At 39.8% G+C, this 70,371-nt stretch overlaps 3 protein-coding genes and 1 long non-coding RNA gene across 5 annotated transcripts; 1 reads left to right on the top strand and 3 right to left on the bottom strand.

Moving 5' to 3' along the window:
* Positions 1 to 17,864: 17,864 nt before the first annotated feature.
* Positions 17,865 to 30,964, top strand: LOC116612842. The gene is made up of 3 exons (XR_007311444.1): positions 17,865 to 18,696; positions 18,793 to 24,556; positions 29,706 to 30,964. It is a non-coding gene; the product is annotated as an uncharacterized LOC116612842 (long non-coding RNA).
* Positions 30,965 to 36,810: 5,846 nt separating this feature from the next.
* Positions 36,811 to 37,987, bottom strand: LOC125560636 (52 kDa repressor of the inhibitor of the protein kinase-like; the record flags this gene model as incomplete). Its single annotated transcript, XM_048722560.1, has 1 exon — positions 36,811 to 37,987. A coding segment is annotated over one exon (1,101 nt), but the record flags the coding sequence as incomplete, so codon positions are not given.
* Positions 37,988 to 47,142: 9,155 nt separating this feature from the next.
* LOC116614761 lies at positions 47,143 to 49,242 on the bottom strand. The gene is made up of 2 exons (XM_048731398.1): positions 49,086 to 49,242; positions 47,143 to 47,815 (listed from the first exon to the last, which is right to left on the bottom strand). Exons 1-2 carry the CDS (start codon positions 49,218 to 49,220, stop codon positions 47,408 to 47,410), a joined length of 543 nt encoding a protein of 180 aa, XP_048587355.1. The 5' UTR covers positions 49,221 to 49,242; the 3' UTR covers positions 47,143 to 47,407.
* Positions 49,243 to 61,497: 12,255 nt separating this feature from the next.
* On the bottom strand, positions 61,498 to 66,917 carry LOC125570151. 2 transcript variants are annotated; one of them, XR_007312533.1, is made up of 5 exons: positions 66,718 to 66,917; positions 64,986 to 65,098; positions 64,733 to 64,756; positions 62,855 to 63,146; positions 61,498 to 62,611 (listed from the first exon to the last, which is right to left on the bottom strand). XR_007312533.1 is itself a non-coding variant. In XM_048731307.1 (5 exons), exons 2-5 carry the CDS (start codon positions 65,005 to 65,007, stop codon positions 61,957 to 61,959), a joined length of 858 nt encoding a protein of 285 aa, XP_048587264.1. In that variant the 5' UTR covers positions 65,008 to 65,098; positions 66,718 to 66,917; the 3' UTR covers positions 61,499 to 61,956. The 2 variants fall into 2 exon arrangements, 1 of the variants encoding a protein (XP_048587264.1); XM_048731307.1 differs by having other exon boundaries at positions 61,499 to 62,611; positions 62,990 to 63,146.
* Between the last annotated feature and the right edge of the window lie 3,454 nt (positions 66,918 to 70,371).

Here is a 70,371-nt window from a genome sequence, read left to right as displayed (position 1 = left end):
AGTAAATACTAAAAAAATATATAGATGCTTAGCCCTCCATCACAGAGTTCCCACCCACTACCGCCTAATAACTGTATAATACTACACCCTTAGCCTTCCAGCCCTGTATCGGCCAAGAACAGCCTAATAAAACACCCGGAACCCACCCAACCCTGTATCGACTAAGAAGGGCGTTGTACTAAACCCACCCAACCCTGTATCGACCAAGAAGGGCGTTGTACAAAACCCACCCAACCCTGTACCGACCAAGAAGGGCGTTGTACACAAAACCAATCCAACCCTGTACCGACCAAGAAGGGCGTTGCACAAAATTCACCCAACCCTGTGTACCGACCAAGAAGGGCGTTGTACCAAATCCCACCCAACCCTGTATCGACCAAGAAGGGCGTTGTACAAAACCAATCCAGCCCTGTATCGACCAAGAAGGGCGTTGTACTAAACCCAAAACCCACCCAACCCTGTACCGACCAAAAAGGGCGTTGTACACAAAACCCACCCAACCCTGTACCGACCAAGAAAGGCGTTACACAAATCCCACCCAACCCTGTACCGACCAAAAACGGCCTAATACGTGCAACCCGATCAGGTCCAGCATAGTACAACAACGTAAAGCTCCTTTCAGACTCAACTTTTTTTAATTCAAAACAAAATACAAATGTTTGACTTGATCACATTTTTATCTTCCCAGGCCTGTGCATTTTGCGTGATGTCGACATTTCTGTCTATTTCCCTCAATTTTTCGGCAAACGTAGCGGCATCAACTTCGTCTAAACTTCGCGTTCTGCGATAACAAGCAAATAAACAGGCAAAAAAAATACAATATACATATACAAAAGCTTTAAAGTGTTGCTGGGTGGTGTTTATACCTCGTATTTGAGAGAGGCAAGCTTTTGTAGTTTTGCTCCGTCGACTGCTTTTTCTTTTACTCTTCCACTGTATTCCCTAGACATATATGAAACATCATGTGTAATACAATGACAAGCTACACACAAAACCGCCCTTAGAACAGCCCAGTAGTTTTAATCCCTACAAGACTTGTGATCTTCCATCCTCTTTTGTACTATTTAGGGGGGAAAACAATAAAAAGTAACAAAGCCTTCGGCGTCAAATTTTTAATGGTTCATGGACAAGTAAATTCCTCTAATATAATAAAGCTATTTCAAACAAGGTTTTATTTGTGAAAATATAGTAACGCATGTTGCATCATGGTTACCACGCGATGTAGGTGTTAACTGGCACAGCACATAAACGATAGAAATACTAATGCTCCAGGCGCGTTCCCAGGATTGGCCTATGGGGGGGGGGGGGGGGGTGCACAGTCATAGGTATCATTTGAAAAAAGCATAGAAGATTCCTTAATAAGAAATGACACACTTTTTGGCCACCCGCGCGCACCCTGCACACCTCTACGCGCCTGTTCTCTGAACCCGAATTCGTTTAACACATTGACCCCTCAACCGGCCTGTACCGGCTTTGAAAAGTACCCACAACCCAAAAAACCCATAAGTGCAAAATAAACATTACAAGATGAAGATACTCAGGCATCAGTCTAAGGGATAAATGGTCTTGAAGATATGCATCCAACCAAGGTGTTGGCAACTACTCTTAAGCCAAATAATAGCATAGGTTCTTTGACAAATTTCAAATCGAACAAGGAAAGAAATGCAGAATCACCCCTCTCAATAAAACGCTCAAAATACCACACAAGGGAGAGAGATCAGCAAACACAGCTCAAGACACAAATAGAAACCTTTTTTCTGATCCTTCAGGTTTGTTTCCATGGCCTCAAAACACAATGTCCACTCCTTGAAGCCTTGTAAAACCACTTAGATGCCTTTACGGATTGCAAAGCAAAGCAAAGATCCAGGGAAAAAAATCACGAGGGGAGGGACAGTCAACACTCTTCTCCCCAAAGTCAGACAGTTTTTTGTAAGTCTTTTCACCCCAAAGCCAAACAAATCAATTCCAGGTCATACAGACCCAGAATAGTAGTGTAAACAATTTTGGAATCAATTTGGTTTCAGAAAAGACAGCATTTAGGAGAGCTGTGGTGATTCATTAGAAAATTATTTTCTCATCCAGGCAAAGCTAAAGAATCCAGGCAGAGCCAGAAAATCATCATGAATCCACCTTTGCTTTCAAATATCCATAAGCAAAGCACTCAATTATGCCCCAATAGACTTCATGATGTCCTTAAACACTCTCCTAATATGCTCATAGCTGTATTTTTTATCAAAAACACAAGCAATATGCTCATAGTTGTATTTTTTATGAAAAATACAAGCAACCATCAACTTGTGTTTGCTTCAGCACAACGACGAGGGATTAAAAGTGGGGACCGCAAAGCACTGTTGGAAAGCTTGGATACCGCTGACTAGGTGCAGCTGTGTTTGACTTTGACGGGCTGTATAAAACTCAGAATAGGGGGAGAGGTATCTGTTTTCAGTCTGTTTTTTGTCTATTCAGCTCAAAAATAGCCAGGAGTCAATGGGTTAATAACACTGATTTGCAAATTTACTTGGTACCCAGGCAATAAGGATTACGACACAAGTTTTCTCCTAGCCAGTTAGTAAGCTCTATAGTGTGTTAATTCGGGAATCCTAAAACCCGAAGAACTGCAATTTCCGAATTAACCCTCTGCCAGTATTCTCTTAATGCAACTCAGGTGGACATATCTCTCAGTCAAGCCATCTCACTGTAGACAGTTTGCCATGCACAAAGTGTGATCCGCTAAAAGGTCAGATTTGAGTCAGGGAGGTGGAAAAACATTTGTAAAACCTTCCACTTCCTTTACCTAAAACTTAACCTAATAAACACAATTGTACTCACTCAGATGTTACTTATCCATTGAACGACCTAAGGAAAAGGTCATTATTTATCGGGGGGGGGGGGGGTTGGATGCTAAGTTGAATTTTTTACCGGTTCAAAAATTGCGACCCTACCCTTCATCGGCAATAAACTGCAAGGTAACTTCGACTCGAATGAATTGCTTTTAACCACAGCTTAGATCCATGTGGGATCTAGAGCTGCGACCGGGTGAGCGTGATGCCATCGCAGCATTAGACCCCTCATAGAGCTAAACTGTTGTTTAAAGCACTTCGTTCGAGTCGAAGTCGCCCTGCAGTTTATTGCCGATAAAGTTTAACTGAGGCAAACCGGCTATGCCATGCTGACAAGTCCTAATAAGGACAAAACAGCTGTCCATGGTTGCCGAACTGCACGGGAAATAGACTGGCTAGCGTCCCGTGTACTGTCCAAAAATTAAGGCCCTCCACCAGATAAAAAAAACAGAACTAAAATTATTGTGTGTGTGTGGGGGGGGATGACATTCCCATAAAGGGGCGGCGGAGCAGGCCTTAAACACCACCAAACCGGAGAAAAGTTGATTTCGAGCCCATTTTTCAGGGGTGTAAATAATATTGTATTAGCTCCTTCCCAACTGAAATCTTATTAGAATATGTACCACCATTACCACCAATCTGAAAAGTTAGTAGAGGGGTGGACATGAATTAAAATTCGTAAATTCATTGAAGGAAGTTATAAAACCAAAACTGCAAGAGATGAAAAAAGTAGAGGTCACACTTTAGAGGATAATCATTTTCAACACAAGCCAAACGAAACTAATGAAAGTGCAAGCAGAATGTGCATCACATTAATTTATTTATTTTGTTGGGGGTCTGGGGTTCTCCCCAGGAAAATCTTAAAAATTCCAGACTTTTAGGAGGCTCGGAAATTGATCAGAATACCTGTTCAAAAAATAAAGCCCTCCTCTAAAACCTGTATCAAAAATTGAGGCCCTCCTCAATGGTGATGATGATGGGGTGGTAATAATGATGGATTATGATGGTGAGATGGTGATGGGTAGTGATTGTGGCGGGTGGTGGTGGTGATGATAATGATATGGTGGGTGATGATGGTTATTATGGTGGTGGTATTAATGATGATGGTGGGTGATGATGGTGATGGTGGTGTTGATGTAGATTGTGATAATGATGGTGGTGATGATGATATATGATGATGATGATGGTGATGATGACGGTGGTGACAATGATGGTGTTGATGATGATGGGTGGTGATGATGATGATGGGTGGTGGTGATTCTTGTGGTGATGATAGTGATGGTGATGATAATGGTGGTGATAATGATTATGGTATTATGGTCTTTTATATAGATAAAAATGTTATGTTATGTCATGTTAGCGTAGCCTTACCTGTCATGGCAGTGCTGGTTAGTTTCTTTTCGCCGATATCATTTCCTTGTGAGCCTGCGACGTCTATATAAAGATTTTGTATTAAGGGGGATTAAGAGTTCCGGCCTCTTATTTTGCGAGCCACTATTTTTGTGGGGCAAACTCATTCCGAGGTCACTACCCCTTCATGAGTGTCTAGTGGCAGAAACAAATCAGACGTCCCAACCTCGTTCCGATAATAGCCTCTTCTATTCTTGCACACACGCGTATATAGCTTTCAAACGATATATTTTGTTGATGGGAGATGTATGAGGATAACTACAATCTTTCTACAACGTTTCACTCGCGAGAAAAATAGCCAATGGGGAACAGTAAGGAACGAACTTGGCAAAAAAGCCGTCGCGACAGGGGTATCGCAATGTGCACGTGATCCGTGGCTACGACACGGCGGCGGACGAGTACCCGAGCCACCTCAATATGTTTAGCGACGAAGGTGGGACGTACAATAGTGGGAAGCAGGTGGGTTTCATACGCAACGACGACCACGGGGGCGTGCAATATAACCGTTTTGCGCCTCCCAAAGGTGATGGGCTGACAAAAGCAGGGCTAGGAAGACTCGATCGTTCGGTCGAGGCGTACGTCTACGCAGTGCTTGGCGCGCAGGTAAACGTCCGTTCCTCTATCGCGGGGACCGGTGGGCCGGCCATGGAGGCGCAGGCGGTGTTCACGAAGCTGCTTGAAGACGCGATCATAGAAAACGACATCGCTCAAAGCGTGCAAAGGTACCAGTTAGCCGTGCAGGAGGCCAAGGTGAGACTGAGTCTTGCGGTCGCACCAGGAGTATGGCTGATGCCGAGCGATCTGGTGATAAACACGCAAAGCGTCGTGGGCTACAACAATAAACTGCAGAAAGTCACAGACTCCATGATCCCCGGCGCAAACGCGATCAACACCGAGACAAAGCCAGTCGGTGCTCATAACATGGCCGGTGGGCATCCTAGGGTGCAACACGTGACTGATCCGAGGATCGAACGCGAGGTGCGAAGCAAGGCTTTCGCACTTGCGAAAGTGCACGCAGAGGGGGCGGCGCCTGCCCCATCTCCATGTATGCATGCTGCGCGTAGAATGACAGCCGCCGGAACGGCAAGCGCACCCGGGCCGGGCGAAAAAAGTGACCACACCGCCCTCAAGGCGGGGTTGTCGGCACTCGCAGTGGCCGCGGCGTATTACTTGTTCCGATGATTGCTTTGCATTCGACGAACCAAGAACGCGGCTGCGGTTAGAATGAGCAGCCACGCATTTTGCCAAGAAATTTCACCGCTTTTCCTGCAGCCTTAAACACGAAGTTCGCGATGCTTCCTACTAGCCCAGGGAGAAGCCCGCCTAGCTTTTTCCCGATAGCCTTAAGCCCGTTACCGACCCCTCTGGCCACCGAGGAGAGCGACTTGCCGAGCGACGTCACAATGGCCGCGATCGTCGTCGCTACGGCCAACCCGATAGCGGTGACGGTAAAGCCGTACTTTTTGAAGATGGCTTTGATGCGCTCTCTGAGCGGCTTTCGGTTCTCGAGCTCTCGGTTTTCTCGTTTTAGTTCGTCGATCTCGGATAGCCATTCCTTGTTGCGCTCACGGGCTTCTTGGCGGCGACTCTCTGACGTGTTAGGGTCGTCGATGGTCTCCCTGTCTGTGGTTACCACCCCCTGCAGCACTTGAACTCGTTCTGTGTTCTCCTGGATGACCGCGTTTATCTCTGACACAGACCCCATCGCCAGCTTGAAGCCTTTCAGCTTTGCAAAGTCCTGTCGAACGCCCCCGTTCTCATTTAACAGCTGTCTTCGTTTAGTCTAACCTTCTTTGTCGAGGTTGCGAAGCTGTATTAGCGTCTTTCCCCTCCGGTCTGACTGGAACCGTATCAGATTCTCGTTAAGGTCTGGGTATTTCTCCCTGAGGGACTGGAGACCGAGTCTTGTCGCTGCATCCTCTGTGGTGAACGAGGTTTTAGCGGTCGTTTGCGTTGAGCTTCGCGCAGTCATGCTATGCGCAGCATGCATACGCGATGACTTGCTCGTCATTGGGATCGACTCCCCATCGTCTCGTCGTCCCCCGCTCCGCAATCGGCGGACGCACTTGGCAAGGTATCGTCAATGTCAACGTCAACAGACGCACCAGACGCCTATCTGCCCTATCTTCAGACCAAGCCTCCTTTGACCAGACCGCGCCACCTTACCAGAAAGCACTCGACGATAGCGGATACAACTACACGCTACGCTACGAACCCAACACCGTAACCAACCGTAAAACCCGCAAACGCAACAACATCCTATGGTACAACCCGCCCTTCAGCAAGAACACCAGCACCAACATCGGCCACAGATTCCTCACCCTGATAGACAAGCACTTCCCGAAAGACAACCACCTCCGTAAAATCTTCAACAGAAACACCATCAAAATCAGTTACAGCTGCATGAACAACACCAAACAGATCATCGACAACCACAACAAGCGCATCATCACCGCATCGTCGGCTACCGCTACCACTACCAACAACAAGACATGCAACTGCCGACAGAAAGACACCTGCCCTCTAGACGGAAACTGCCTACAGACATCTGTCATCTACCAAGCTACCGTAACTTGAAAAGACAACAACACCTCGGAAACATACGTCGGGCTCACTGAAAACAGCTTCAAGACCAGGTACAGAAACCACACCACATCATTCCGACACGCCAAACACAGAAACTCCACCGAACTTAGCAAACACGTCTGGACTCTCAAGGACAACATGATTGAGTACTTTATTTCATGGCGCATTCTTTCTTCCCACTCCGCCTACAACAGTACCACTAAGCGTTGCAACCTCTGCCTCAAGGAAAAGCTGACGATCATCTGCCAACCCAAACTATCAACTCTAAATAAACGCAATGAACTCGTGTCCTCGTGCTGCCACAAAAACAAAGCCCTGCTACGAAACAATTAGAACTGTTAATCCCGTCACCGTTAAATTTTCGCGCTATCAATTTTTCACACGTTTTGCACTGTTAGTTTTCGCCCCGCATATTTAATGTAACTCGCTATTGTTCCTCTTACCGCCTTAGCTAAAACTATCAGTCTATTATTATGTAAATTTCAATGTTAATAGTATATATACGATGGTAGGAATATTCTCATTAAATCCCCTGATGAGTGGGCAACCACGAAACAGACCTGTAGGGAAACCTATGTAGTTTGTATTTGTCTCAAACCAACACTATATATATATATATATAATATGGAACTAGATACAATAGTAGAAAACATTTTGAACTAAATAAAATTTACATTTGAACAATGATTCTCTTGCTCAGTATTCTATTAATAACAGACTTAAATTCTAAGTCCAAAAAAACATAGCCCCCCTACATATTTGCTCCCCCCCCTCCAGTAATAAATGATCGCTCCCTAAGGCTGAGATAAATAAATATAGGTTTATAGTATTTATATAATGTCATAGAAAAAAAATATTTGTCCACAAGCAATAAAGCGATTTTCAGATGTTGAAAACATAAAACAACCCGCAGGCAGTCAGATCAGCGGGCGCTTGCATCAAGCTTTAAAATGTGTAAAAGAAATGCTTATGGAGTAGCTTTTGAATTCCATATTGATTCCATATATGATTTTCTATTAAGACATGTAGAAATGATACGTATTTTTTATGTTAAGTTATTGTTTTGTTCGTGATTGTTTCTACTTCACACCATATCGCTCATTGTTTTAGATCTTTCCTTTTGTTCACCGAAAATAACAAAACTCATCTTACCTTGAGGACACGTTGGAGCTGACTTGTCCATCTTTGTCTAAGGCTTGCAGCATACGTCGGACCAAACTAAAACATTATTCAGTCGAACCTATTGTTTATATATATACAATATACGTAATACGTAATAGGAATGTCAGTCAGCGATAAACTTGACCCCCAACGAACACCCAGAACTCCTCTGGGTTTGAAAGCCGAGAGAACTGTTCACCGGGTCACTCTCAACCCGTCGACGGCTTCCCCCGGCGAGACGCTATAGGTGGCGGTCCCAAAGCTATCGGAAGGCGTCACGCTCGTGCCTGGCTCCTTGAGGGTCGGTTTCGATCTCTCCATCTCAGGGCAAGCAAATAATACCGTCGTGAACAACGTCGGCCGAAATCTCGTGAGCCGCCCGAAAATCACGTTTGTAGGAGAAACGCCCCGTCTGGAGCAGGGCATATAGTCAGAAAACATGCGCAAGCTTCGCTCCAAGGCTGGCGATAAAGCGACCAGTAACGCCAAGGAGAACGCTCTAAACGCCGCCCACGGGGCGAAGTACACCATCCCGCTAGACCACTCTCTGCTGACGGACCACGGCGTACTGTACCCAAGGGCGCTCTCCGAGGCACTGCTATTCGAGATCACACTCGCAACGGCTGACCAGGTAGTAGTCGGAAGCGATGCTACCAAATTATCCTATGGCATCAAAAACCTAGAGCTAGAATACAAAGCCTGAGGGACTACAACCTCGCCCGGTCTGCAGCCGCCGCTTACCAAAATGGCACAACGTTCTTCTACGAGCAAGTGAACCTCCACAAGACCTTTGTGATTAGCAAAGGGACGGACAGCATAATCAACGAGAGTGTCAACCTGCCGCGAAGGTCTATGAGTGGTCTGTTGCTCCTCTTTGTGGAGCCATACACGGCAGGGGCTCGCGACTCTGAGAAGTTACCCCGACATCAAGAGCGTTCGCGTTACAATCGACGGCATGACAAACAAGGTCTTCAGCCAGGGACTGCGCCCCACGGATTTCTGGAGGGAGGCGAAAAGGCGGTTCGTCCGCCCCTCCCCGGGGGGGGGGGGGGCACAGCAGAACGCCTGACGCTCCAGCAGTAAGCCCCGAGTCGTTCTATGGCGATAACAAGTTTGCTCTGTGGATCGACCGAACGACGGACGACAATGCTATCCATGGGGGCGGTCTCCGATTGGAAAACACCCGCGGCGGTGTGCATCTCGAGATAAAACGCACGGCAAGCGGCCAGGGTACCGTAAACTGTCACGTGTTTGTGGTGGCCGACGCCCAAATGAACCTTATGAACGGACAGCTAGAGTCCATGCAATACTGAGCACAGACAAGAAGTGCGCGAAGCGCTGCGGCAGCGCGGTATGGACCCCAAAAACATCCCATTTGACGCTTTTATCGTGGGCCCGACGTCATGCGGGAAGACCCAATTCATAGTGGACAGGCTGCGCGGCCCTTTCCGGGGCAAGTTTGACTACATCGTACTCGTGTGCCCTACCTTTGTCTACAACAAAACATACGACGGCTTCGGCGAGGGCGACAATCGTCTGTTTGTCGTCACACCTGAGGCGGGTCAGATCGACACACTGCTGAGGTTTGTCTCCGCTGTCTTCGGAGGCACTAATACGCTAATCATACTCGACGACTGTGCAGCCTCGAAAGACGTAAAGAGGCGCTCTGACCAGCTCGTCAACTTGGCGTTCAGCGCGCGCCACGTGGGTATTAGTGTGTGGATGATCACGCAGCAGCTCACTAGCATCACGAAGCAGTTCCGTGAGAACATCGCGGCCTTGGTGGTCTTCTATACGCCGAGCAAGGCGGACATGAAAGCTATCCTGCATGACTACGGCGCGGAGCTCTCAGAAGAGAAGATGAAAGAGTACATGAAGGCCCTCAAGACGAAAAAGTTCTCGAAGTTAGAGTTTTGCTTGCGTCACCCTTATACCATCGCCCTAGTTGAAGGGTAAGCGCAGTAAACCACCGCCCACGTATACGTATACGTATAGGTATATGCATCAATCACACCGTCCTCATAGCACGTGAAACGTACACACGTGTTACACCCTAGGGTGCATGATGGCGACGAATACTTTGAGAGTCTTCTTGAGGGGGGCGCCGCCGTCCTCCCGGCCGTCGAGTCGTTGGGCTGCTCGACGCAGCCTGCCGGAACGGCAACCGGAGGTCAGCAAACTGAGATAACAGACGCGAGGGAGAAACTCGCGATTCTCGTAGCCTCGGGGAAGTCGAGAGAAATGGTAGGCAAAGCCCTGACTCACGACGACGTGAAACGCATGAGCGCCGAGGAAGTGTGGAAGTACGAGAAGCGATACGAGACCGCTCTAGCCAGCCGGAGTACAGACGCCCTGGCAGACAGCTTTCTGAAGCTAACGACCAAGCTAGTAGGCATGGCGCTGCCGATAGACAGTGTGGTCGATCTCCACAATGACCTAGTGTCCAACTACATCATCAACAACGAGCTCCACACATTGTGCGGAAGCCTGTCTCTACGCTGCAGTCGTTTGATGGCTTTAGCCGTCGGGGCGTTACACGTAGCAGGCCATGTGAACACCGCCGGAACGGCAAGCGCTGACACGAGGTGTCAACACGAGGTAGCAGTCGCGGACCCACCAGTGGTTTGCCCGCAAACGCACACTGGCGAGTCTGCCACCTCAGAGTAGACGTTCATTTGAAAGCTTGCCACTTCTTCAACAGCCAAGTTGTTGCATCACAAATGGAGGGACCTCAAGGAAGTACTAGTGCTCAGCCTGCCGGAACGGCAGACGGGTCAGCGGAACCTGACAAACAAGCTGCTGATGATGACCATCATAAAAAAACTGCTCATGAACCTGCACGTACGCCCGAGCCACCCGCGACCCGACCTAAACACCCTGGACGAGTCGAAGCCGGAAGGCGCTTGGCAGAGTGGAACCGACTTAACAGAGCGAAGAAGAAAGCTGTGCAACACGCAGCAAATCAAAACTACAAAGACCATCACCGACGCCGCAGTCATAACCGGCCTCGTCGCCGGTATTGGCTGGGTTGGGCGCAAGGTCTTGTGCGAAGACTTCACCATAGACCCCTCCGCGAACGCCATGAACTACGCAAAAATGACTGCCGCTGTTTCGGGTGCTGTCGCTTTGAAGGGTTACCTTGAGGACCAGAAGATCCTGCCCATGTAGTAGTGTACTACACGTGTAGGCCACGTATTAGACTCGTGTTTACGTACACATAGCACGTGAAACGTACAGACTACTCGATGGCCTCCATCGCAGTTTTGGTTGGCGGCGCCGTCCTAAACGCGACTGCATTCGTTGGTGGTAACTACCTCGCAAAGTTCCTGTCGAACGATGAGAGCCCTGCCTTAGCTGAGAAGGAGAGTCGACAACAAGGCGACGACAAGGCCCTCAAGAAATACCAACAAGACTATGGACGCTACCAACAGCGGCGACAAGAAATCCTCGATTGGCAAGCGCAAAGTCGCGAGAGAGGGGCCCTCGCAAAGCAAAGCTTCACCTACACTGACTACGCGCTCAAATATTACAACAAGACCCGACCAAAACAACTCCTGGAGTCAATGCGGGCTCCTGAGTTGTCCGACTACTACATCCCCAGCAAAACGCAGAAAAACGCCGAGTTGGGGTACATTGGCGCCAGCGCTCTCGCTATCGGCTACACAGCTAGCCGCTTGCTGTGATGCAGCTGCCGTCCCGGGGCTGCATCTAGGCGGCCTTTTCCCATACTGCGCGTATTCGTATACGTATACGTATAAGATGATTGCAGACCAGTTGTGGAGTGCTATGCACGAGGTAGCAGCCGCTGCTAAGCGAGTAACACCGAAGGTGTCGTCGATGGGTGGATTATGTAGCTTTGGTGACATTGCTAACCGAAGCCTCGAGTTGTGGCGCGCAGACAGGGAGTGTGTTAAGAGATTCGCCAATGTCGTTCTCCGAGGGCCTACCGACCTCAAAAAGACCGCCTCGGCACTACCAGAGCAGACGGCAACCGCCTGTTGGAGACTGATACACCTGTTGCTGTACATTGCCGACAATGGCGGCGAAGCGCATGTCCGACGAAGAACTCGATGCGTTACTTCGTCCTATATACTACGCCAGAGGTGGCTTCCAGGGAGTGACCGCTCTTCATGCCAAACTCCCCAAGGGCTCAGCCTCCATAGATCGAGTGCGCAAGTGGGTAAGCTCGCAGCCCGTCGGGGGCTACACACAGACACCCCTTCCTCCGACTACCTTCGCCCACTTCTCGGAGCAGATACCAAACCGTATCCACCAGTCGGACCTGCTATTCGTGCCAACGGACCGCGGGTACAAGTATGCCCTGACTGTCGTTGACGTTGCTTCACGATATAAAACCGCCCGCCCACTGAGAACTAAGAGCGCGGCCGTCGTCTCCCGCGAACTCGCTGACATCTATGCAGAGGGACCTCTCACATGGCATAAAGTCCTCATAGTTGATGACGACATGGAGTTCAAGGGTGCTACCACAAAGCTCCTAACAGACCACGGGGTGGAGGTCCGACGGGCTGAGCCCGGGCACCACAGGAGCCAAGCTTTCGCCGAGTCTTTCCAGCGCTGGCTGGCACAGCGCCTATTTTGTGCGCAGTACTCGAAGGAGCTTGCATCCGGCGAAACAAACCGCGAGTGGGTTACTGCTTTGCCAATCGTCATCTCGGACATAAACGCAACGAAGACTCGCATGACTGGCTTTGCGCCTAAAGACGCCATAATGCTGAGGTGCCTCTAAAAGCCGAAAAGCCCGCCTTAGAGGTTCCCTTGGAGGTCCCCTTAGAGATCGGAACGGAGGTGTACATCGCCGTAAACGAGGAAGACCTCCAGGACAAGGGCCGACGGCGAGCCTTTTTAGGTGTCGACCTTCTCACCCCTTTTGCCTGGCACGGGCACTGGCTAAATAGATGCTTATAAAAAGAATTCTAATTTGTTAATTTTAGGTTAACAGGTTCATTCTAGGTTCTTATATGTGGTTCTTAACTATTTAATAAAATAATGTACTCAGACTTTAAAACTTACACAAGAGAAAGAAAATGATAATGCCCTATCTTTGCAAGTTAAGGTAAGTAACTTAAAGAAGTAAAAGAAATTGGGACAGTACAGGCAGGGAACGAGTACTTTTACGTCAAACCCACTATAATAGTGTGATTTGCTGATATACTTATTAATTTATAGGAATTTGATATGCATTTTTTTTATTGTTTTTAATTTTAAAGAGAATAAAATAGCACCCAGCTTTTTGTGAGGAACTTTAATTGATCCTCATATCATTTTAGAATAAATATGACCTCCCTTCACACCTGAAAGCCTTCCCTGTTAATCAAAGCATAAATTTATTTTGCTAATTTTGCTGTATCAGTTGTCTATCAAATATAGTTTAGTTAATGATATCCTTAGTAATGTCAATAAATACTTTTTTTACCTAGAACAAAAAACATATTTGTTCTAGGTATTCCCTAGGAAGATTGGGAGGACACCATTTAATAATAATTGCAGTATTTATAGAACATGTAATCTCTATATGTTTAACACATTGTGCCGTTTTTGTGGGTGGTGGAACATGATGCATAATGAAAGTACAGGGAAGGGGGGTTCTACACAAGTTTATGCTGAAAAAAGTCATGCTGGCTCCACTTTTAGGCAGTGCCTAAATCTATATATTATAGTATGTGTGAGTAGGGGACACACTTATATGTGTCAGCAGGGAACACTTGTCGTATGTGTGTGCAGGGAAAGCTTGTTGTATGTGTGAGCAGGGAACATTTATCTTATAGTACGTGTGTGCAGGGAAACATTGTAGTATTTGTGAGCAGGGAACACTTATACAGGAGTTTCAGGTTAACAGGAGTCCATAAGTAGGGATTGAAGTTGTTTTATTTTATCAGTTCAAATAAAACTTTAATTGACTTTTTGTTTAAAAAGTAGCTGGTGCTTGGAAAATTCTAGCTGGCTGTTCTGCAGGCCTCAGTGCCTTAATAAAACCCCTTCTTATAGTATGTGTGACTTTTTTGAAGCCCCATCCCCCTCCTGAATGAATGCTGTCTAAACTGTGATTTCACTATTTGTATCTTATGTTTTAGTAGCATTTATGACAGCAAATCTTTAGTGGTTGAAAACTGGAGTAGGAGATAGGGATGGTGTATTAAAATGTTTGTATTCACAAAGATCTGCAGTTGCATTTTCTATTAATTTAGTACTTAAACTTAGTAAAAGTGTTAAAAGAGGGACTGGAAATTTACATCAAGGGATTTTTGGGCATGAAATGTTGGGCTCCCTTGCAGCAAACATCTCCTGAAGTCTCTTTGTGTCCAAAGCTATACTCAACAAAAGGACTATGTAAAATGCCATGCACATTTATGTTAGTCCTGATTATTTTATTGTAGAAATGTAGTAAATAAGGAAATATCTGTTCAGTATCAGTTGTTTATCAAATGCAGCTAACACACTTAAAGCTCGTAACCTCCTCTTTGCTATTGGTAGCTAATATCATATTTAGCATTATAAATAATACTAATATCTCCAATATTTTTGGGTTTAGCTGCAAAAGAAGTAGATTGGGAGAGGGAGGTCTAGCATTTCATTACAGTGGGGGAAATAAATAAGATCGAATAAAATGTAGCCCGGACTATGCATTTTTAACAGGTTGTATGTATGCAAGGCGGATGGGAAGGATATATAAAGTATACAAAGGTTAGGTTTAATATTATGCATTTTTTTTTATTCTAAAAAAAATGGAAAACTCTAATCTTCAGGGGGGTCATACCCTTATCTGCCCAAGAATACTCATATGAAAATATTTTGATAAAGCTGGTCCCGCTTTTAGGCAGTGCCTAAATATATATATTTACTTAAACTCATAACAAACACCGAACGTGTAACGTACACGGGAAGTAGGTCCCTGAAGTAAATTAGACTAAGGATATCGTAGTTATTCCAAGTGATTAAAGCAAAGCGGCTTACATTAGTGATTTCTTTGACGGCATATATATTCGTTTGTTGTTTATAACAAGTTAAGGGAAAACAAAGAAAACAAAAGTCGAAAAAAACTAATGAAATACTCATGACGAGACGCAAACGACTTTAACTGTAAATACCTCCAAAGGAATGTATGTATGGTATATCTATAAAACAAAAAAGAAAAGAATCGGTACATATCATAACTTTTAGAACATATTAGAACCCCTTTAGTACCGAATTGCGGTGGTTTCGCCCACGTTGTTGTATCGCCCACGTCTTTTAGAGTATTTTCGCCCACGCATCAAGAGTTGCTTAGCCCACGCATCAAGAGAATGTTCACAGTTTTTACATTACATTAGAGTATCATAATCCCGTGAAATACACCTTAGCGTATTAATCACTTGTACACTCATGTCACTTTTCTCTTTTGGTCTGGCTAGAGTACTATACTAGACTAACACCTCGTGTTGCACCGAATCTTTGAGGATACAGACCCCGTGGTATTGATACAATTATTTTCTAAAATATCTCTGTTTATCACACTACACGCGATCTTTACGCAGAACATTAAGAAGCGTAAATGTTTATCACCCTTCAAGCGATCTTTACGCAGAACGTAAAGATGCGTAAATTGTTATCACCCTTTACGCGATTTTTATGCAGAACGTAAATGAACGTGAATGTTTATCACCCTTTACGCGGAACGTGCGTAAATATGGATTTTTGTGCTGTGTTATCCCTTTTGCACCTGTTACCGTCATTTGTACAAATAACGGCCCCGGACGGACCTAGTCCTTTGTGGGAGCGTCTCCTCTGTCACTCTCCAAGTTAAATCAGTCATTCTCCGAATTATCAACTTCTCTGTCACTATGTGACCTATCATCTCTGTCACTCTCCGACTTATCGTCTTCCCCATCAGCATCCGACCCATCGTCTATGCATTTGATCAACTCCCCTTATCATCACTTCCAATATTATTCATTACAAGCAGGGGCGGAAACACAAGGGGTGGATTGGGTGGATATCCACCCCCCTTTTTAAGTTAAAAAGAAAGTCGAAAGAAAATAAATGTTTGTGAGACGGAAGGTACTCTCCATGTGCCTTCGCCTGCTTTGCTGACGCGACAAATCCAATTCAGCGTGAAGTATTGTTAGATCTATGTGACTTACCAAGAACCACTGGATTCAGTTATAAGCCGTCTATCCGTCCATCATCCACCCCCCATTTTGAAATCCTGGATCCGCCCCTGACAAGTGCTCCATCCTCCCACTTTACCTTCTCTGAATGGACACTTACACTTTCTGGCCCTTCGCTCCTAGCGTTTGCCACAGTCCTGTGTGCAAAGGGAATGGCATCGACTTTTTCTCCCTTCAATATCCTCTTCTAGCAGTTGAGCTTCTCGTTCTCTATGTATAGATCAAGGACCGACACCTTTAGCTTCTTGTGCTTGCCCTCTCTATTGGGTTGTACCCAGTCATAGCTGTCATACTTTTTCAACCTTTATTCGTCTCTCAGCCTCCTCCTTGGCTCTTTACTCTTTCTTTTCTTGAACACATGCAGGCGCGTACCCAGGATTTGCTGAAGGGGGGGCTGCGTAGTCATTGGTCTCATATGGAAAAAGCATAGTATTTGAAGAATTGCTGAAGGGGGGCCACGCAGTCATGGTCTCGTATGGAAAAAGCATAGTATTTGAAGATTCCTCAATAAGAAATAACCTACTTTTCTCCCCTAAAGGGAGGGGGATGCGCGCACCCCCTGTGTACGCGCCTGTCATGGGCTTTTAAATGACGATGGTGATGACGAAAAAAGTCACCTAACCTTCGGCCATTGTGACTCATCAGAGTCACCGGAGAAAATTGGACCATATTGTAATAAATACTACTTCATGCCCATTTATCTGACGATGAGTTTTAGAATATGATGTGATTATATTATATATTATATATTATATATGAAGTAGTTAAAGATGTTAATTGCATAACGGCCAGTTAATGGTTGACTCGCAAAGTGACACAACTATGCAGATTAATGAGTTCCATGTTGGGGTTTATGTGATGGAGCAAAGAAATATTCAAAAAAATATTTGTTAAAAAAAATTAGGACCCCCCTAAGAGATGTGAAAAAATTAGGACCCTCCCCCAAAAAAATCAGAGCTCCCCCCTTCCATCCCGCTAAATAAAGACACGTCCCTTATGGATGCGTTTGTAGAAGCCTGCTATGCACGATTCACCGGTTCACAAAACACACACAAGATAATAAAAGCCCACTGGAAATTACCTCTGTTCCTTTTACTTTTTTTTGTATCTAAGTCCGTTTAATCCTCATCATTGTGGGCGTTTTTATTGCAGACTGTTTAAATTTCATAGTGACTAAGTCGGCATCGGCTTTTTCCTTTGTTTCGCCAGCCAAGCGAAATAAAAAGGAGGCCTCTGCTAGCAGGGAAAAGTTGAATGTGTGATCAAGCTGAACATAAATAGAGTAATTGGATGGAATCATTCGGGTTGGATTGCAATGTTCTAACCATCACGTATTATTATGAAACCCTGGTTCCCAAATCTCCTTCCTTCTCTTTCTTCTTCTACTATCTACAATCGTAAATAGAGCTAAACAACCTGGATCAGTGCACAAAGAGCACAAAATGCCCTCTGGGGTAGTCATCACTGGTGATTTGATGATTAAATATATTAATGGATGGAATTTATCCAATACATTGCAGCAAGTGAATGGAAAACATTTCGACGCAGGGGTATAAAATAAGTGTTGCAAACATAAATAAACGCAATGAAGAGTAAGACATATGTATTTGGAAGGAGTTTTATTAAAGACTTCGTGACCTAATTGATATTCACAAAGGAAGTTAACAGCACATGCTTGATTAACAATGCGCTGAGTTGAGTGCACCGGAGACTTGAACTGGAATCTATTAATTACATCCGAACTGATTCGGGGCAAACGTTGTTCCTTCCATGTACCTATTTCCAAAACAATAGGTTCGACTGAATTAAGTTTGGTCCGACTGCAAACCTTAGACAGAGATGGACAAGTCAGCTCCAACGTGTCCTCAAGGTTAGATGAGTTTTGTTATTTTCGGTGAACAAAAGGAAAGATCTAAAACAATGAGCGATATGGTGTGAAGTAGAAGCCATCACGAACAAAACAATAACTTAACATGAAAAATACGTATCATTTCTACATGTCTTAATAGAAAAAAATATATGGAATCAATATGGAATTCAAAAGCTACTCCATAAGCATTTCTTTTACACATTTTAAAGCTTGATGCAAGCGCCCGCTGATCTGACTGCCTGCGGGTTGTTTTATGTTTTCAACATCTGAAAATCGCTTGTTTCATTGCTTGTGGTCAAATGATTATTTTTTTTCTATGAAATTATAAATACTCTAAGCCTATTCTTTATCTCAGGTTACGTAAATATTAAAAACAGACATTTTATATGCTAGGAATTTTATGCTAGCGGCTATAACACGATTGGGCAAAAGCAGGCGGCATGACTTGACACGTCACATCACCAGTGGATACCACCCTTATTTTGTTGGTAGCTATAGCTTCGCTTTTATAGCACGATAGAGCAAGCAGGCGGAGAGACAAGACTTCACGATGGAGCGAAAAAACTTTAAAAAAACGCTAGAAAATTATCTTTCTCGGTGCAACAGCTATTCTCATTCTGTTTATAATTGCGTTTTTACCTACCTTTCTTTACACAAACACAAGGTATAACGAAAGCATTAATGACACTTCGACAACTACCTACTCTTAATAACCATTTTCTAAATTATTGCTTTGTATTTTATCTGGTTTCATTTTCAGAATAGACAAAAGCATCCAGAGAAATGGATTTTTCTTTCGCGAGATCTTGTCGTCGAGAACAACACAGTAAGTCTTATTTTTGACAATATAACTGTTGGCATTTTTTAGGCTTGAAGCATACGTCGTACCTAACACGAACCTAATTCAGTCAAATCTATTGTTTTGGAAATAGGTACATGGACGGTGCGACGTTTGTCGCGAATTGGTTCGAGTGTGTTAATAGATTAAATTTTCTGGTTGCAGAAGCCGGAAAATAGGGGTTTCGCACAAGTTGAGAGCTAGAGAAGGTTTAAAAGCAGATTTGAGGAGATATTGCTCCCCTAAACAACACCTGGTAGTTAGTGGAGTCGAATTGTGTTATACGTTTAAAATTATTTAAGTTAATTTCGGGTGAAAAACCACAGGGTACCCGAGTTCGAATTTTACAAAATAATTTATTAAGCATGCAAAACATACAATAAAGGCATTGAAACATCCTACAAATATACTTTCCATATGTTTCAAGTCGCTTCAACTAATACGGCCTTAAACCACAGGGTGCCCGAGTCATATATTTGCAAGGTTCCTCTGTGTTAACTCATAAGCTTGGGAAATAACCCATAGATTTTTTATTCTTTTGTCGTTTATAATTCAGAAGCTACGTAAACATAATACTCCAGTGTCAAATATAGCATCTGAGCTAAATCTAAGCTCCTTTATGCTTCTCTTTTATATCTAAAGAGACCACAGGGATCCCAAGTCAAGTTTTTCTTTAAATAACGAGTCAATGGTAAAACACCTGGTGACAGCTCCTTGTCCTTGAATGACTAAATTAAAAGAATGTTCACAATGAAAGCCGACTGAGATCTGTTTGGAAGACTTTGCAAATGCAAGACAAGTCAACCTAGCAGTCCCCTGCGCAATTGCCTACAATGATGGAAGTTTTAGGAAGTTCACCATAAGTCGCAATTCTTGAGGAAGCGTTTGACACATATGGTGTGTTGTTAATATCTTGGGTGGAATGGCATTATTTAGATGCAAACATGTTTTGTGAGCTTGCGCAGAAATATTTCACCACCATCATGAGGCAGATCACCACCCAAAGCTGCTCTATTCTTAACATGGCCTTTGATGAGTATTTGGATACAACGATTCAGGCTTTGAAGAGGGCCAGGAAAGGGTCTACAGATGGTCTTGAGACCAATACACAATACACCAGAGTCACGACAATGGTCCAAGTACATATAGAACCGAAAGAACAAGACCGTCTGATGCCCGGGAAGGATCTTTTCATATGAGGAGGTCTTTTCAATGGAGAGAAAGCAGCCAATGGCAGAAATCAGGAAGCTTGAGTCCACAAAATACAGGGCCTGGATGAGGTAAACCGACTAGCGACAAACGGCTTAAAAAAATAACTGAATACCAACAAAACATGAAAAAAAACTAGTGAATAGCGACAAAAAAATATTTGCAGACAACCGACATTTTATTATTTCGGATATTTTTACACTTTACTTCCATCGTCAATGGATCGTCTACTTAAATTCGGCCATTTCAGAATCTGCACTATGCATTTCCTGTTGCATCATCTTTTCATTCAATAATTAATCAATAATGAATTTATTATCAATAAGTTATTCATTACTAATCCATTAAATATGGTACAAGAGCGATTACTAGCTTGGATTCACGGACTACCGACAAAGACCGATAATTCTTACCGACTACCGAGAAATTATGGAAATTTTAACTGACTACCGAGATGCAGACCCCTACCCCATCCTGACCCTGAAAGAACAGACACGCAAATGATTCTGCATGCTGCCTACGATGCAAGCGACTTCTCAACAGTCATCATTCAATCCCTAGTACAGATGTCCTCGCCCTTCGTATCACGCACTTCATTTCCATCAGATGTCAGAGGTTTTACTACTAGCATTCCATGTGTTAACCGGGTGCGATTCCACAAGCAGCCTACCTGGTAGAGGAAAAAGGAAACCATGGCTAACGCTAAGACAAAGAGCTGCACGCCAATAGACGCTTAGTCTGTTTGGTCAGCATCAAGTCCTCGATAATGAGAAAGCAGCGAAGACAGAGGCTCAGCTGACGAGCTGCGCCATCTGATGTTCTAACATCAGACAGCCTCATGCAACATATGGAGCGTGCCAGCTTCCAACCGTTCGGTTGTTGACCAAGTCCAGAGGAACATGGATAAGAAAAGCAAGACGGAAATATCAGGCCTGTCTACATGACGAGAGACCCAGATCCACCCAGTCTTATCGAGCCGACAAGGTTTGGATGCTTATGTCAACGGAAGCCTGTTCATGTATGGCTGAAGAGGCGAAGAGCCCCCATAACATGGCGAGCAAGTAGATGAGTCAGAGGACGAAAACAGTGATAATGAGTAGGATCAAGTCCTGTTATGCTAGCGCCAAACCTTAGCAATTACCTTCTTTTTCTTTTACGATGCATTAAATACATTCTTTTTATATAGCTGAGATGTCGGATGAGAAGAGTCCGGGTACCAAAGCCTAGATGGAAAGAGGGCTGATCTATGTTATGCCTATCAAGTAACTTTGTTTTCCATTTTTAAAGAAGTAATATTTGGGCTCCCTGTGGTTTTAATGTCATGCAAGGATAAACATTTGGTACAAAAAAACGCAATTTCAATGCAGGACTGCAATTGCTAATATTGCATCTTTTCATATTAAGTTAGCATAGCATCCTGATCAAACATTCTCTGAATAGTTATCTATGTGAGTCATTCATGCAAATGTAAGACTCGGGCACCCTGTGGCTGTATCAGTTGGAACCACTTGAAACATATGGAAAGTATGTTTGTAGGATCTTTCCATGCTCATATTGTATGTTTTTCATGCTAAATAATTTATTTTGTAAAATTCATACTCGGTTACACTGTGGTTTTCCACCCGGGAAAAAAAAAAAAAAAAACGTAAATAATTCTCCACTAACTACCAGGCGTTGTTCACATGACCAATATCAACTTAAATCTGTTTTCAAACCTTCTCTAACTCTCGACTTGTGCGAAACCTCCTGCTGGTACAATATGTGCGTTTTAAAGAAATAGATGTCAGTAGTCGTGTACTGTTTACATTTAAATGATTGGAAGCTGTTTAAACTAAATTTAACTCTCCGAAAAACAGTTTTTCTCGATGATTTTCGATCTCAATTTCTATTCTATAGCATTCTTGTATATTTCACATGCTTTGAAAATGTTTTCCACGGCGGTGAAAACAAGATCGACTTAATTTCAGCATATATCCAAAGCCATTTTGAGTAGACATTGCTTTTTCTTCGGGGCAATCTTGTGGTATTCTTCGCTAATTATCGGTTGTAGACTATTGTTATGATGTACCAAATGAGAATGCTAGAAGTAAAAGAGAATTTTATTTATTTTATTGCCGATAACATGGATTTTGAGTAGAATCGAGCAATTTATTTCGCTCCCTAATGAAATGCGTTACGTTGCGAAGACGTCATCTCGAAAGCAACGATGAAGGCAACACGGACGGCGACTGCAGAGAACACATGAAAATTCAAATAACCAGAAGTGAAATGCACTCGAAAATAGATTCTCTCTGATCATAGTTAGTACTATAGCGGTTAGCATAAAGTCATTTATAGTCATTTTAATAGCCAAACAGCATAATTCAAGACCCAAGGAAAACTAATTTCGCGGCAGCCCGTCATGCTGCAATCTTTGCCTAGCCGAGAAGCTAGAACGGACCGCACGTGACGCTACACTCTTAAATAAACGAACCGAGCTAGTTACGAAATGCCGCCATTTAATAAATACCATGCAACGATCTATGAAGGTAGTTGAACTGTTAGGTAAATTCAGAGCCTAACGATTGCTCCCTAATGAAATGCGTTACGTTGCGAAGACGTCATCTCGAAAGCAACGATGAAGGCAACACGGACGGCGACTGCAGAGAACACATGAAAATTCAAATAACCAGAAGTGAAATGCACTCGAAAATAGATTCTCTCTGATCATAGTTAGTACTATAGCGGTTAGCATAAAGTCATTTATAGTCATTTTAATAGCCAAACAGCATAATTCAAGACCCAAGGAAAACTAATTTCGCGGCAGCCCGTCATGCTGCAATCTTTGCCTAGCCGAGAAGCTAGAACGGACCGCACGTGACGCTACACTCTTAAATAAACGAACCGAGCTAGTTACGAAATGCCGCCATTTAATAAATACCATGCAACGATCTATGAAGGTAGTTGAACTGTTAGGTAAATTCAGAGCCTAACGATTGCTTCATAGCATGAAACTCGCCGGTGCGCCAGGAACCATACGTTCATTACTACCCTTCGGTAGCCGCACGCTAAGGCGCAAAAACAACAGAATGTGTGTGTCTCGTGCTGGGTGCCTGCGAACTGGTACCACTACACATTTTATTAGAAATCAAACGTGGTATATAAATACAATGCAGAAAATATTCTTAACTTAAAAATTATAATACCTAACATATTAGTGCAAGTACAATTACACAATTCAAAAAAATCAATAATCTTTTGAAAATACAACTTCAAAATCACACGCCCGGTACGAAAACCCGGATAAAACCCTATAGGCAAAAAACCCGGGAAATTATTCCTCGATCGAATGCGTTGATTATATAGCCTCGAGGATTAAGGCCTTAATCTAATATACCATGAAGTTTGGTTACACAGTGGTACTAGCGTCCAACATGCGAGATGAAATAATTACCATATCTCTCATAGCTTTATCGTATATATACGATATGTAGTGCTAAAGTAGTTACGTAATAAAATTACAAAATAAAAAATAGTTGTTATATTTAAACAAAAGATCACGTAATGTGATAACACATACTCAGAACCGTAACGAAAACGCTTTCCAACTGCACGTTGTTACGTTGGAAAGCATTTAATTATTTTACAGTCACTTTTTCCGTTTTTTTTTTTTTTTGTTTTTTTTTTAGTCCGTTGGTGCGAGTTGCATGGCAATGTAATCCTCATCATTGCGGTAAGAAGACGGAGGCGTTTTTATTGCAGGATGTTTAAATTTTATAGTGACTAAGTCGGCATCGGCTTTTTTACTTTGTATTGCCAGACAAGCGAAATAAAAAAAGCCTCTGCTAGCAGTGAAAGTTGAATGTTTGGTCAAGCTGAACATAAATAGAGTAATTGGATGGAATCATTGGGGTTGGATTGCAGTGTTCTAACCATCACGTATTATTATGAAACCTTGGTTCCAGAGTCGTCTTCCTTCTCTTGCTTCTTCTACTATCTACAATCGTAAATAGAGCTAAACAACCTGGATCAGTGCACAAAGAGCACAAAATGCCCTCTGGGGTAGTACTGGTGATTTGATGATTAAATATATTAATGGATGGAATTTATCCAATACATTGCAGCAAGTGAATGAAAAACATTTCGACGCAGGGGTATAAAATAAGTGTTGCAAACATAAATAGACGCAATGAAGAGTAAGACATATGTATTTGGAAGGAGTTTTATGAAAGACTTCGTGACCTAATTGATATTCACAAAGGAAGTTAACAGCACATGCTTGATTAAGAATGCGCTGAGTTGAGTGGGCTCCCCTGTGCACCGGAGACTTGAACTTGAATCTATTAATTACATCCGAACTGATTCGGGGCAAACGTTGTTCCTTCCATGTACCTATTTCTAAAACAATAGGTTCGACTGAATAATGTTTTAGTTTGGTCCGACGTATGCTGCAAGCCTTAGACAGAGATGGACAAGTCAGCTCCAACGTGTCCTCAAGGTAAGATGAGTTTTGTTATTTTCGGTGAACAAAAGGAAAGATCTAAAACAATGAGCGATATGGTGTGAAGTAGAAACAATCACGAACAAAACAATAACTTAACATAAAAAATACGTATCATTTCTACATGTCTTAATAGAAAATCATATATGGAATCAATATGGAATTCAAAAGCTACTCCATAAGCATTTCTTTTACACATTTTAAAGCTTGATGCAAGCGCCCGCTGATCTGACTGCCTGCGGGTTGTTTTATGTTTTCAACATCTGAAAATCGCTTTATTGCTTGTGGACAAATATTTTTTTTCTATGACATTATATAAATACTATAAACCTATATTTATTTATCTCAGCCTTAGGGAGCGATCATTTATTACTGGGGGGGGGGCGGCAAATATGTAGGGGGGCTATGTTTTTTTGGACGCCGAATTTAAGTCTGGTATTAATAGAATACTGAGCAAGAGAATCATTGTTCAAATGTAAATTTTATTTAGTTCAAAATGTTTTCTCAATACCTTTATTAAAAGAGGTCAGTGACATCGTCAGCCACCCTGTCTCTCAGGGAATCTATCTTGATAAACTGAAGCTGGCAATATTATTCTATTATTCAAATCCGATGATGCAGATGACCCAAATAATTATAGACCTATCTCACTTTTACCAAACTTCAATAGGATATTTGAGAAACTGATGTACTCACAAACGATCCCTTTTATTGAGACACATGATTTATTGTATAAAGCTCAATACGGTTTCCGCAAAGCCCATTCAACTCAACATGCCATCTTAGATATAGTTAACTCAATACAAACCAACATGGACAAAGGGTTCTTCTCGTGCGGAATCTTTATTGAACTTAAAAAAGCATTTGATACTGTTAATCATTATATTCTATTGCAGAAAATTTTTATGATTTAAAATCACAGGAAAAATGTAATACTGTATATGTCAATGTTTCTTGAGGAGTATATCTTGTTAATTATTCATATTTCACCATGATTTGCTTCTTGGTTATAGCTAGGATGAAATCATATAATTAATTAGAAATCATATTATAGATTCAACATTCAAGTTTGGCCCCCAATTAATTCAGAAAGATTTACAAAACTGTTTAGTTAACATTACTAGAATACAAATAATAGACTGCTGTCTGATGATTTATGTGTATTGATAGAAAGTTCCCAACAATAAAAAAACACTACCATCTACTGCATATTTATACTTAATGGACAAAGTCAAGATGCATTTTCTAGCAAAACAGAGTTTCCCCGCTACTTTAAGTACCTATAAGCTTTTGATGACTAATTTAAATCCTGTTTTCTGAGTTTTAAGATATAAAAAGTACATTTTAGGCATAAAAAACTCACCTTTTTTCGAGGTTGAAATTGTTGTTTTCTGGTCATGCGTTTGCTCGTTTTTTTTTTTTTGCGTAAATCACGATGGTTTCCTAGATTTATTTCTACTGAGTTTCCTTTTTTACACATTCTATTGGACTAGATGGTAGAATTGGCATTTTTATACATCAGGAAGCGCTTTGAAACATCTCCCCTCTGCATTTTGTACTTGACTTTTGCCGCCATCTTGAATTTGATCCTCACTCCACGGAGGTTGATTGACAAATGAGCCGATGCTTCCCTGGGAAGCGGCCTTTTATACCGCGCCTTCGTGTTTAAAACACTTTTTATCCGTCTGATTTATATTTTCCATTTCCATTTTCATTTATTTATTCATTTTCCAGCTAAATAATTATGCTGCAGTGGGACTGTCTGATTTAAGCAGAATATATTTTCCTTGTTAATAAATTAATTATTAATTATGCATTTCACTTTTTTTTGTATTTACCCTTGTATGTTTTCATAGCGGAGCTCGCGGAGCTCCACAGGCATAGAAATATGGTATAGGTATGCGACTTGGTTTTTGTGGTCATCGCGCGGGTACCCTGTGGTGTCACTCGCCAGCCAGTCAGTCAGCCGCGCAACTCCCAGGCCCCACTCGGCCCCGAAATGGCGACTAAATACAAGCACCGAGCGAGGGAAAAAGTTCTTGTCGATTATGCGATGATTATTTTTTTTTGCCTCAAATTTTGTGACTTAAGGATAAGGTCAACAAGAGTTGATCTAACATTCATTCACGCCAAGATTTATGTGAGGATATGTCTGGTTTTAGCTAGTAAATTTAAAGAGCGAACACAACAACAAGAAAGCGACAAAAAAAAAACAATGCATGGTGAGTTTCGGACGACGATTTGTATTGTCTATTGGGGATATGACAGTTATTGGGCATTTTGCTGTCATTTTTGTTTGCTTTGAAAATGCGAGTACTCAACTTAGTTATTTAATTATTTGAGCATAACACCTTTTGTTTTGACATTCTTCGTTCTATCTATAAATTCTTGATAGTCTTGAGATATTTCATTAAGGCTAACCAATATCGTGTTGCATTTGTCATATACTGCTTAAGAAGACCGTTCTTGTCTTTATATCCTGTGCTCTTAGTTTTAAGAAGATACATAACCTTAGAAGATACAGCCACTTTTTCAACGAGGATAAAAAAATCAACCTCTATTGTTTTTTACAAATAGTGTAAAATTAGTTAGATTATAAATGGCTTGATGAAAAGATTGTTTTGAAAGAAATAATAAAAAATTGTTTTCACTCTTTTATGAACCAGGAACAACTACCTGAGGGCCAAAATGAATGCTAAAGACTGAAAGACATGAGAATTAAAAACCATGTCTTGAAGATAACAGTAAGGAGTTCTTATTCACTAGTCATTTGATACCCGCACACCCATGGTCCCAGGAAAGGGTGGTGGGATTAGACTTTAGTAAAAGCCCGTCTCCAAGTTAAGAGTCAAAAACAGTCAATACCACCACCCCTCTTGACATATTCTAGTTAAACAGTGGTCTAAAACCCCACATTAACCCCTGACTTCCCCAGGACCATAAGGGAGGGGGCTCAAATGACTAGGGCATTACTATGTGATTCAGCAGTACACAATAGGTTTTATTTAGAACAAGATACAACAAGAAGAGTCATATTTCTTCCTGTTACTTCTCCCTGTTGACTATTTTTATTCAATTGATGCCTTTTGCAGCTTTCTCCCCTACACCAAAAATAAATTAATGAACAGATTTGATTTTTAAATTAGAAATTTTCATTTAGTACTTTCACTTATATCTTCTTTTTAGGATTTCCTTTTCAAGTCAGTCTCTTTCCCATTACATTTATTTTAGAGGTTTAGATTTATTTCATTGGAATGGTTGGATCCAGGGTTTCTAAAAACACCAAAATATAATGCATTACTGGATGTATATATGTGCATATCAATTCCCATGAGGATGTGAAATCACCACTTAAAATGGTACATGAGAACTTCAGTATTGCATCTCATCTAAAACTGTGTCTGACACTATATTCTATCTTTGAAATCCTGTTTCATCCATTACTTGTTCTTCGCAAGGACAAAGCTTGTCAGTATGTAGCTTTACAAATGTACATGAATGGAACTTTTATGAGGGGAAGGGTTTTTTAGGCAAGATACTTAAACTTTATAACACTAACAACAACCATGTTCTTTTTCAATAATAGAATTCTGTTCACATAGCTTGGATAGCATAGGCTTGGCCTCTTTAGAGGCCCGTGGTGGTGAAAGGGTTAAGATAATGGGAAAGGGGAAATGTCAATAAATGCTCAATCAAATTATTTTCATTACTCATATTTTGTTCACCAAACCTTTCAAGTTGAGTCGATTTCCTTTATTTCTCCTCTCCGGTCGTGTCTTTTTTAGTCAATTGATAATCTTTGCTGTTTCCTCTCTACCCCAAACATAGATCAATAATTTTGGTTTGGTATGAAATTAGAAGTTAGCATTTTAGCACTGTCAGTGATGTCTTAGATGTATTTTTTTAGGATTTGCTTCCAAAATCAATCTGCTTTTTCTCCATTGCATTCATTTTGGAGTGGGCCACCAACAACAAGGCCCCTATATGGTAAAGGGTGGTTGCACCAATATGTAAATGCATGAAAGGAGATATATTTGTTAATTTTAATTTTCAGACATTTTTCTGAATATTCAGTCCAATGAAGGAGAGAATCACCAATAAATCAATAAATACTAATTTCAGTATGGCATCTAAACATTCTAAATATATTATTTGGAATCTTTGGAATGCTGTTACATCCATGACATATTCTGCACAAGGCAAAACTTGTTGGAGTATTGTTTTGATTAAAAAAATATTCATAATCTGGAACTTCTGTGAAGGGACATCATAGAATTTACCATTAGAATCTTGACAACTTCGACAGCCATATTCACACCAGGAATTGTGTTTGTTAACTCTGATGTTCTGCAAAATTTAAATTACTGAATAAGGCCTGGATCCATTTGGTTGGTCCAATGAATAAATCTCAGTAAAGAGCAGGATAATAGATCCCCAAAAATACTTCGATCCGTCAATACAAATGCTGGCTCCGCTTTTAGGCAGTGCCTAAATCTATATATTACTTTTAATTCTGGTTATGTATTTTCTTTATGTTGACCTCATTACACAGCATAGCAATTACACCTTTTGCTTTTTATCACCGAGAAATACGAAGCCATTTTAGCCAAACTTACAAACATTTACGCCGACGTACTGTCATTTATGCGAAAGTAAAATCATTTGAATTAAAAGGAAATACATTAACGATTCTCACATAATCGAGTGCACACAATTGCATTTTCATCACATTCATTTACACTTTTTGACAATCAGGAACGAAAAATCTGTTTTCATTATCGCGTTAAAGCATGACAATAACACTAACAAAATATCAATAGTGAGAGAGCTCGCAATCAATACAGTGAACGGAATTTTCATTAGCATTTTTATTACAAAGAGGGCAAACTATAGTATTTTTAAAAGGTCATTTGCGTGATTTCTACATTCATAAGCGCCTCCGTACTAACATGACATACTTTTATGACAAACAATTACCCTTAATATATTTTCGATCAAAAATGTATTTTATCGCCGGAATTTTCAAGTAATTTACTTGGATAACTTGAACATTTTTTAAGGCAAGATAATGTATGTATTTTCTCGATCAAATCATTTAAATAGATGAACCTTTTACAAGATCATTTTTTGCTCATTTTGCTCCCAGACACAGAATTCCGTTCGAACATAGAGAAAAGCTGGTAATAGCGTTTGAAGATGACGCAGAAGATCATCTTCAAGTGGTTGACACACTGGGTGTTAACCGCTCTACAGCTAGAAGCATTGTGGCGCGATACATCCAGCATGGGCGCATAAGGGAGCTGCCAAGAGGCGGACCGAATAACGTGCGCGCAGACGACAAGATGCGTGACTGTGTTAAAGAAATCATCAACGAGAACTGCCTTCTCACCCTACAGCAAATCAACTGACAGCTCAGGGCACGTCTCCCTTCTAAACCTAAGGTCCATGACCGGACAGTGGCAAGGATGCTGGACGGGATGCTTTACCTGGTTAAGCTCGCGAGACCACTACCCGCGGACAGAAACAGACCAGATGTTCTGCATAAAAGGGTGGAGTACGCCAACTGGTTCATGGCTATTGGCGTTGTAAGACATTGTATCTTTATAGACGAATGTGGGTACAATATTTGGACTGCCAGAAACCACGGAATGGCAAGGCTAGGAGAAAGAGCATACCGACAGTTGTGTAGGAAGCGTGGCCGAAATTTGACTGTCACGATGGCATTATCCCCGATTAATGGGCTGATATTCCATTCAGCATTCGTTGGTGGTATAAATGCTAGACGATTTGCGGATGTTTTTTACGCAAGTGCGGCTAAATCTTGATCCTGATGAGAACGTCGTGTTAATTTATGATGGGGCATCAGCGCACCGCATCGCCGTTAACCCGGGCCCAAATACAGAAATAAAGATGTTGCCGCCCTACAGTCCGTTTCTAAACCCTGTAGAGCAGGCAATAAGTTGTTCAAAAGCAGCGATAAAAGCAGACATTTTACGGCCTCAAATACAGGCAGAAATGAACAACAGGGATAAAGCAAGGAACAGAGGAGTAACATTGAGTATTTATCGCACAAATTTGTTGATTGAAGCGCTTCAGCGAAACATCAACACCATCACACAGCCAAAATGTGCCGAATGGTATAGGTTCATGCAAACCTATCTACCACGCTGCCTCAACTGCGAAATGATCGGGGCGTAATTTGAGTGCTAGCATCAATTATTTTCCATGTCTGTGCATTATTAGAGCACCAATAAACAATAAGTAGTTGAATGTTTATTTTAGGATATTGTTTGTCATAAAGGGCTTATTGTTTGTACGGAGGCGCTAACGATTGTAAATAGCACACAAATAACTTTTAAAAAAAAATATTGTTTGCACTTGCTGTAATAAAAATGTTCATGAATATTTTGTTCACTGTATTGATTGCGATTTCTCGTATTATTGATATTTTGTTTGTGCTATTGTTATGCATCAACGCGCAAATGAAAATAGTTTTTTATTCTTGATTGTCAAATAGTGTAAATGAATGCGAAGAAAATGCAATTGTGTGCACCTAATTATGTAAAGTTCGTTAATGTATTTCCTTTTAGTTCTAATGATTTTACTGTCGCATAAATGACAGTACGTCGACGTAAATGTTTGTAAGTTTGGCTAAAATGACTGCGTATTTCTCGGTAATGAAAAGCAAAAGGTGTATTAGCGGAGCCAGAGTGGCCGCAGCCAGCGCGCGGAGCTCCATAGGTATAGAAATATGGTAAGCTATGCGACTTGGTTTTGTGGTCATCGCGCGGTTACCCTGTAGTGTCACAAATCAGCCAGCCAGTAATAAAGCAGCGCAACTCTCAAGCTCCTCTCTGTTCGGACGCTTTTACGTGTTTTTAGTTCGAAAGCTTGAAAATAGTATTTAATAAGAAAATATGCGGATTCAAATAGGCTGAAGTCTTTGAGGTAGTGTTTTGTTTGAAGTAAGAGCCTATAGTAAAATCTACCCGTGTTCGTGAATCCCGCCCGTGGCAGCAGCTAAAAAGAGGACTAAGAGAGGCTCTACACTACCGTTCTATATTTATTTACGTCTATCATCACGTCACGTCCTTTGGATTGATGTCTGTTTTCAGCTATAAAAATAATTCAATTGTGTCAACGAGTTTCTTGCTGGCAGAAAGTCGACAACTTCACAGTTTACAACAAAAGCGAACACAACCACAGGTGACAAAAAGAAAGAGTTTTAGACGACGATTTGTATTGGGAACATGACAGTTTTTTTTTTTTCTTTTATTGTTGTGCTTTTATAATGCTCGTTTCTTCGTGTTTTTTTCATAACCAATCGCTGAAACTACAACTCCGTACAAGCTTTAGTTTAACGTCAATATGCCATATCAAAGTCATCTATCTTGTTTTGATTGGCTAAAATACCATCTACTTGAATTCCGATTGGCTTATAATTTTAACTTGCACTTGAATGTTTTTTATTCTACTGAAAAACGCCATGAAAATGTTAAATACGTAAATACTTACATGTTCTATAAATTCAGGCGTATTTCCTTTACCGTAAGTAAGAATTTAACAAGAGAAATACCTAGGAGTCTAGTTACTGTATCAATGTCACTTAGCTTGTTGGATTTATACATGAGTTTCTAGAGTTTGCTTTGAGAATTTGTGGTCTAATCAGACAATTTGAGCATAACACATCCTTTGATATTCCTTGTTCTCTCTATACTTTATTGACTGCGTTGAGATATTTTTAAATATCTTTAGCCTTTAAAAAGGCTGACAAATATCATCCTGTCATATAATGCTAAAAAAGACCTTTCTTGTCTTTATATTTTGTGTATTTAGTCTTTTCGAAGATACTGCAACTTTTTCAACATTTTCATAACTACATTGACTTTACAGTTACAAGAGAATTTTCTCATCGAAAATAAAAAACAAAAACAAAATGCAACCCATATTACCTATATTTTTTTGCTTTAAAATTGTCTGCATCTTGTATACTTTCTAATGTGTTTATTAGTTTGTATTTAAATAATTGCGGAAAATTAGTAAGGTTATAAATGGCATGATGAAAATATTGTTTTGAAAGAAAAAAATACTTAATTGTTTTCACTCTTATTTAGGTAAAACCAACTAAGGACTACCTGAGAGCCATGATTGATTCTAAAGGCTGGAAGCCATGAGAATAGGCAAATGTCTTAAAGATAATTGTTAATTGAGGTATAATTGAGGTATTCGAGTTGGACTTCAGTTAGGGAAAGTACTTTTCAGTTCAATACATTGAATTCCTGTAGTTCTCTGTACAGGTGAAGAATTGCTGATGTACATGTGCTGTACATGTGCTTATCAAAGTACAGCATTGATGGGAGAACATAACTAGTCATTTTTTATTTCCATTTTGTTTAGTTTGCTTTTTTAATTTGTTGCGTCTTTGTATTTAATCATGTCGAGAAAGTCATCAAAAAAGGCAGCGAAGAACCGAACTGATTCTTTATCTCTCGGTCCGACTACTATCGTCGAGGACTAGGAATTGGTTACAATGGCGGCCGTGAAAAATCTTCTGGCCGTCTAGGAATCCATGATGAGATCCCTATTTGAATCAATGGTATTGCAGATAAGTAGCCGGGTCGATGACCTGGTAGAGAAGGTTTCGGGCCTAAAGGCAAGCCTTGAGTTCACTCAGAGTGAGGTTGAACGCTTTGGGCCTATCAACAAGAAAGTTAAAGAGACTGACAGCGAGGTTTAAAATAAAGGACGCTCTCGAGTATCTCGAGAACCAGTCGAGACGTAATAATATACGTGTGTCCGGAATACCCGAAAGTCCAAAGAGTCGTGGGCCGATTCAGAAGCTAAAGTGAAAGAGGCGATCCAGACGAAGCTTGGTTTGGAGATTAAGATCGAAAGGGCGCACCGCGTAGAAAGGAAAAAGGCAAAGGGCAGATCCTTGACGCAGTCGGAGAAAGAGAGGCCGAGGACGATTGTCTGTAAACTCAAGGACTGGAAGGCGAAGGAGGCGGTTGTGAGAAAGGCCAGGATTGATAAGCCGGCGGGTCTCTACGTTGCAGAAGATCTTGCAAGGGCTACACTTCTTAAGAGGGAAGCTAAAATCGAAGAGATGAAGAAGGCGAGAGCTGAAGGGAAGAGGGCTTAATTCATACTAGATTGCCTAATTATTAGAGATCAGAAACAGAATGCAGCCGAAGGTAACATCCAGGCAGCCGGCAGCGGATAGTGTGATAAGTAATCTGAATATTCCTTTAGCTTACGTTTTGCCTTTTTGTCATTTATCGGATGAAGATTTTCAATTAGCGCTTTTTGAACAGCAAAATGGCGTAATTAGATTCGATCATGATCGATTAGAAAATCTTAAATTTAACCCCTTAGTTTCTGAAACAAACAAGCAACTTAGCTTATGCGTTAATAATGATCCCGATGCAAATTTCTATTCGTCGTTTTCATGTGACTACTACATCGAGGATCAATTTAACGAATTAGTGAATAGTAAGACGCAAAAGGGGTTGTCTATTTTACATTTGAATACCCGAAGTTTGTCCGGTAATTTTGATAAGGTAACCAATTTACTGTCAACACTGAATTTAAATTTCTCAATGATAGGAATTAGTGAGACTTGGCTAAAAAAATGTTTGTCATTCTTGTGACATTCCAGGCTACAATTATGCTCATGAACCACGCAAAGGCAGAACTGGGGGAGGTGTTGGCTTGTATCTAAAACAGGAATTCGAGTTTAAATGCCGCCCGGAAATATGCTTTCCTGATACTTGCGCGGAATCCTTATTTGTTGAAATAACTCGACGAAAGGAAAGAAACATTATTGTTGGCGTTGTCTATAGACCGCCAGAAAAAGACGTACAAGAATTTTGTGATGAACTAGATCAAATTCTTTTAGCCATCTCTAAAAATAACAAGTTGTGTATATTAATGGCTGATTGGAATTTGGACCTAATGAAGCATGATACCCATCGTTTAACTGCTGAATTTTTGGACATAATGTATTCTAAAATGTTTTTTCTTTTGATAACGAGCCCAACAAGAATAACTTCTCATACCGCTACACTTCTTGACAATATCTTTATTAACGACCACGATAGTTTCAGTAAAAGCGGGATATTGTTTTCGGATGTATCTGATCACTTACCAGTTTTTACTTTACTTTCAGAAAATATTAATGTTGTTGATCACAAACAATGGACATTTTATAGAGAAAAATCCGCCACCAGCAAGGCGAAATTTAGATCTGAACTAGAAATGCACAGTTGGGATCATATCCCTGATGATGATCCTTGTAGTGCTTATAGCGATTTCTTAGATACGTTTACGACGATTTATAACAATTGTTTTCCATTAAAAAAAGTAAAAACAAAGAAAAGCATTACAAGGAAGCCTTGGTTAACTAAAGGTCTCCTGAGGTCAATCAAGAAAAAAAATAACTTATATAGACAATTCTTATGCTCTCCAACATTACGTCACGAACATCAATATAAGAAGTTTAGAAATAAGCTTAATCACATACTTAAAATAGCAAAGCGTGATTATTATGACAAAAAACTATTCGAATACAAATCCGACGTTAAAAAAACCTGGAGAATTCTTAATGTTATTAATCGTCGTCAAAGTAATTCACGTTTGCCTTCTACATTTAAGGTTGCCGGCCGTGAAGTCAGCGATTCGATGGAGATTGCAAATGCTTTTTGTGATTATTTCACAAATCTTAGTCCCTCGTTAGCGGAGAAAGTACCATCTTCTGATAAATGTTTCTCTAGTTTTCTGAACAATGATATTCTTAATTCAATATTTTTTTCTGATACTGATCACCAAGAAATCATTGAGATCTGCTCAAGCCTTCGTCCTGGCACAGCTGCTGGGTTTGACAATATCCACATAGATATTATAAAGCCAAATATTGATATAATTTCCAAACCAATAGCTGATATTATCAATTTATCTACTCGGTCTGGTATAGTCCCAAAGAAGTTAAAAGTGGCACGCGTTTTACCACTGTTTAAGGCTGGTGATCAGGCTTTTTATGCAACCTATAGACCTGTGTCCGTCTTACCAGTTTTTTCGAAATTTTTCGAGAAAGTTGTGTATAAACGTTTATATAATTTCCTGATTAAATATGATATTCTATCAAATAACCAATATGGTTTTAGAAAGGACCATTCGACAGCTCTTGCACTTCTTCATTTATACGATACTCTATCTAGTGCTATTGATTATAAAAAATATACATACTCTAGGCGTTTTTATTGATCTGTCAAAGGCGTTTGACACGGTCAATCATGGCATTTTACTAGCTAAATTGCATAACTATGGAATACGTGGAACTCCTCTCAAATGGTTTGAAAGTTATCCAGGGGTGGATCCAGGTTTTTGAGTGAGTAGTTTCTACCGAAACACCAACAATAGAGGTGTTTGAGAGGAATGCTCCCCAAAAAAATTTGAAATTTCAAGCTCTATAAATGACATTTTCTGCATTTTCAGAAAAGTTAATTACCCCAAAAAGAACAAAAAAACATGCTATCATAAAGGCAAAAAAAGCTTTATTTTGTTGAAGGTGGTACATGGAACACCTTGCTCTACAAAAAAAATATATGGTATCCAAACCGGTGCCACTGGTCTATGTCCAATATAGCTGCCTACTAACTGTCTTTGAGCAGGAGAAGGAAAAATGGTACTTATAGATGGCAAGCCTGTGTTGGTCCTTGGTCCAGGAGTTTTCAAGATAATAAGAAAAAAATACAATATTAATATCGTATGTCATATACAAAAGATATGTACAAATTATAGACAATATAATTTGAATAAAAACTCCCCTTTTTCATCCTTGGGGACTGCAGTAACTGGAGCTCTGGAGAAAAATCCAACATTGTTATCATAGTTTAAAAGAGAAAAGTAGTGAATGATTATAAAAAGAATATAATTTGAAAAAAACTCCCCTTTTTCATCCTTGGGAACAGCAGCCACTGGAGCTCTGGAGAAAAATACAACATTAATATCAAGTTATAAAAATGAGAAGTACTAAATGATTATAAAATATATATATAATTTGAGAAATACTCCCCTTTTTTATCCTTTGAAACTGCAGCTTCTGGAGCCCAGGGAAATGTTTGTAAACCATTCGAGCTTAACATGAAATCCCAGTGTCAATAGAAAAATTAAAATCATCACTAAATAAAAAAAACATCTAGAAATGACTTTTTAAGAAAGTTATACAGGCACCAGTTTGAGTTTCTGTAGCTGTTCTCCATCAGTTTAAAGGTAAGACCCAGATGGAACATAACTCACAAGCCCTCTAGAAACAGATGGTGCAAAAATTTAAGTTAATATGTTTGCCATTCTCATTCTCCTAGGGTGCAATTGAGCAAATAAATCTATTATTCTGTCCAGGTCTAAATCCATGTCTTTGTGGGTATACATTAGTGCCAGCCCATTCAATCTGTCCTCAGTCATTGTGCTTCTCAAATAGGTTTTAAGATTTCGAAGGGATGAAATGGATCTCTCACAAGAAGCAGATGAAATTGGAAGTGTGATCAGGATCTTTAACATGAAATAAATATTGACATATGCATCTTTGTCAATATCCTCCAGTGTAGCCTTAAGAGTGTCTGGAATCACTTCTCCTCTGTTATCCCTCCCCTTCCATAATCTCTCCCATAATAAAAGCTCTGCCTGTAAACCTATATAATTTGGCATGTCCTGTCTGTAATAGTTACAAAATTCTAAAACATTAGGCTTCCAGTCATCAGTAGCAATCAAAACAGAGGGTATGATCGAAATACCTTTGTAGCAGATAAATACATCATCCTTGAATCTAGAATCGAGCTGCTCGAGTACATGGTCTAGGAAAACTCTGCTCAGATTTATCTTGTAATAGTCTTCAGGATTTGAAGCAGGAGCATTGGGTCTATGTGTCTGTCTCTGAGCTACCCTTGGCATATCTGGTTGTACATCTACTTGTCTTGCGATAGTCACTGCATCCTGGTACAGTTCATGGTGTGTGGCATCAATGTCATTGCTCATTTCTGTGAGAACTGATATCAGAAGAGCAAGTTCTTCTTTAGCTTTCAGGATATCCATAGCTTTACTTTGCAGCTTCACTGTAAGTGGCTTAGTTAGTGCCAAAATATGTCTGACAATAACAATAGCAACAATAAAGGAAAAGTTGATAGCATTAAGTAATGATTGGGCATCTTGTCTGCTGGTAGGATTCCAGTTGGTATTTTCATGCTTGTGTCTGTTCATTGAGATATCTTCTATTGTAGCTGTGACTGGATGGAGAAGCTCAACTATTCGGTCCATAGCATCTATCCTTTCAATCCATCGGGTGTGGCATACATTAATTAAAGAAGTGTGTTTTTTTTTTGCAAAAGTTCTATGATCCTGAATTCTAAATGTTCTTGTCGCTTGGGAGAGTTGTCAAAAAAATTCAAAAAGCTTTCGCACAACATCCATCATGTTTCTGACATTTGGTATTTGGCAGGTATTGGCAATACACAAATTCAGCTGGTGATTCATGCTAGGACAAAAATTGCCATCTCATGTTCTGCTCTGATTAACGAGGAGGCTCCATTAATTCGTCCAGCCATATTGCCAGCGCCATCATAACATTGGCCACGACAGTCTTCCATCATCCATCCTAAGTCTACTACAGCTGCAGTTATAAGGTCTTTGATGGACTCTCCTGTTGTTCCCTCCTTACAAATATAAAATCCAATAAATTCTTCTCTGAAGTTTTTGGTTGAGTCGAGAAATCTAATCACAACAGAAAGATTTTCTTTGTTTGCTATATCAGCCGCTATATTGCTATCTCTCATTTCCTGGGATAAATTATTTAAAATATGAGCACCAACAGTTGATATCATTTGATTCTGGATGGTCTTTGAAATGTATGTGGCATTTCATGGTGAATTTTCTAGGTGCTGCTCCAGTATTTGGTCACCACTATCTACCCGGAATTCAAGCAGTGCCTGGAAATTACCAGCTAGGGCAGCATTAGTGGGGTCACCATCCCTCTAAGTGGAGATATTGATTTTCCCACAGAAAATAATTGTTTTAAAAAGGGACCTAAGGATATCACGGTTTCTAGCAAAATACACCAAAATCTGGAAATCGACTCTGCCAAATTTTCGTCTTTAATAAGACTTCTTCAGGGCAGACTGAAGAAGGTGAATCGTTACAAGCTTATTTATTTATTTATTTATTTATTTTTTATGATGTAAATAAGCTTGTAACGATTCACCTTCTTCAGTCTGCCCTGAAGAAGTCTTATTAAAGACGAAAGACCTTTATTTGCTGATGATACAAGTATATTTTTCTCCCATAAAAACTTAGACTCATTATGTCTCACAATCAATAATGAACTTACCAAATTAACAGATTGGTTTTGTTCAAACAAGTTATCTATAAATATAAAAAAATCAAACTATATTATCTTTATGCCACGGCAAAAAAGCCAAAACCTTGGTATAAAGGTCACCTTAGGTGATCAGAATATAAAGCGAGTTAAAGAAGCAGTATTTTTAGGTGTTATTCTTGACGAACACTTGACATGGTTACCACATATTACCAATGTCGCGCGTAAGGTTTCAAAAGCTGTAGGAATTATGTATAAAGCAAGTTTTTGCCTTTCAAAGCAATCACTATTGACGTTGTATTATTCTTTGTTATATCCATACTTGCAATACTGTGTTAGTGTTTGGGGATCCACTTATCCATCTAATTTAAATCGTATTCTCATGCTCCAAAAACGAGCAATACGTATAATTGTTGGAGCATCCTATGATGCACACACTGATCCGATATATAGGAATATAAACATATTGAAATTCAATTATTTTTTTTTTATTTCAAATAGGCAAGTTAATGTATAAATTTAAAAATAGGTTACTTCCCTAAACATTTAACAGGATATTTCAATTGAACTCTCAAATTCACGATTATTACACGAGAAGCTCTAACTTGTTCCATATTTCAAAGTTTAGAACAAATATACATAAGTTTGCGTTAAGACAACAGGGACCTAAATATTTCAATTCATTGTCTTCTGATATTCAGTCTGCCAAAACGCTTAACTCTTTTTGTAATAAGTTAAAGACTTCTCTTATTAACTCTTAATTTTTTTTCTTTCTCGATTTGTGTTTGTGTGTGTGTGTTTTTTATATAAGTATGAAAAAAATATGAAAGCTCTCCTAACAAATATTTATATAATTAATCTGACTGTCCGAACTATCAAATATGTATTTTCTGTTAAGATTTAGGAGGTCCGTCTCGTATAAGCCTTGAGGTTTACACTATGTAAATTATTATATTATTATCTTTATTTAAAAAAATGTATTAAGTGATAAAACAATAAACTGAAACTGAAACTGAATAATTTAGTAGGGGATTTCTTACTTTTATACAACAGTATAAGTGTAATAGTTTTTTTAGAGCAAGATACTTTCTCTCAATGATAAATCTGTTAAGAAAACATTTATCTATCAACCTAAAGATAATGAGGAAAGGGGAAATGTTAGGAGAGTGTTTTTGCATTACTGTGAATTTTTTTATCAAAGATAATATAGTCCCATTTCTTCCTTTTTTCTCTCTCTGTTAACTATTTTTTGTACGCAATTGATATTTTTCACTGTTTATTCTCTGCACCCTAAATAAATTAAAATAGGTTAGGTTTGAAAATAGACATATTCATTTAGCTCTACTTTGAGTAATATCAAGGGTTTTTTTTAGAATTTGCTTCCCAAGTCAATTTGTTCTCCTCCTTTGCATTTAATTTTGGAGTGGCATTCAGGGTTTCTATAAAACAGCAGGCCACCTTGCTTAAGGGTGGGTGCACCAACATGTAATGCATGACTGTTACATCCTTGGTGCTGAAGTATTACCAGTAAGTGATAGACAAAACTTCCATATGGCACCTGAAATGTATAACATTTTCTCTTTGGAATACTGTTGTATTATTTGTTTCTTTGCAAGGGCAAGGCTGGTCAGAATGTAGCTTTGATACAAGTCTACATTAGTGAAACTTCTATAAAGGGAAGGGGTTTTTATTAGAGCAAGGTGCTTAAATTATATAAAGATAACTTGTGCTTTTTCAATAATAAATTTGTAAAGAAAACAGTTTTATATCAAACCTAAGGGTAATAGGAAAAGGAAAAAAATACTAGGAAACTTTTAAATAGAGTCACATTTCTTCCTTTTTGCGCTCCCCTTTGAATTTGTGTTTATTTGTATAGACAGCCTTTTTCACACCAAGGTTTAGTATTTGTTAATTTTCATACTGCATATTTGATATTATTAAATGAGTGCTTGCTTGATCCATTTTATAATTTAATATATAGATTGAGGCACTGCGTAAAAGCGGAGCCAGCATTGAACACCTTTTGACTGATCGAGGTATTTTGGGGGAATCTAGGATCCTGCTCTTTACTGAGATTTATTTATTGGACCAACCAAATGGATTAAGGCCTTATTCAATAATTTAAATTATGCAGTACATTAAAGTTTTTCAAACACAATCCCTGGTGTTAATATGTCTGTCGAAGTTGTCAAGAGTCTAATGGTAAATTCTTATGTCCCATCATAGAAGTTCCATTATGAATATTTTTTTAATCAAAACAATACTCCGACAAGCTTTACCCTTGTGCAGAATATGTCATGGATATAACAGCATTCCAAAGATTTTAAATAATATATTTAGACTGTTTCTAAACCATACTGTCATGCTTAGTAATGCCATACTGTAATTTTTATGTATTGATTTAGTGGCGATTCTCTTCTTCATTGGACCGAATATTCAGAAAAATGTCTGGAAATTAAAATCCAAAAATATATCTCCTTTCATGCATCACATATTGGTGCACCCACCCTTTACCATATAAGGGCCTTGTTGTTGGTGGCCCACACCAAAATGAATGCAATGAAGAAAAAACAGATTGATTTTGGAAGCAAATCCTAAAAAAACATCTAAGGCATTACTGACAGTGCTAAAATGCTAACGTCTAATTTCAAAACAAACCCTTTCATTGATCTATGTTTGGGGTAGAGAGGAAGCAAAGAATATCTATTGACTAAAACATAGTCGACGGGAGAGGAGATATAAAGGGAATTGACTCAACTTGAAAGGTTTGGTGAAAAAATATAAAAGTAATGAAAATAGTTTGATTGAGCATTTCTTGACATTTCCCCTTTCCCATTATCTTTACCCTTTTACCACCACAGGCCTCTAAAAGAGGCCATGTCTATGCTATCAAGCTATGTGAACAGAATTCTATTATTGAAAAAGAACAAGGTTGTTGCTAATGTTATAAAGTTTAAGTATCTTGCCCTAAAAAAACCCTTCCCCTTAATAAAAGTTCCATTAATGTACATTTGTAAAGCTCCATTCTGACAAGCTTTGTCCTTGCGAAGAACAAGTAATGGATGAAACAGAATTTCAAAGATAGAATATAGTGTCAGACACAATTTTAGATAAGAAGAAGAATACAGAAGTTTTAATGTACCATTTTAAGTGGTGATTTTCCATCCCTATGGGAATTAATATATATAAATATACATCCAGTAATGCATTATATTTTGGTTCTTTTGGAATCCCTGGATCCAACAATTCCAATGAAATAAATCTAAACCTTTAAAATAAATGTAATGGGAAAGAGACTTGGAAAGGAAATCCTAAAAAGAAGATATGTCAAAGTACTAAATGAAAATTTGTAATTTAAAAATCAAATCTGTTCATTAATTTATTTTTTTGTGTAGAGGGGAAATAGCAAAGAGCATCAATTGCATAAAAATAGTCAACAGAGAGAAGAAAAAGGAAGAAATGTGACTCTTCTTTAAATGTTTGAAAAGAAAATATTTATAATAACAATTATGTGATAATTATATTCAGTACTTTCCTAAAATTTCCCCTTTCCATGATCTTTAGGTTGATAGAAAACTGTTTTCGTTACAGATGTATTATTTATAAAGCAAAAGTTAGTTTTTAGTTTTTTATAAGTGTCTTGTTCTAAAAAAAACCTATTGAGTGTGTACTGCTGAATCACATAGTAATGCCCTAGTCATTTGAGCCCCCTCCCTTATGGTCCTGCGGAAGTCAGGGGTTAATGTGGGGTTTTAGATTACTTTTTAACCAGAATATATCAAGAGGGGTGGTGGTATTGACTGTTTTTGACTCTTAACTTGGAAACAGGCTTTTATTAAAGTCTAATCCCCCACCCTTTTCTGGGACCATGTGTGTGGGGTTATTCACTAGTCAAATGACTAGTGAATAAGAACTCCCTACAGCTAATCTTTCAAGACATGGTTTTCAATTCTCATGTCTTCCAGTCTTTAGCATTCATTTTCCCCCTCAGGTAGTCCCTGGTTCATAAAAGAGTGATATTTCTTTCAAAACAATCTTTTCATCAAGACATTTATAATCTAACTAATTTCCACAACTATTTAAAAAATAAATAAACACATGAGATGCAAGATGCAGACAATAACAACAATACATATTGGCAAAAGGGTGGAATTTTTTTTAATCCTCGGTAAGGAAAATTTCTCTTGTAAGTTGAGAAAGTTGCTGTATCTTCTAAGGATATATGTATCTTTTTAGGACTAATAGCACAGGATATAAAGACAAGAACGGTCTTCATTAGCAGTATATGACAAATGCAACACGATATTGGTTAGCCTTTATGAAATATTTCAACACAATCAAGAATAAAGATAGAACAAAGAATGTCAAAACAAAAGCTGTTATGCTCAAATAATTTGATTACTAAGTTAAGTACTCGCATTCTCAAAGCGAACAAAAAGGACAACAAAAAGCCTAATAACTGTCATATCCTCAATAGACAATACAAATCGTCGTCCAAAACTCACCTTGCATTGTTTTTGTCGCTTTCTTGTGGTTGTGTTCGCTTTAAAATTTACTAGCTAAAACCAGACATATTCTTACATAAAGCTTGGCGTGAATGAATGTTAGTAGATCCCCTCTAGTTGACTTTATCCTTAAGTCACAAAATGTAAGGAATTTTCAGAAACATAAATAGCTATTGTGCTGGCGTCGATCTTAGAAAAACCCACTTTGGCTTTGCTCTATTCTCAATTCTATACAAAGTTTACGTGGTATTTGTAATTTTAGTCATTGAAGTCTACTGGCAAATTATTCTAATTAATTCTATAAAATTTTGGATTAGACAGATAGCTCTACAAAGACGAGAAGAACTGAGGGCTGCTTACTGCGCAAACCCAGATATGCTGATGTTTTTGGACGAATCTGGTTTTGTTTTTAGTTTTTACTTACGACAAACACGCATTTCGAGAATTGCGCATTTACATACACTTAAATGGCTTCTCTCGTCAACACTAAAATAATCTTTTTTTTTTTTCGTAATCGCCCAAAAAGGCTAATGAACAGTCAGTCGTTCTTGTGTTTAAAAACATGGTTTAATGTTATTTTTTATTTTCTAGGACAAAACGAATCACAAGAGAAATGTAATACACAGAAGCCATTGATTTTGAATCATAGAAAACTAAGTACTAAAAGGTGAAAGAAATCTAAAGCAATACTATATAATATTAATCTACATTTAGATTTATATAATATTAATCTACATTAATATACTTTCAGTTAGATATAAACAAGCCATAGATATAGGAAAACAAGTTTATTGTAATACAACAAAATAGTTATTGTATTGATAAACAGAATTTATAGCTACTGTATTATTGAAACTTTAATTGTCAATCATACTGTTTGATAAACTTGATAACTGTTTAAAACATTTTTGAATAAATGTCTAGTTTGGAATATTGTACAGCAAACTAATTCTCCAACATATTAATGGTAAACGTGATAACTGTTCATGTTACTGGATGTACAAAATGGTACGATTATTTAGATTGTTCAACAACTCTCTGGCAAGAGCAATGTTATCCATCATGTGGACATCTGGATAGATTTTCTCCAGTATAGATTGGTGAATCAGAAAAAACATTTACGTCACGTCTAGTGGTTGGATAGTGGTATGCATATTGGTGGCTAGTTTTTTTCTTTCACTCCAGACTCTGATGTGAACATAAGACAATGTATAAACATGGCCTATAGAAAAATTAAAAAAGAAATGTCAGTTAACATAGCACAGTGGTATTATGTTTGCATACCCATTATCATATTGCGCATGTGAGCATTTTCAAATTTTGAGCATGGCGCAATATTAATAATAAAATATTATTATTATCATTAATATTAAATACTTACCAGTTTTGACATTGTCGATGTGAGACTCCCAAATATCTATTGAAATCCTTCCTGATCCGTCGTCCAATACTGCTTCAAGAAGTTTAAGTCTTTTACGAGGACTTCCAACCATACGCTGGTATTTGAAAGCAAAGATTTTGCCTTTGACTGTGACGACATCCCATTCTTTGGAAGTATTGAGAACATCTAATACTTTGTAAACTGGCGGGTCTACTTCCGTTGGGGTTTGATACTGAAAGGAATATTCATCCTGTTGAGGGGTGGTTATCGCGATCATGTCTTTCACTACAATTTTGTCCTTGGCTGGTGTATAGATGAATGACGTGGTAGGTGAGTTTCACTGGAGATATTTCCTCTTGACTTTCGTGAAGAAAAGGTCATTTGTGAGGGCTATAAAGCAGTGCGTCCACGTTCCGTTTGCAGTTGAAGCGAACAATAATCCATGGTATTTCCATGATTTCTACTGAGTTTGGATAGTTCATGAACATACCCGATAGTAGTGTCTAAACCATACACACACCAGATGGGGTCAAGCAGTCTTTATTACATGTAACAAATATATGAAATATTTACATTCATAATCGTAACAAATATTATCGTATCACTACACACTATTACAATCTTAATTGATTATGTAACTAATCTGTGGTTATTCTACTAATTTACTAAACTTGAAACATATAATTACAACTTAAGACTGCTAAAGGCGAGGGTGGGCGGGAAAACGAAAACTTCGCGCACTATGCGTATGCGTATCGCACGCTCGCTGGAAGCATTTCAAGTGTGACTGGAGAATGTGATGCGCAACTTAGCGTTATAATTCTAGATGATAGTGTTGCGCTTCCGGCCTGCCCCCGGCACGTGGGATGCCTAACATGCCGGAGTTGTGCGTCACAGAATTCAAGGCTCCTGGACAACCCACGGGATAGTTCCGGTCTAGATTTACATTAATAGCCGCGCTATCAATACTCACTTTCGACCAAGGCAACATATTTAGATTTTAAGAGAAAGTATCATAAGCTTATTTTTTTAAATCTTTTAGTTCCTATATTATTACTTGTTAACGAGCTCTAGAGTCCATTTTCGATACGAGTTGCTGTACGACTGGTTCTCGACATTCTTTCCATTACAAATTGCATTCCCACTGTCGACAAACTGTCGCTCCCCGTGGCAATTATCGGAGTTGGGGCATACAGCTCCCTGCTCTGGATCATTGGTAAAAATGATTAAAAGGGCATTACTGAAATGCCGCATTTGTGAGTCTCCGACTAGGAAGAAAGCGTCGAGTTTTTTGGTAAACCACTCTGCAAGCCTCTTCGCTTGAGTAGTTTTTTACTACACACGCCTCGTTCTGTGGAACCCAGTCGTACATCTCGGCGGATATGACTTCGCTGAAATCAGTACACCCTTCGCAGTTACAGTTGCTCGTTCCATTACCACACAGGCCGGTTATTTATTCGTTACAGCAAGGAGTCGGACTGTCTGGCTCGCAAACTGATGGAAGGTCATATCTATACGCAGGTCCAGTTTTTACATCGTACTCTGGCCCGCAATGTAAATCGAGGCGAGACAGTTTTGCCGGTTTATCTCGCAACTCGCGAAGAGCAATGTCTCGATCTCGTTCGTGTTCTGGTGTCACCCACGCCTTCTTTCTCCATTTACCATGTGAAAGGCACTCCAATATATCCCGACAGAAGGGTTTTGCAGTCGGTTCTACCTCTGATTCAACCCAGTGGGCATACTGCTCAGGAATGAAATCTGTTTGTTTAGGATTCAAACGTCTTAAAACAAATGTAGTTAGAAACATCGTCGAGACGTGATAGCTATAAAACCTAACCGTAAGCGAGTCATCCTATTCTTTATCATTTGTGCAATATTTGAGGTAGTAAAAACTTACACAACTAATATTTATGCAATATTTTAAGTGTCTGTTTGTCTTTCGCTTTCGGATAGACCATATGACTACTGTAACATGTTTACACAATTACATTGCAGAAAGATAACTTAACGCAACAGAATTGGGCTTAACAGTTTCTACTAAAAACGCATTTAAATACAAGATTAATAACTCAATTAACACAACCAAGTATTGCCACATTAAAATAAAAAAAAGCTTAGCAGCAGAATCAAACTAAATAATGTATTTCAAACTAACTGTTGACGTCAAACTAAAGCTGTTACGTTGTTTTAGTTTGAGCGATTGGTTATGAAAAAAAACATGAACAAACGAGGATAGTCTAAAACGATAAAGTTGTAAAAACAGCGAAACCTATCACCTTGCGTTAATTTCCGGCGTGACTAGTACTGGCGTATACCCGACACCCTGCGATAATTTCTCGCGTGACATTAGTTTATTCGACTTACACTCACTTTGTTTTCTTTAAACATCAAAGACCTGTATTGTAAACTAACCCACTACTCCCACCAATGCCAAGGAAATTGTCAATTCTCTTCCCTTTTATCTACTTCTGCTCCATATCTCTATATTGGCTGCAGTGATGGTGAAAACTGCGCAAAATACGGCAAGGATTCTTCACCTTAAACCCATATTTGCGAAACAGAGAAATAAGTGTTTGCTCGATTCCGTAATAGGGCAGCTATAGTATTTCCATTTGTTTAAGCATTTCTTCCGGAAGAGGAGAGATGAGATTAACAATAAATGCGTCACGGCTTCCTATGGAAGCGGTTCTATCGTTAGGGCAGAATTCTGTGGCGTTGCAGTGCTTGATGCTGTAGTCCGTCTCGTGTCTTGTTAGGGCGTACATCGTCTTGTCTTGTAGAAGTGTGTTGTTCAATTGGTGCCAACCCTGCTCTAAGAAACAGTCTATATTTAGTTGCATCGCTGTTTCTCCCAGAAGATTTTCACCGATATACCGAAAGACGTCGGAGAAGCAAAGATCGTGACCAATGTGTTGAAAGAGCAGTTTGTCGCTATTGTTAAGCTTAGAGTGCACAACGTTTTGCATGTCACTGTTGTCTTTGCATAACACATGAACCTTTGCGACCTAGAAATAGAAAGAAATATGTTTTATGCAAATTTCATCGTTAATTATAGGTAAATAACGAAGTAATAACGAATTATCTACTCGAATTAATTATTTAGAGATGGTACGGTGGTAGCTTTAACCTAAGAAGGTGGCTAGCTTTACAGGGTTTAAAAAAAATCTGTGTCGAGGAGTTGTTTGACGTTAAGGAAGGGGATATAATTGCATTGGTAAAATGTTGTTGAGGAAGTGCGAGTTTAAAACTAAGCTCCCACTCCCAGTTTCCATTACGGGAGGCTAGTTTCTTTTAAAAAGCTTACGTGTGGGTCTCGGTTGATCTGTCGTCTAACATATGGATGATCTAGGTTGATCTGTCGGCTTACATATGGAAGATCAAGGTTGATCTGTTGGCTTGCATATGGATAATCTAGGTTGATCTGTCAGCTTACATATGGATGATCTAGGTTGATCTGAATCCTTACAACGTGGATGATCTAGGTTGATCTGTAAAGCTTACATGTGCGTGATCTAGATTGCTCTGTAGGCTTGCATATGGATGATCTAGGTTGATCTGTAAAGCTTACTCGAGGGTAATCTATACTGATTTGAAGTTTACAAGTAGGTGATCTAGGCTGAAAAGAGGGCATACATCGTGGACGATCTAGGTTGATCTGTAGGATTACGTATGGATGATCTAGGTTGATCTGTAAAGCTTACATATGGATGATCTACTTTGTTCTGTCAGCTTACATATGGATGATCTAGGTTGATCTGAAGGCTTACATCGTGGGTGATCTAGGTTGATCTGTAAAGCTTACATGTGCGTGATCTAGGTTGATCTGTAAAGGTCACATGTGGATGATCTGGGTTTATCTGTAAAGCTCACATGTGGATGATCTAGGTTGATCTGCAAAGCTCACATGTGGATGATCTAGGTTGATCTGTAAAGCTCACATGTGGATGATCTGGGTTTATCTGTAAAGCTCACATGTGGATGATCTAGGTTGATCTGTAAAGCTCACATGTGGATGATCTAGGTTGATCTGCAAAGCTCACATGTGGATGATCTAGGTTGATCTGTGAAGCTTACATGTGGGTGATCTAGGTTGATCTGTAAAGCTTACATGTGGATGATCTAGGTTGATCTGTAAAGCTCACATGTGGATGATCTAGGTTGATCTGTAGGCTTATATGTGGGTGATCTAGGTTGATCTGAGGGCTTACATGTGTATGATCTAGGTTGATCTGTAGGCTTACATGTAGATGATCTAGGTTGATCTGTAAAGCTTACATGTGGATGATCTAGGTTGATCTGTAAGGCCTCCAGCATTTCTTTCTGTCTCTTTGCAATAATTTCCAGCTTCTTTGGATTTTTGTGTAACACGTACTGTGTTACAATGTGCACTCTCAATCCATCATCTAACATCTAACTGAAACATATAGAAAGGTTTTTATGTATTTTCAGATTACTTTATATCGTTTTTCAGTTTATTGTTTACAACAGTTCGAATCTGACAAATGAAGAAATTCCGGGTGCAGTATTATGCAAAGACATACCATTATCTTTGGAACCATTATTCAACTTGGAACCTGGAACAATATAGAAAATTTTTTATGTATTTTCAGATATTTTGCATGTGAGTATATTGTTTACAACAGTTTTACATGGCGACGAACGTCTTCGTTTACTGTCAGATTGTGAGTCTGACAAACAAGGATATTCAGGGTGCAGAATTGTTAAGACTTACCATTATAACTTGGAACCTTCTGAAACAATATAGAAAAATATTGATGGATTTTCAGATTTGTTTTTATTTTGCTTTTCAGTTAATTGTTTACAACAGTTCTACATGGCGTCCAACGTCTCCGTTTGCTGTCAGATTGTGAATCTAACTAACGAAGATAAGGGTGCAGAATTGCCAAAATCTACCATTATCTAGCTTTCATTCAGTATATCATCAACATGCTTACGACGCCTTGTTGAATTGCCTTCTCCCTCTTTTCTCTTCTCTCTCGGCTCCTACCTCCTCCCCCTCCGCAGGTGTTTCGTTCTCGCGCCTGTGACCTCGACGCCCTGTTTTCCCGAGGATGGGGATTTCGCGCGGAGGGGGGGGAATGCTATAACTTCTGAACAATTGCAGTTAAGTGGCTTAAACTTGGTAACTTTTCCTAAAATCTATCTGCGGAATTTTTTATGCCATTGACATGTCGAGAAGACACTCCAAGTTACCATTGCAACCGTTTATTCACACATAAGTTCCCCAAAACAAAACAAAAAGTATTGAATTTTTCATATTTTGGTCCTGTTTCTCAGATTTAAATGCCTGTTTTGTATAGGTGAAAAGTTTCACAACAATTTTTACTTCAGATATTTGGGGGGAGAGCTGGGTAAATTGTGCTCTTTCAAGGCTGTTGTTAACATTTTATAAGGTAATATTATACATTTATCATTACTATGAGCAGTAATAGATGCATGCAAATACTTGTTTTTTTGTAAATATTCCATATTTTTTTATTTGTTATAACCATCACCGCGCTATAGCCGCGCTATCAATACTCACTTTCGACCAAGGCTACTTTTGGTCGGAAAGCGTCTTCTGCTGACTCGCTGATCTGTGTGGACGAAGACCATTTTTCCGACAAAGAGACTTTGATTTGCGATGCGGTAGATCTTTTTAAACTGCAGTTAGATAATCTAAGAGAACTAGGGTTTCATTGTAGAGAAATAGGGGTTGTTTTGAGCTTGCCTATCCCATTGAGCAATTGATTGCTTGGCTTTTTAAAATAAAAGGAAAGAGCTCTGCATTATGCATAATTTGAAATGTGCAAAAAAAGTACAGTAGACAAAAAATTGAATTAATTGAATATACGTATGCATATTTAAAATAAAAATTAATATGGTTTTGGAGCTAAAAGACGAGTAAGTCTAAGTATTCTTAAGTGGAACACATCAGAAGAAAGGTGAAAATTCCATCGTTCTTGCTTTGCATATAAAGCTATAAATAATTCAATAGATTTTCACATAAGATTTAAGGAAAGGACATCCACAGTTATGATACTAGATGTAGAAATCAAATTAGATTGCCAAAAAAAAGAACAGAACTTCCTGGGGACAACAAACATCCCATACCTCTTCATTAGAGAATGGAACAATTTGCCTTTCGCAATCAAAGATGAATATACATATTTAGATTTTAAGAGAAAGTATCATAAGCTTATTTTTTTAATTCTTTTAGTTCCTATATTATTACTTGTTAACGAGCTCTAGAGTCCATTTTCGATACGAGTTGCTGTACGACTGGTTCTCGACATTCTTTCCATTACAAATTGCTTTCCCACTGTCGACAAACTGTCGCTCCCCGTGGCAATTATCGGAGTTGGGGCATACAGCTCCCTGCTCTGGATCATTGGTAAAAATGATTAAAAGGGCATTACTGAAATGCCGCATTTGTGAGTCTCCGACTAGGAAGAAAGCGTCGAGTTTTTTGGTAAACCACTCTGCAAGCCTCTTCGCTTGAGTAGTTTTTTTACTACACACGCCTCGTTCTGTGGAACCCAGTCGTACATCTCGGCGGATATGACTTCGCTGAAATCAGTACACCCTTCGCAGTTACAGTTGCTCGTTCCGTTACCACACAGGCCGGTTATTTATTCGTTACATTAAGGAGTCGGACTGTCTGGCTCGCAAACTGATGGAAGGTCATATCTATACGCAGGTCCAGTTTTTACATCGTACTCTGGCCCGCAATGTAAATCGAGGCGAGACAGTTTTGCCGGTTTATCTCGCAACTCGCGAAGAGCAATGTCTCGGTCTCGTTCGTGTTCTGGTGTCACCCACGCCTTCTTTCTCCATTTACCATGTGAGAGGCACTTCAATATATCCCGACAAAAGGGTTTTGCAGTCGGTTCTACCTCTGATTCAACCCAGTGGGCATACTGCTCAGGAATGAAATCTGTTTGTTTAGGATTCAAACGTCTTAAAACAAATGTTGTTAGAAACATCGTCGAGACGATAATAGCTATAAAACCTAACCGTAAGCGAGTCATCCTATTCTTTATCATTTGTGCAATATTTGAGGTAGTAAAAACTTAAACAGCTAATATCTATGCAATATTTTAGGTGTCTTTTTGTCTTTCGCTTTCGGATAGACCATATGACTACTGTAACATGTTTACACAATTACATTGCAGGAAGATAACTTAACGCAACAGAATTGGGCTTAACAGTTTCTACTAAAAATGCATTTAAATACAAGATTAATAACTCAATTTACACAACCAAGTATTGCCACATCAAAATAAAAAAAAAGCTTAGCAGCAGAATCAAACTAAATAATGTATTTCAAACTAACTGTTGACGTCAAACTACGTCAAACTACGTTTGAGCGATTGGTTATGAAAAAAAACACACGAACAAACGAGGATTATAAAAGCACAACAATAAAAGAAAAAAAACTGCCATATTTTCAATACAGATCATCGTCTATAACTCACCTTGGCAGTGTTTTTTTTTCGCTTTCTGTTTGTCACCTGTGGTTGTGTTCGCTTTTGTTGTAAACTGTGAAGTTGTCGACTTTCTGCTAGCAAGAAACTTGTTGACACAAGTGAATAATTTTTATAGCTGATAACAAACATCAATCCAACAATCCAAAGGCTCTTTCTTCTCAGGATCTCCTTACATAGATATAGACGTGAATGAATACAGAATGGTATAGTGTAGAGCCTTTCTTAGTCCTCTTTTTAGCTGCTGCAACGGGCGGGATTGACTAACACTCGGGTAGATTTTACTATCGGCTCGTACTTCAGTTCCTCAAAGACTTCAGCCCATTTGAATCTGCATATTTTCTCATTAAATACTTTTTTCAAGCTTTTGAACTAAAAACACATTAAAGCGTCAGAACCGAGAGGGGCTTGAGAGTTGCGCGGCTGTATTACTGGCTGGCTGGTTTGAGACACCACAGTGTAACCACGCTATGACAACAAAACCAAGTCGCATAGCTTACCATATTTCTTTACCTATGTAGCTCCGCGCGCGGCCTACTGCCGCGCTGGCTCCGCTAATATATAGATTTAAGCACTGCCTAAAAGCGGAGCCAGCATAGAAAAAATGTTTTTTAATGAGATTAAAAAAGCAATTTTTACTGCCATGTAATTATGAATTGTATTGGCCCCTCCAAATGGATCAAGCAAGCATTCATTTAATAATATCAAATATGCAGTATGAAAGTACTAAACCTGGTGTAAAAAAGGCTGTCAAAGTTCAAGGTTCCTTAGTTGATGACAATGTTTTTCAAGGGCCTAATGGTCAATTCTTATTTGTTCCACTATGCATATTTTTTATCAAAACAGCATAATAACAATCTTCGACCTTGTAAAGAATATATTAAGGATGTAACAGCATTTCAAAGATTTAGATGCCATTCTGTAGTTTCCATGTACTGCAACTGATTATTCAGAAGAATGTGTTGAAATTAATACATATTAGTGCACCCACCCTTTGGCCAGTTGTTTTTAGAAACCCTGGATCCACCCATACTAGCTACTCAAAAATGAATGCAATGGAGGAAAATACTAAATTACTGAAATTTCTTTAATTTCAGACCAAACCATGTTCATCGAGTTATGTTTGGGGTAGAGAGGAATAAATAAACAAATAAACAGAAAGTCAATGGGGAGTTGAAAGGGAGAAATGTGACTCTATTTGAAAAAATGTGAATCTACTTTAGAAAAATATATGACAAAAATGCAATAATAGCTTGACTGAGCACTTTCCTAACATTTTCCCTTTCCCTATTACCTTTAGGTTTGATATAAACCTGTTTCCTTAATAGATTTATTATTGAAAAAGCACAAGTTTGTTATCTTTATATAGTGTATTAAGTAAGTACCTTGCCCTAATAAAAACCCTTTTATAGAAGTTCCATTCATGTACACTACTACACTAGCACTAGCTACATTCTGACCGGCTTTGCCCTTGCAAAGAAACAAATAATGGATGAAACAGCATGATATAGTTAGATACACTTCAGGTGCCACTTACTAGTGATACTCCATCACCAAGGAAATTAAAATCCACAAATATACCTCAGTCATGCATTACATATTGGTGAACCCACCCTTTAGCATGGTGGCCTGCTGTTTTTATTTTATTTTTTATAAACCCTGCAGCTGGATCCACACATGCTAATGCTACTACAAAATTAAATGCAATCAAATGGAGGAGAACAAATTGACTTGGGAAGCAAATTAAAAACAAATCCTTGATATTACTGATTAGTGCTAAATGAAAATGTCTAATTTCAAACCTAACCTATTTTAATTTATTCATGATGCAAAGGGGAAAACAGCAAATAATTATCAATTGCATATAAAAATAGTCAATAAAGAGAGACAAAAGAAACTGGGACTATATTTTTGATAAAAAACTTTAACACTATTGCAACAACTTGATTGAGCACTCTCCTATTATTTCCTCTTTCCTCATTATCTTCAGGTTGATAAAAAATGTTTGACAGATTTACAGTATCATTGACACAAAGTATCTTGCTCTAAAAACCCTATTACACTTATACTGCTGTATCAAAGTAAGAAAGCCCGGCTACATTTGCCTATTCTTATGTCTTCTAGCCTTTAGCATCAAGCATGACCCTGAGGTAGTCCTAGGTTGGTTTAACCTAAATAAAAGTGAAAACAATTAACTTGGGTATTTGTTTTTCTTTCAAATTAATAGTTTTATCATCCCATATAACCTTACTAATTTTCCATAACTATTTGAATAAAAATAAATAAACACATTAGATAGTATGCAAGATGCAGACAATATAAGCTTGAGCAAAAAAAAAATATAGGTTGCATTTTTGGTTTTTATTTTCGATGAAAAAATTATCTTGTAACTGTAAAGTATTTATGATAATGTTGAAAAAGTTGCTGTATCTTCAAAAAGACTAATACACAGGATATAAAGACAAGAAAGGTCTTCTTTAGCAATATATGACAGGATGATATTTGTCAGCCTTGATTAAATATCTCAACGCTGTCAATAAAGCAAAGAGAGAACGAAGAATATCAAAGGATGTTGTTATGCTCAAATGGCTTGTTAGACCACGAATTCTCAGTTTTAATGCTAGGTTACTGTAAGCTGAGTTGTATTATACCAAGATAAATTAATATACATAAATAAATAAGACTAAAACAGTACATTATAATAATTTATACAGCTCTATTTTGAAACTAAGGTCTTAAAGGAAAGTAATGAACTGGCACTAGCGGTGTGTGCCGGAAGGCTGTTTCAATCTGGAATAGTGTTGGGGAAAAATGAAAACTTGTAAACATCTGTACTCTAAAAACATATGTATAAATCGAACAAGCTAAGTGTCATTGATACAGTAGCTAGACTACTACGTATTTCTGTCGTTAAATTCTTACTAACCGTGAGGAATATACGCCTGAATTTATAGAACTTGTAAGTATTTACGAATTTAACATTTTCATGGCGATTGTCAGTTGAATAAAAGCCATTCAAGTGCCAAAATTATAAACCAATCAGAATTCAAGTAGATGGTATTTTAGCCAATCAAAACAAGGATAGATGACATTGATATGATATACTAATGATATACTAAAGCTGGTACGGTGTTTTTGTTTGAGCGATTGGTTTTGGGAAAAAAGCGAACAAACGAGCATTATAAAAGCACAACAATAAATGATAAAAAAAAAATGTCATATTCAAAATGCAAATCAAGGTCAAAAACTCACCTTGGCAGTGTTTTTTTTTGTCGCTTTATGTTTGTCGCCTAGTGGTTGTGTTCGCTTTTTGTTGTAAACCGTGATCTTTCTGCTAGCAAGGAACTCGTTAACACAAGTGAATGATTTTTAAAGCTTGAAAACAGACATCAATCCAAGGCCTTTTCCTCTCAGGATCTCCTTACATAGATATAGCCGTGAATGAATATAGAATGGTAGTGTAGATCCTCTCCTGTTAGTCTTCTTTTAGCTGCTGCTGCTGCCACGGGCGGGATTTTACATCGGCTCGTACTTCAGATAAATGTTTCCTCAAAAACTTCAGCCCATTTGAATCTCATTAAATACTATTTTCAAGCTGCCTTTCTTCTATGAACATACGAACTTTGCAGCACAAACCCTCAGCTTTTACAGTAACGTAAGGCCTCCAGACGGGACGAGGCTGTCTGTCAGGAACACATCTCGTGAACTAAGTGTTCTGCTCTTGAAGAAACTTGACAAAGTGCGGAATGAGGTAGAACGGAGGAAATACATAAGGGTTCCTGAAGGCATTTGGGAAAATATTAACTCCCAATGACCCTGGTACACGATAGAGAGAGAAGATCAGAAGCATGCGTCCTGCCGGTTCAGATTGCCGGTTGGACGGGATAGCCATTAGGTCAGCTGAATGTGGACCAAAGCATGTCTGTACTTGAACCCAGGCTTCTTGTGACAGTTTGGCGTCAACCCGGGCAAGCTCACGGAAAGGTGCGTCAGCGGCGTTCGGAGAAGGCGGGACAAAAATAAGCCAGATTTGCATACCATATTGGCTGATGACCATAAACAGCCTTTTAAAAGCTTGGTTCAACGCGTGTGACTTGCTACCCTGCTTATTCCAGGCGCCCATCAGCACCTGACTGTCTGTGAAAACGTCGACGCGGCAACCCTTTGCGAGATCTGAAAAGGCTTCTAACGCGTTAACCAGGGCTAGGGCTTAACGTTGATGTAACTGTTCAATTTGTCTTGAGGCCAGTAGTCGCGGATACTAAGAGGCCGGGTACCCGGCTTGAGGACTGCACCCCATGCAAACGAGGAGACCCAGGGGACGACTTCGTTCCAATGCTTTAAAAATAACCATTGCTCGATTTCCTCCCGTAAAAGCCCTTTCACCGGGATAGGCCGTGACGATCTTGTTCCTTTTGCTATTGCGACGTTGGCCTCGTTCGTTAAAAAACGCGCTCCCGGCACTGCCCGCGAGAATGATACAGCCTTTCCTGCAAAACGCTGCAGGGTCTTGATAGTAGTGTTGCTCCCCGCCAAGAGCGACTCTGTAAGCTCGATAAACTTGTGCTTTTCCTCTAATAACTAAAAGCTTTGATTACGTGAGTCGATATAAAACCCCAAATATCGCACACGCTGCTTCGGAATCAGGGAGGACTTTGCCAAGCCAAGGAAATATCCAAGTGATAGAAGAGTGAAGAACACTAAGAAGGCAGCTGCGTTTGCTCGAGCGCGGCCACGTTCAAGGTCAGAACCAAGAGCTGCGTTGGCCGAATGGGTGGATTGAAGAACAAGCTCCCCCGTGTGGCGGTCATCAATGTAGAGAGCACATGGTATCTACCAATAGATCGAAAATAGTGCGAGGCTAGCAATCCAGTTGAGTGATAAATATAGGCTGATGCTTTCCACCCAAAGGGTAAGGCATTATAGACGTAGTAGTTGCCCTCCCATTCAAACCCCAAAAATTGTCTGCTCTCTGGCGACAAAAGGATGTGATGGTATCCTGACTTATCGTCACAGACTGTTTGAAACGAGTTCTTACTAACGTAAAACTGAAGTGAGGACAAGTTATCAAGTTTGAAGGGACAGTCTTGAATCCATAGATTCATGGCTTTGTAGGTTCCACTGTCAGGGGCAAAGAGAGACAAGGAGGGGTTACGTGATTCACTCTACCCCAACGGGAGGCTCCAGACTGCAATCCGGCGCTGTTAGATTTGTTTATGAACTCTTCAAAACCCAAGCACGATCTGTTATTTTGGAATACTCGACGAGGAGGGAGGTCGGAGTAAACAAATTCACGACCAAACTGCACCGAAATATGCTGGAAAAATTCTCTGACGTTCACTTTATTTGATATCCAAGAGAGAACTCGACTTGAAAGGCCACCGGGCAATGAGCCCGCAATAAACTGCCAAGCGCTTAAGTGCTGATGAAGATTTCCTGACACAAACTCTTCAGGATTTCTGAACGCTAGCATAAAAACATCTGCCAGAGCTTCTCCACGCATAACCGCGTTCACAAAACCCGGGGAAAGGTGGGTATTGTTGCTGCTCAACCCCTGAGCCCCAATAGGTGAACCATCGGCTTGTACCAAAGACACAGATCTACCATTAACGGTCTTAACATTGGAAGGAGTAAAGGTCAAGTCGGAATAACGTGCTCGCTTGGGTGGATTGTGCTACAAAAGGAGAAATTATGAAAGCGTATACGGTACCGAGGTGCACCTGGGGGACTGGGCTCAAGGGTTGACCAGCTTAGGTGCGAGCGCGAAGCTGGCTGGTAGTCACTGTGATCCCATCTAAGCTAAAAGGTCAAACCTCGAGCACAGAAGTGGGCTAATGCGCAAGCAAGGGGAAGAAGACGATAATACTAAGGGATGTCCGAGGTGAAAGTCCCTTGGAATCCGGGTTAAGAGACCGGCCTAAGAGAGCTGTTATTGTACGCGTGTGAATAAAAATGGAAAGATTTACTACATAAATAAATAAAAGCTATGATAGCTATGTACAAATAGCTTCTCTTTTCCTTATATATGTATGATTTATTATGTTTATGTGTCCAATACTTTATTATAAAGTTGTAACGCACTTACACCTATAAGAATTTTATTTGAAATTAGTTATATTTTGACTTCATGCGATGTGCTGGACCACATCAGGACTTACCCTAAACTTTGCATATATGTATGTATATGTGAGTACTTCTTTAATGAAACTTGCCTGAGAAGAGAAACACATGAAGTAGAACGAGGAATTTGAAAATAATGAGTAAGTTGGCAATGCCATAATATTGACACTATAGGCAATCGACCTCGGTTAGCCCTTCCTCGACCCCACTGGCTGGGGTAGGGGCTTAAACGATCCCGGAACTGCAACTGGGATCGCCTCCACGCCGTGGATGTTATTCAAAGATGTAGTTGCGCAAAATAAATCCACGATTTCTTGGGTCCCGATTATATTTTTTTCATGGTTAGATGAAATAGATTTCTGAGTCGGTAATCCTGTGTTCTGTTGTGAAGACCAGAGTAAGTTTTTACACTTCAATACTCTCTTTTACCAAAAAGGAAAACAGCTTACAATGAGAGGCCTCAATATCGCAAATGTCTCAGCGTTCTTGCATAATTTTTATTTTTATTTGATCAAATTTGTAGTTGAACAAAGGCTTTGAAAATAAGCGAATTTTGACAATTTGATCAAGCTTTTTGTTTAATTACAATTTAAAACTGTACAAAATTCTGCCAGTATCGCTTGTTAATTAAATAAAAACATGCAAAACTCTCATTTTCTTCTTTTGGACGTTTTTCTTTTTAATAAGTAATTATCAGAAAAGTCTTATTGCAGTCATAGTGAGGTATTTTATGCTTGTCGCTTTGCTTGTCACCCTTTAATTACGTATGCATGGCAGCAAACAAAATAGTATCACGCGAGCCTAAAAATCGCAATTTAATGCAATAAATGCTATGAAATTATTACCATTAAATTTTAGTATTGCCGACAGTATATTTCTTTTGATTTGAGCGCTCTTTCTTGTTTTTCTGGAGATTTGAAGGCGTTGTTTGAATGCGGAAAACGCGATACAGTAGTCGGCATTTGTTTATAATTAGGGTCAAGTGGGGGTCATATTTCGGCTTGTAAAAAAGTCGGATTTTATTTGCCCCTAAATTTTATTTCACATATCAAAAGTAGAAATGATGCTCTTTTTGATGAATGCAAACATTTTTGCCAAATCCACATCTCATTGGCGATATTACACAATTATTTCAAGGCTTTTCAAAGTCATCTAAAAACATAAAATAAAATAAAATCGCGTAAAATAATAAGGTGCTGACAGAACAGCTTATCTTTCAGCCTCGGAGTTCCTTATTATCTATTCTTTATGTTTATATAAGTTGCAGTTGTTTTATCACGCGTTGCGAACCGGTTTTTAGTCTTTTTCTAACAACCACGAAATTGTCTCAAATCCGGGTGCGGGAGACGAAAAATTACTTTTCGGCTTCTATCGCCAAAAATATTTATCCAAATTGCTTCAAACTTTCACAGGATACCATGGTCACTTGGTCATAGTTGTGAGGTAGGGGTTCTTAGCGTACTAGAAAGTGCTCGTTCTGATCTAAAAGCAGGAAACGGATACTGTGAAGGAGGGTGAGGAATACAAGACAGGGTGGGGGAGGGGGGGGGGGGGCGGTGCTTGATTTTGACAAGCCACCATACGACTCATATCTGAGCAAGCAATACAGCTCAAATTGAATTTGTTTTTTTTTTAGTGTGCTTGTGCGTGTGCGTGTACACCCGTGCGATACACCAGAAAGTCTGCGAGGTAGACTCTGGTCCTATAAACACCCTATACGCACTGTTTCCCTTTGTTTTCCTTTTTTTATAAACCATAAATACGTTATTTTAAAAACTTACATTTTTCAATTTTTGTCATCTCATTTTTCATTTTTACTATGACATGTTTTCAAATGAATCTTCCATATCTATGGAAATTCCTTTCTTGGAATATGATAAATATACGAATGGTATCAAAACTTCTAGTTCTAAAATGACCTAATTTTTGTGCATTGGGTTTTAATTGCGTCCTATGCTTGCCAGCAATAAGAGGTCTTTGTCACTACGCAATCATCTTTATCAAACAACACGAGTCTTAAATTCTAAATAGCCTAATGCCATAATTCTACGCACTCCGGATATCACAAAATACGCGGTGTTTGGTTCAGCGTCTATGGTTCTTGGCAGTTTCATGGAAATATCTACATAATAGTCCGAGCCTTCAAAAACTATTTCCTTCTAACAGGACACAAGTTTGCGACCTCGTACACCAAGGTCAAACCACCGTGACAACGCGTTATCAAGAAAACACAGCCTCCACTGATATCCTTCACTTCTGATTTCGATCCAAAGACATTGGGGGAAATAACTTCGTTCATATATTGTGATGTATTGCAGGTTCTTGGTTTGTTGGAACAGACACAAAGCTTAAGGTCGACCTGTTTGTCGGCGCAATTCTTGAACTTCTTGTACAGTGAATGTCTGGAGTAAGATTTCAGCGCCGGGTATACTCCGTCACCATGTGAAACTGCGACCTTGAATACTTCGTCTTCGGTCAGCGGTACCGAGGCATGCGCAGTCACGTGAAGGTCGAATGTGGTCACTTTGCTTTTGCCTTCACTTCTTTGTCTAATGGAGGAAAAGGATTTGCCAAACAGGCGCACGCAGTTTCCCGGGATTGACTGAGCGTCGGATAGACCTGGTGAAAAAAGTGAACGAGTCTCTGTCATGAATTTGTCTTGGGCCACGGGTTAGTTAACAAACCGTCATTGGGGATAGACGGAAACTATCGGTAGAAGGGGCCACGGCGTTTTCCGTGTGCCAAAGTTTACTCAACAATCCGTCATTAAGGGATAGACGGAAGCTATCAATTAAAAGGATGGTGCCACGAGTTTTACGTGGGCCACGGGTTAGTAAACAACCCTCCATTAAAGGACAGAATAAGCTATCAGTTAAAGTGGTAGTGTCACCAGTTTTTCGTGGGCCACGCCGGTTTACTTAACAATCCGTCATACATGATGCATACGAGATATCTTATTTTGGACTTGTTATACTGACCTTTCACGTACTGCTCTTGTATGAGGTCATTGAGCGTGCCTACTGCAAACTCCGCCAGCCATTTGACCCGTGGCGAGTTCTCCTCAGCCGCTCGTCCCAGCCTTTGCAGCGACAGCGCGCCAACGGCGACAACGGTAGATCAGAGCACGTCCTGTCAGCAGAGATCTTAGCAAATATCCCCGCTTGTTTATAATTACTTGATGGCTTATCCGTACTGTGAAGAGACATCAGCGCTTTATGCAAGTCTAATGTTGTGAAGATCCGTTGTTGGTTCTTTAATAAAGCCTCAACTCTCTGTTTCCCAAGTAAAAAAGCTACGTGATTAGGCAGTACCATAAAAAGGAATGGACTGTATAGCTCGTTTTGGCCTTCGTCTGTGCTTGCGTATGATGTGCGCGTGAGCCCGTGATCCGAAAGCACTATCGTGAGCGTGTTCGGGTCGTTCGCGATTGCGTTAAGAAACTGCGCTAACGGCTCGTCATCGTTAGTGACGCGCGTCCCTGTGGGAGTATGCCCCATGTTGAAGTGCTGGTACGAGATCAGAGGGGCCGCGCTTGCGCCTTATGATGTATTTGTGATGGAAACAAGGGACCCCCCGCATACTGTGACGTCACATTTGAAGTCTGGCGACTCGCTGCTGCTGTTGCTTGAAAACAGCGGTCGGATGTTATCAAAGGTGTGCATGCTGATTTCGTGGAAAAACTCAAAGTCCAGTACAGTTGCCGGAATGGTGTCGTCATAAATAATCTCCCGCATGGCAGACACAGATCTCTTCATCGCCCGAAAAAAGTGCGTCCTTGCGACAGAGTCAACCACGACTGTATTAATATTAATTCTCTTTTTCAAAGGGACTGTTGGCTGTATTCGCTTAGGTGGGAACATCAGCACTTGTTGAAACCCATTGCAACGGAGAAACACGAAGGAGAACCCCTCATCCAGAGCCTTTTTTGCCATTTCCTTGACTTTATTGACATCGAAGGGGTTCATATATTGCCAGGAAGCCACCAGACCAGTCTTCGCATCGACCTTTGTGATGGAAACAAGGGACCCCCCGCATACTGTGACGTCACATTTGAAGTCTGGCGACTCGCTGCTGCTGTTGCTTATGACCTGGCAGATATCTTCGTTATTCTTTGTGCTGCATCTTCTAGGTGTTGGGTCGTAGTTAGGATTATTGAAATATTTGTTGGCTTCCTCACATGATTTTGCACTTGGTCTGAAGGCAAAATAATATGGGGTAAAAATATACTTCTTACCCATCCTTTGCTTCGAGGACATTGTCCCTTCCTCCCCAAGGTCACCTTTGTTCTTTTTTGAAGTATGGAATTCTCAGAAAATTTGGGCATCTTGTTTAAACTTTTTGTCGCTTTGCCTGTCCTCACAGGCCCTTAGCACCGCAAAGATCCCCAAGACGGTCAACTTGTCCTTACTTTTCCTAATTTATACTTTCCATACTTACTTTCCTTATTTATTCTAAACTTGCCACTCTTCCCAGAATTTCCAGAATTGTTTGCCCCACACAACCTCCTACAACCACCCGAAAATGTATTCATGTTATGGTCTGCCCCATTTCAAAACATTGCCGTTGACTCACTCGTGTTTACGGCATTTCGCTGTCTTCTGGTCATTAGAGGCAGATTCTTCAGGTTTCTTGGGAGCTTTCCGAAGTCGAGTGTAGTAACAAGGTGACTTATCGGGATAGGTCCCATTCGGATTATTCGTTAAAAAGGAAGCGGACAGGAGAACCCCATCTGAAAGGAGAAAAATTCATAGAACTTTTATACAATGATGATAAGACTTAGAAAAGGATCCCACACTAGGAAGACCTGCATCTGGAAAAAGTTGGTGAAGCATCCCGGTTATTATGCTACGACACCGGTCAACTTTGAAGTATGGAAAGTGAATAAAAATTCCTATCTGACAATGTAAGACTGCTCGAGCAGTGGTACATTTAGTGGTCTAGCCTTGTTTGCTAGAAAGCATGTTAATGTTAATCCAGGGTTAACCATAACCATGCTAATCCCTGGGTTAACGCTAACAGGCAAAACCTGCTTTCTAGAACCATGCCCTGGTTGTTGTCTGATTTATTTGTGCGCCAGAGGTGGCAATTATTTTACATGTCGGCTTGAGACGTTCTTAATTCACATATCTGGCCTTACAATAAAAACAAGTCCTATCCATAAACTTTTCCAATCTTGAAGGAACCTTTTCAGAGACCTTTTATTGGGAGGAAACCACCGCAAAAGTGATTGCATTTTGGGTAGAGCTCGCTGGTTACTTGAATGAAAAAAGGTACAATTTCTCCTTCAGGTATATTAAGGCCTGACTTACAGGCTTATACATTGAAAAACGCATTTTCATCAATATCTCGGGGACACAAGGTGCTAATGAAACCACTATTTTCAATGGAAAATGAGGAATACAGAAGTATAGTGGATTTCGAATGTAAATGCATATTTTCAATCCTTATAGTAGTCTTCATATCATACTGCCTCTTTTAAGGCTGTCCACCCACAACATCAGCTGAAATACAAACGGTTTCAACGGTTCTCACGGTCACGTGACGCTGGACACGATTAAAAGATAGCATGATGTGGGGAATTTCATGACAATTAATATACCATTTTTTTATTAATATACAATTAATATACCATTTTTAAATGGATTTCTCTATTGTTGTTGTGTATTTCCCATTTTTGCTTGAACGTAAAAATTCAAATTGGGCCTTTAGCCTATATAATATGGTTTGCCATGGCTACATTATATGAAATAATCTCAGACCGACATCAATGTTGTAGTTGCTAAGTTTGGTTATCGTAGCTATTTCTCTTTGGGAGATATTAGCAAAAACAGATTTTGTTCGCGTATAAGCCCCACCATATCTCAAGAAGCTATCGAAAGTTTCACCACATTGGATCAGCGGCGTAGCCAGGATTTTTAACAAGGAGGGGGCCCAAAAGGCTCTTTCAAGGCATTTTCTCCTGCTAAAAGGGGGGGCCCGGGCCCCCTTGGCCACCCCCCTGGCTACGCCCTTGTGGATTAATGCAACACAGACGAAGAACAAGAATACAATAGAACAATGTGATAATCTAGCCAATCCTGTTAGGCCTTACTAGCGGGATTCTACACTTTTCCTTGGGAGACCATAAAGAATGGTGTATTATCACTCACCAGAGTATAAAGATAAAGAGCTCTCGTCAGAATCTTTAACAGAGAAGATCCGTTGAAAACCCCCAGCTGAAAACAAATGGAATCATCATTTTAATTTGACCGCTCAGGAGATTAAATAAATTGTTATCCATCGCCCAATTCTCATAACGAATAAAACGAGACCTACCAGAAGAATTAGAAGTGCTAATGTCTGAAACACAAACATAAATTCAAGTTCTCAGTGTTATAGTCGTAAAATGAATTAAAAAAAGCAAAGGGTAACAGAATATATTGTATTGTTTGCATAGCTTGATTTTATAGGGGTAAATAAGCACTTGAAGAAGGGGAAGGGGGTGATTAGGGGAAGTTTAAAGAATATAGGGCGTCAGAAATGAAAGAAAGCTTCCCAAATTTCCCTTGCGCGGCTTTTGAATGCTTACCGTCAAGTATGTAAGATAGCATTGAAATTTGGTTCGTTCTCGTAGAGATAAAAAAAAACAAAGATAATCAGCAAGGTCCCTCCGAGTAAGACCAGTCCAATGAAACCTGCCCGCTAGAAGACATAATAACGTGAGTTATCTACTCGTGTGCAGTACTAAATGCCCGACAGGACTAAATGCCCGACAGTTTCCAATTTATTCAAATAATCCAATAGATCGCCAGCCTAGTGAGTTCAAAGTATCCTATATTTGTTTAGTATAAATTCACTCACATACCATCACAAATCTCGCAATTTAATTGGCTCCAGTACTCCAGTATACCCTGGTTCCATAGAGCCTTGAACGTCTTTCTATTTAGTATGGCCAGCGAGCCGTCCGAGAGGTCTCATGCTCGCTGGCCACTAAACAGAGAGCAATAGATAGCGAGTAGCAAAAAAGCCGGCGTTTTCGTGCCAAAAGCGGTTATTTATTACTGAGAATTGTTAAAATCGTATTTTTTTTCGAAGGTAGTATGTGAGTGGATTTATACTAAAACAATTAGACTACTCGTCCTCGTCCTGGTTGACTATCTATTGACTATTAGAAAATGCAAGCGATTTCTGAATTGAGCTTTGTTGTCGGAATTGAATGTTTTTCCTTTTTTATATACTTACTATATAATCATTATTTAACTTGACACTTGAATTATTTCTGCTACAATGACACAGTCGGAAAAGATGTTTATAGTGTATACAAGGAAGAAAAAACATTCATTTCAGACAACAAAGCTCAATTCTACGCCTGCCCTTTCTAAATAAAATAATAAATGCTCTTGTTTCCTTTTCTAGTGGGCAAAACCTTTGGTTCAGCTAAATTATTCTTTGCTTAGAGGCAGACAACTTTAATAAATTGAGCCACTCTGAAACATTATGTCACTGCTTTTTGCGTTTGGCCACGTTTTGTAGCCTCCTCGGAAAATAACCTAGATCCGCCCTGAGTCTTATTCTGTTTATTAGATTTAAACAACTAGAAATAAACCTGGTCTAAAAACAAGAAGTGGTGAGAAAGGGATGGTTGATCGAGTGTTCGATTATACACCTATTTCAAATAACGTGCCACTCGGAAATCGATGTATCGTAGCCCGCAGTGCTTCATGGGTAGCGTATAAATGGCTGTATCCTGGTATCTGAAAGCCATATGAATGTGTATAGGAACGAGTACAACAATTTTACAGCCTTCAAAGCCTCGATTTCCTTTATTTGCGCTTATTTGCTTATGTATTTGATACCCGTGAAGCACTGCACATATGAACTCTCCGAGTGCTACGTTGTTTGAAATAGGTGTATAGGCGCTGTCATAGAGAGGTTTTACTGGTTATAACTTTGAGATCCGAAGTCTAGAACTATAAAGGCTAATTAAGACAGCACGATTTAGTCGTATGCGACCTGTCTACGGCATGTTTAGCCCGAGCTGTAGGCGCGTTGCGGGCAAGTACGACGTAATCGCGCTGTCTAATTCCGGCACCGGTCATTTGGTATCTGACTGGAAGGTAACAGATTTTTCCCTGCTCGATATTTTTCCGGCCATTTGGCTTTGCCAGCTGTTTTTCTCAGTGTCTTTTAGTCAAGGCTACTTGTTTGTTGTTGCTTTTTTAGAGGATTTGGCTTGGCTTTGGCTTTTATGGGGGATTTCGTTAGCGATCCTTCAGATATCAAATCCGTTAGAATTTAGAAATTCCAAGAAATTCTCTTACCAGATTACGTTGTCGGAACGGGTCTGCTGTCTCGGTCTTGGCCATAGTGTCGACACTTAGGAATAAACAGTCGATAACATGAGTAAAATTTTAATATGGAAAAGCCTAGTCACGAGTGGGTTATGAAACGTTTATCCCGCCGACAGTTTTTTTTAAAGGCAAAGATTTACCGATAAACATTTACGAGGGATAATCCAAGCGCAGCGGCCACTTTGCCTAGGTAATCAACTTTATCTTTTATTTATTACTTTTTTTATTAGCGGAGCTCCCAAGCGCCGCGTGAGCGGAGCCCCATACCTAGGAAAAATTGGTATTTAAAACAAATATGGTAACAAAAATTGGTAACCCATCGACTCGAGTTTTCGTGACGCGATGTCCGTCCGTCCGACAACCAAACTTGGCAGGTGTCATGTATGTGTCAATGGAGGTGCAGGGCTGTGGTCACGTGATTGGCATATCAAGAAAATTTAGCCATAAATTGTCGTTTTTGCCAAATGCGGTCAATTCCACATAAGGAAACTTATATATTCCTTATTTGTAAGAACTGCATGATTCGTTGTCATTTTCAAGGCTGTCGTACCACAGGTGCTTTGTAAATTTTAAGACTTGTAATCAGAAAAGAAAAACAGTGACTATGACCATCTTTAGTCAATGGAGAAGTTCTCTAAAAAGAAACTAAGATTTCTAGGTACCAGACCCCCAAAACGACAACGTTTTCTTTATATGTGACGATTTCTCATCGATGACGTACTAGAAGCAAAACATGCTGACGTCATCAAAATAAAAATAAAAAACATTCATATCTCGTGAAAGAAACATTGTATAACAACCAAGCTTGGTGTAGGTGCCATCAGGGGCTCATAAGTAGGGGCAATCATCTACATTATATAAGTGTCACCGCGTTTCCTAGGATAAGGCTATTTTTAGACGCGCGCGCACGAACGGGCCAATCAGCTACGTTGACGTTGGTCGCGCGCGCTAGTGACGTGAGGCTGTACGCGCAAATTTCAGTTAGGAAGAATATTTATTTGTTTATCATCCGTCGGTTTTGTTTGTTCAACAAAAGAATTGCATGCCAGAATTTAAATTCGTAGGTAAAACTGGATTCATCATTGAAGAAGAGAGCAACAAAAGTCAAAGTACCGAAGAGAAAACAGCTTTTTGTCTGTGACTGCGCGTGCAGTTGAGATCAGCCAAAACGTAAGCACTAAGGTCGCATCTGATTGGCTAATCCGCGCGTCTAGGTAGGTAGGTAGGTAGGTAGGTAGGTAGGTAGGTAGGTAGGTAGGTAGGTAGGTAGGTAGGTAGGTAGGTAGGTAGGTGGGTGGGTGGGTGGGTGGGTGGGTGGGTGGGTGGGTGGGTAGGTGGGTGGGTGGGTGGGTAGGTAGGTGGGTAGGTAGGTAGGTAGGTAGGTAGGTAGGTAGGTAGGTAGGTAGGTAGGTAGGTAGGTAGGTAGGTAGGTAGGTAGGTAGGTAGGTAGGTAGGTAGGTAGGTAGGTAGGTAGGTAGGTAGGTAGGTAGGTAGGTAGGTAGGTAGGTAGGTAGGTAGGTAGGTAGGTAGGTAGGTAGGTAGGTAGGTAGGTAGGTAGGTAGGTAGGTAGGTAGGTAGGTAGGTAGATAGATAGATGCCTTTTTTTAATGAGGGATTCACTTAATATCACAATGATAATGTACGCATGGCCCTCAACAGAAACAAAATAAATAAAAGCTATTTACAAATCTGTTTACAGCAAAATCCTTGACGAAACTATTTACAATAACAATCCTTTGTGGATTTATAAACTTATTTACAGAGCTGTGATGTATTCTCTTAGTTTTGCGGAGAAGGCGGTGATTGGCTTGGCTTCTTTGATTTCTAGTGACAATGCATTCCACCTTTTAGCTGCTACAAACTTAAAGCTGTTTTTTGCTAATGTAGTCCGAGCCTTTGGAAGTACTAAGTTATGGTTTGCTGCATTTTTAGTGTTCTTGTTATGTACATCACTACACTTAACGAACATATCTCTGATATAGCAGGGGGTCATATTGTTCATTGCCTTAAAGAGCAAAACAAGTTGTAGGTAGATTATTCCTTTGTCGAAGGGGACAATATTTAGTTCTTCAAAAAGTGGTTTTGAAGGTGCATCCCATTTCTTATCGAGGATAACCCGCGCACATCGTTTCTGGAACTTGACCATATCATCGATGTGTTGCTTTTTGGTCGAGCCCCAGACGATAGCACCATAGTCTAATATTGGCTGTATGAGCGAATGGTAGAACAGGGTTCTTGCTTTAAGTGACAGGAATTTCTTTGTCCTTTTTAACAAGCCTAGTCGCTTGGAAATCTTATTGTGAATGTACTTGAGGTGGTTGTCCCAGGTTAAGGAGTTGTCTAATCTTATGCCAAGCAGTTTAACTTCATTGACACATTCAAGCTGGCCATTTTCTGTGCTGACTGTCAAATCCTTTCCTGCCAATTTGCGCAACTTTGGCTTGCTACAGATAAGCATTAGGTGAGGAAGTTGATTGCCCCTACTTATGAGCCCCTGGTGCCATGTATCTGTCAAGCGCGGTGCCAAGATAAGGTCACGTGATGCATGATGTCTTCGATGAAAAACTATCCCGATATCATATCTATATTCATATCTCCTAAACGAAACATCATATGACAACTAAACTTATTATGTGTCATGTATGTGTCAAAGGTGGGCTCAACAATATAGTCACGTGATTGTGACATCATCGATGACCTCACTTAAAACGTGATTAAAAGCAAAAACGTTTATATCTCTCAAAAGAAACATTGTTTTACAACCAAACTTGGCAGGTGTCATGTTTGCGTCAAGGAGAAAAATATGATGATTTGTGACGTCATCGATGATGTCACTAGAAGCAAAAATATGCTGACGTCATCAAAATAGAAAATATTTATACAAAAAAGGTCGTATGACAACCAAACTCGGTAGATGTCATGTATGTTGGGGTGCTATGAGATTGTCACGTGACGTCATCGATGACGTCACTGAAAGTAAAACTTCCTTGAATCCGAAACATCGTATGACAACTAAACTTGTTATGTGTCATGTAGATGTCAAGGGTGGGGGGGGGGGGGGGGGTATAACAATTTGTTGCTTTTATCTGTGAAATCGTTGATGTCGTCAAAAACAGAAATAACATAATATTTGTTAAATTATTAAGCGAAAATAAGCAAAGATTTGGTCGTTTGGAGCTCCGCTTTTAGGCAATGCCTAAATCTATATATTATTTATTAATTCCGGACTCTAGTCCTACGCCATGGCAGTTAAGTAAATAAGTTAAGTAAACAAAAACTAATTCATTGCAAGCTAAGCATTCTCATAGCATCGGTTAAAGGTTTCGCGAGTTCAGGATATGCAAAGATTCACTGAAGGGCACAGGGACACACATATGCCCGCAAAACGAACCTCGAAACCCATCGGGCAGGCACGGCTACATTTTCCTAGTGTTCGAAATATATTCCTTTTTATATTTAGTCTTAATCACTAAGTAGACTTTATCAAAAACATGTGTAAACTATATTGCAAGTCGCCGTAACAACAAAACATAATCTGTTACTCGTTCTTTATAAAAATGAGCGCAAGGATCTTGCCCATAACTTTCGCGTGGTTCATTCATTATAAGTGTTGAAATATTTTCA

The sequence above is a fragment of the Nematostella vectensis genome, chromosome 1 (assembly GCF_932526225.1).
Source record: "Nematostella vectensis chromosome 1, jaNemVect1.1, whole genome shotgun sequence".
Taxonomy (NCBI): Eukaryota; Metazoa; Cnidaria; class Anthozoa; order Actiniaria; family Edwardsiidae; genus Nematostella; species Nematostella vectensis.
Note: the sequence above shows the minus strand (reverse complement) of the source record. Positions and strands in the feature narration are given on the sequence as shown.

Coding starts and splice junctions, on each gene's coding strand:
- LOC125570151 (XM_048731307.1), bottom strand. CDS start 65,007: ATGCTATCTTACATACTTGACG. Junction 64,757..64,985: donor GCTATCTTACATACTTGACG/GTAAGCATTCAA, acceptor TTTGTGTTTCAG/ACATTAGCACTTCTAATTCT. Junction 63,147..64,732: donor TAGCACTTCTAATTCTTCTG/GTAGGTCTCGTT, acceptor TTCTCCTTTCAG/ATGGGGTTCTCCTGTCCGCT.
- LOC116614761 (XM_048731398.1), bottom strand. CDS start 49,220: ATGTTAGATGATGGATTGAGAGTGCACATTGTAACACAGTACGTGTTA. Junction 47,816..49,085: donor TCAACCTAGATCATCCACAT/GTAAGCTTTACA, acceptor TTCTATTTCTAG/GTCGCAAAGGTTCATGTGTT.